General features: G+C 48.7%; 5 protein-coding genes across 15 annotated transcripts; 4 read left to right on the top strand and 1 right to left on the bottom strand.

Moving 5' to 3' along the window:
* Positions 1–23,314: 23,314 nt before the first annotated feature.
* On the top strand, positions 23,315–24,522 carry SP6 (Sp6 transcription factor). The gene has a single exon (XM_043964195.1). The coding sequence runs from the start codon at positions 23,315–23,317 to the stop codon at positions 24,455–24,457; it is 1,143 nt and encodes a 380-aa protein (XP_043820130.1). The 3' UTR covers positions 24,458–24,522.
* Positions 24,523–32,678: 8,156 nt separating this feature from the next.
* SCRN2 (secernin 2) lies at positions 32,679–37,137 on the top strand. 5 transcript variants are annotated; one of them, XM_043999684.1, is made up of 8 exons: positions 32,679–32,771; positions 33,322–33,501; positions 33,774–33,955; positions 35,140–35,339; positions 35,601–35,816; positions 36,026–36,194; positions 36,342–36,522; positions 36,825–37,137. In XM_043999684.1, the coding sequence occupies exons 2-8, from the start codon at positions 33,325–33,327 to the stop codon at positions 36,990–36,992; spliced, it is 1,293 nt and encodes a 430-aa protein (XP_043855619.1). In that variant the 5' UTR covers positions 32,679–32,771; positions 33,322–33,324; the 3' UTR covers positions 36,993–37,137. The 5 variants fall into 5 exon arrangements, with proteins under 5 accessions (XP_043855619.1, XP_043855618.1, XP_043855617.1 ...); XM_043999683.1 differs by having other exon boundaries at positions 32,771–32,890; XM_043999682.1 differs by lacking the exon at positions 32,679–32,771 and adding an exon at positions 32,778–32,894 and having other exon boundaries at positions 36,029–36,194.
* A 300-nt stretch (positions 37,138–37,437) lies between these two features.
* Positions 37,438–44,036, bottom strand: LRRC46 (leucine rich repeat containing 46). Of its 2 annotated transcripts, none has more exons than XM_043964352.1 (8): positions 43,711–44,036; positions 43,504–43,600; positions 42,564–42,914; positions 40,658–40,704; positions 39,920–40,029; positions 39,647–39,716; positions 39,116–39,261; positions 37,438–37,930 (listed from the first exon to the last, which is right to left on the bottom strand). In XM_043964352.1, the coding sequence occupies exons 3-8, from the start codon at positions 42,711–42,713 to the stop codon at positions 37,569–37,571; spliced, it is 885 nt and encodes a 294-aa protein (XP_043820287.1). In that variant the 5' UTR covers positions 42,714–42,914; positions 43,504–43,600; positions 43,711–44,036; the 3' UTR covers positions 37,438–37,568. The 2 variants fall into 2 exon arrangements, with proteins under 2 accessions (XP_043820287.1, XP_043820286.1); XM_043964351.1 differs by having other exon boundaries at positions 42,564–42,672; positions 43,711–44,034.
* Positions 44,037–44,131: 95 nt separating this feature from the next.
* On the top strand, positions 44,132–50,559 carry MRPL10 (mitochondrial ribosomal protein L10). Its single transcript, XM_043964353.1, has 5 exons — positions 44,132–44,319; positions 46,842–47,011; positions 47,336–47,500; positions 47,758–47,902; positions 50,263–50,559. The coding sequence occupies exons 1-5, from the start codon at positions 44,268–44,270 to the stop codon at positions 50,517–50,519; spliced, it is 789 nt and encodes a 262-aa protein (XP_043820288.1). The 5' UTR covers positions 44,132–44,267; the 3' UTR covers positions 50,520–50,559.
* Positions 50,560–52,851: 2,292 nt separating this feature from the next.
* On the top strand, positions 52,852–65,609 carry OSBPL7 (oxysterol binding protein like 7). Of its 6 annotated transcripts, none has more exons than XM_043964273.1 (23): positions 52,855–53,115; positions 54,529–54,698; positions 54,921–55,046; positions 55,193–55,246; positions 55,785–55,898; positions 56,170–56,286; positions 56,379–56,496; positions 57,555–57,658; positions 58,018–58,110; positions 58,221–58,353; positions 58,430–58,524; positions 58,869–58,964; positions 59,322–59,456; positions 59,744–59,834; positions 60,332–60,579; positions 60,993–61,130; positions 61,922–61,985; positions 62,159–62,237; positions 63,004–63,148; positions 63,257–63,401; positions 63,735–63,861; positions 64,175–64,297; positions 64,539–65,609. In XM_043964273.1, the coding sequence occupies exons 2-23, from the start codon at positions 54,603–54,605 to the stop codon at positions 64,645–64,647; spliced, it is 2,550 nt and encodes an 849-aa protein (XP_043820208.1). In that variant the 5' UTR covers positions 52,855–53,115; positions 54,529–54,602; the 3' UTR covers positions 64,648–65,609. The 6 variants fall into 6 exon arrangements, with proteins under 6 accessions (XP_043820209.1, XP_043820208.1, XP_043820207.1 ...); XM_043964272.1 differs by having other exon boundaries at positions 54,460–54,698; positions 59,319–59,456; XM_043964275.1 differs by having other exon boundaries at positions 52,856–53,115; positions 54,529–54,548; positions 59,319–59,456.
* Positions 65,610–66,577: the final 968 nt, after the last annotated feature.

Below are 66,577 nucleotides of genomic sequence, written 5' to 3'. Positions count from 1 at the left end.
CAAGGAGCGACACCTTTTTCCTTTTTTATCTCCCCCAATGTCCAGGGGAGAAAAGTTTAGTAGAGAAAGGGAAATAGGGGAGAAGGTGAAAGACTGGTTGACATCAAATAAAACAAGTGATTCAACTGACTGAAATTTATAAGACTAAGAGCCAGCCATTCCCCAAGTTCCCAGCCATTTGGTCAAAGGATATGGACGGTCAGTTTTCAAAGAAATCCAAGCTGTCACTAGCCATGTGAAAAAGATGCCCCAAAACATTAATAATGAAAGAAATGTAAAATAAAGCAATTCTGTAGTTCTACCTCATACCTATCAGGTTGGCAGAGTTAACAAAAAGGGAAAATGACAAACGGTGGGAAGGTGTGGAGGAAAACAGGCACATTCATGTTCTATTGGCAGAGCTATGAATTAGTTCAGCCATTGTGAAGAGCCTTTTAGAAGTATGCCCCCAAAGTTACTAACCTGTGCATACCCTCTGACCCAGCAACACTCCTAGGCCTTTACCTCATAGAGCTCAAAGAAAGAGGAAAATGACTTATATGTACAGAAATATTTCTAGCAGCTGGTGTGTGTGCATGCATGTGCACATCTGCATATGTGTGTTAGCAAATAACTAGAAGCTAAGCAGATGACCATCAATTGGGGATTGACTGAATAAATGATGGTATATGAATGTAATAGAATATTATGGTACCTTAAGAAATGTTTGAAGGGAAGTTTTCAAAGGAATCCAGAACACTTGTGTGCAGAACGAAGTGAACATAACCAGGAGAATCGTTTATACAGTAACAACAACATTGTTAAGATAAACAACTTTACAAGATTTACGAAGGCTGGTCAATGTGTTGACTAACCACAATTTCATTGATGGACTCAGGGTGCACAACGAGACATACATTGTTTGACATGGACAAAGTGGAAATCTGTTTTTTCTTGATCATGCACATTTATTTTTCTTTTCTTTTAATGGGGCAGGAGGAAGGGAGAGAGAAAAGAAATGCTTATTATTTGAAAAAAAAATTTAAAAGAGTTTAGAAAATAAATAAAAAGAAAATGTTTCCAAGGCCAAAGTTCAAGGTGTTAAGCTGGGTGGAGAGGGAGGAGGGAGTCATGGGAGTTTAGGTAGGGTGAGATGACCTAAGAAGAACTCACTATTGCTCTTCTGGTTAATCTGGGAGGCTTCTGGGAAAAGGGAAGATCCCAGAAGTGTGTGTGTGTGTGTGTGTGTGTGTGTGTGTGTGTGTGTGTGTGTGTGACAGAGACACAGAGAAAGAGAGACAGAGAGATAGAGACAGAAAGAGAGACATAGTGGGAGACAGGGATACAGAGACAGACAGACAGAAAGAGGGAGACAGAAAGACAGAAGGAAACACACACAGACAGAGAGACACAGAGACAGAGACAGAGACAGAGGGAGATAGACAGGGAGTGGAGAGTGGTGAGGAGGTGGGGTTATCATGGAAAGAATTAGAGAGGAGAATGATTTAGGATAGGGACAAATCTCTGCATATCCTCTTTACTCACTCTTAACCAGTTTGGCGATTGTGTTTAAAAGCATCTGGGCTGACCCAAGGGGACACAGGTTGGGCAGTGAGGGTGGGGACTGCACCCAACACCCCCTATAAAACGTCTCAACAAGTAAACAAAACTTTGACAATTCTCCAATGTCTGATTTTAAACTAGGACAGAGAAAAAATAGTACCTCAATTCTAACCCCAGCTCTTTCCCTGTTGTGCTATATCGACCTCTCTGAGCACCACTACCTTTTCCTGTTCTGAAGCAGGGGCTAAAAGGTAGGAAGGAGCTACTCCTTTTCCAGGCTGGATCTGAACCAGAGGGCTGAATGAGATGACTCCTAGGCAGCCCTTCCCATTATGGTAGGAATAGAATACCTTCTTAGACATCTTCCTCTTAGTATCTACCAAAGAGACAAGATTGTCATGTACAGGATCACCTGGGAAAGGAAATTTTAGCCCCTCCTTTCTCCCTTCCTCCTCACCTTTTCCCTTCCTTCTCTACATTTCTTTGGGCTGGAAGAGAGCAGAAGTTCTGAATTTCATTTCCTCCCCAATAGGACTTTCAAACACCTATCTTCCTTTCTTTCCCAGCTTTACAATTTCTGGTCATTGATCAGACCAGGATGATAGATTTAGAATCTAGTAGAATGTAAGCTGTTCGAGAGCAGAGGTTTTCTCATTTTGTCACTGTATTCTCATCATTTAACCTGGGACCTCATTTGTAGTAGACACTCCATAAATATTTGGGTTGAGTTGAATTTCTTTTTTCCCATTCCATCATCTATGATGCTCTAAGCCTGGCTAACTTGGCACTCCTCTTCACCTCCCCCCTTCACCTGATTTGCCCTAGGGGAGCAACAGTGAACCTGTGGGGGGGAGGGAGAAGGGGAGAGAGAGAGACAGAGGAGAGAGAGAAAGACAGAGAGAGACAGAGAAAGAGAGAGAGAAAGACAGACACAGAAAGAGACAGACAGAGACAGAGACAGAGAAAAGAAAGGAGAAAGAAACAAATAAAGAGAGGTAGGAGGGGGAAAGAGAGAGAGGGAGAGAGAGGGGGGAGGGAAGGAGAGAGAGAGAAAAAAAGGGAGAGAGAGAGAGAGGCAGAATAGCCTGGTGCTCCTGATGAGTGATAATTTGTTTTATGACAGAAAAGGAAATTGTCTTCAGTTTCACAAGAGCGAAACGAATTCGTTTGAAGTAGTTCGCCCTGAGGCAGGAAGAGAAGGTTTCTCCCTGGCCCTTGTCTTCTCTCTCCCTCTCTCTTCTCCTTCTAATTACAGAAGCTTCCAAGCCATTGGCAGAGGCTATGCCAGCCTGTCAGATGCCAACTGCCTGGGGAGCTCACCTCTTGGGTGTGGATGGAAAGGTGGAGCTGAAGGAGGGAGATGGGGTGTCTTTTCCTTGCATCCTCTGATCTGCTCACCACCTCTCCTGGCACTGTCAGGCAGTTGGGAGGGGGCATCCTTCAGGTTTAGGGTGGGGATGGGGATTAACCCCTGAACCTACAAAAGCAGCCGGTACTCTTTGGTGCCTAACCAAAGTGAGGTTGTGCTCTATGGACTTTCTTAGGCAGATGCTCCTAATTTTCTGGTCTCCATTTGATGGCCTCTAAGATTTCTTGCAGCTCCAAATTTAGGAGCATCTAAGCAGGAATCCAGCTTTCAGGGATCATCTTATCTCTTTATTCCTTTCAAACTCAGTCCCAAAACTCAGCTCCTGTGCCAGGAAGTCAAAGTCCCAAGACTGAGAGGCCAGGATGCCAGCAGCCTAGAAAGCCGTGTGTGACTCAGAGTTACTTTGAAGGGAGGAGGGTATTGGGAGGGAGGAAGGGGTTGAATTTGGGAGGAAGGGTGCCTACTACCTGGCAGTGCTCTCATCAGGGAGTTGGATAGGTTGCTCCCAGGGGCTGAGTGAGGGATGGCATTGGGGTTCTGTGTCTTCTGTGGGTCGGGGGAGAGCTTCCAAAATCTCTTTTGAGATGGGGTAGGGAGAAAACACCTGCCACATCCCTCTGTGCTCCTAGACACCTCCCCATGCTTGCCATGCCTGAGGGCCAGGGTAAGAAGGGGGGAAGGGTGCAGCTGTCTGTGCAATGCCTGCTCCAGGGAGGGCAGGCGGGCGCCATGCTCTAGGGCTGCTAGCCTGGCACCGCTGCTTGGCGATGGGCATCCTCTAAAACAACAACTCTCATGCCTCTAATTCTGCACTTCCTGTTTGTCTTGATGTTATCACATTTCCCTCCAAGCAGCCAGAGCCCAGGCAGGGAGGGGGCAAAGGGGCAGAACGAGGCAGGAGGTGAGGGTGGAAGGGGAAAAAGAAGGTCAGGGTGCCCTTCCTTGGGAATTGTGCCATCTCTGGATTCCAGAGGAGCCCCTGTGGATCTGAGAAATCACTATAAAACTATAGACAGAGTTCGAAGGTACTTGGGACTCATTTAGTTCAATTTTCTCATTTTGTAGATCAGGAAACTGAGGCTCAAAGACGTGGATGCTTGTATTGCCACTGGCTTTCAGAACTATTCCCTTGAAAGGACCCAATCAAAAGTCTTATAACTCCCCTTTCTAAAACATCAAGGATTCTGTGTCATCTGAAAAAGCTGAGTCCCAGTTATATTAAGTTATCTTCAAGCACAATCACTCCCTCCTCTCCAGTATTCTCCAACAACAACATACAGGGAGGCTCCAAGGATGGGAGCTTTCACTCCATACTACATTGTCAGGAAGTCCTCCAAGAGGTCTAACTTCAGTCCCTTCTGCTACTAAGATGGTACCCTGCTTTTAGGAAGGCCTTTAGGCAGACAGCTGTTAGCTGCCCTATCTTACATTAATTCTGTCTTCCTCAGGGACTAGGAGTTCCAGTGGCAGGACCATGGGAGACTTTCACATCTGCAGCAGATTCATCCCTGGCCACCCCTTCATGATCTCCAAGTCCCTCTGCGATCAGTTTCAACAGACAGCTTTCTTCCCTGTAAAACCAGCTCCCCCCTCCATGTATTCTTTTCACCTAGCATCAGGGTGGCACCTACCCCGTGGGTGGTACAAACTGGGCAGGTCCCAGACTACCCCCCCACCCAATTCCTCCCTTTCTCACTCTGCCCAATCCAAGGGACAGCCTCTGCAGCCCCCAAAAGCCCAGGTAATAACCCAGGGGGCTCTGCCAGACTCACCAGCACCTGAGCCCCCGGCAGCAGATAATGATGGGGGAGCTGGGCAGGCAGAGTCAACCCTTCAATCAGGAAGCAAATTAAAAAGGGAGGAAGCTTCCAGACACACCACAACCAGGAGCCCTGCTTCTTTTCCTAACTTACTCCATTCTCCTCAGGCTCCATCGCCTCCAGGCATCCCCCTCAGGTACCCTTAAAATAGGTGTCCAGTTTGGTGTGGGGGGAAGGGAAGAGCACATGATTCACTTCCTCTTCCACTGTTGGGTGACCTGGGACCTCTTGCCCCGCTGGCCTGAAGGACTCAGTCTGACAGAATCTAGCTGACAGGGTTTGAGGATGCCAATATGGTTGATCTAGCCTACCCCCACCTCCTTTACTCGATAGACTTCCTGTGAGCACAATGGGTGAGAAATGAAGCATCAGATTGGGAACCCAATCCTTGTGCAGAAGGCATTGGGGGAAGGGAGTGGGCTAAAGACATTTTATCAAAATTTGACCCTAACTCTGTGTTACAGTAGCAGGACCTCCGGATTTGGAATAAAAAAATCAAGATTTTAAATCTCTGCTTTGCTATTTGCTATCTATACAACCTTCAGCAGGTCACTCAAAAACCCTCTGCCTCTTAGTTTCCTTATCTGATCTGAGACCTGGGAAAGACCTTAGCTTTAAAAGGCCAATGTCTCTCACTGCATCTGGGGCCATCACCAGTAGCACTGACTTTTGTCTTTCCACTAGACACTGATGACTCTGGAAGAGACAGTGAGGCAGATGGTTTTGCACAACTCTGCCTCACTTAAACCCAATTCACTTTGCAAATCAAGACATCATTGCCCTGATGTCATTGATTCTCTTTGAGAATGAAGGACAAACAACAATCCTCATCTGATATTTTATATTGTTCTGCTTCTGCTTTTTTCATTTTGTATCTGCATATATCTTCATATAATTGTATGTGTCTTCATTTGCATTTGTCTTTACATATGCATGTGTGTATGTATGTTTTTGTTTTGTTTTTTGTTTTTTGCAGGCAATGGAGGTTAAGTGACTTGCCCAGGGTCACACAGCTAGTAAATGTCAAGTGTCTGAGGCTGGATTTGAACTCAGGTACTCCTGAATCCAGGACTGGTGCTTTAATCACTGTACCATCTAGCTGCCCCTGTTTTTATGTGGTTTTTTTTTTTTTGGTGGGACAATTGGGGTTAAGTGACTTGCCCAGGGTCACTTAGCTAGTAAGTGTTAAGTGTGGGAGGTCGGATTTGAACTCAGGTACTCCTGAATCCAGGGCCGGTGCCTTATCCACTGTGCCATCTAGCTGCCCCTATGTATGCTATTATACTGCTTTACATATATGTGTATAACAAATATATATAGGTATATTAGAAATATGTGTATGTCTATACATATACACACATATGTACATATATGTATAGGTGTGTTGTATGGATATCTATCTCTATCTCTATATCCTTCTTCCTCTGGGATAATCTCAATGCAGAGTAGCATTAGCTAGCCACATCTGATGCTGGATGAAAGGGGAGCCTAGGGTGAGAATGCAGAAAGGGCGTCCCCCCACCCCAAGCCTCGAATTTCCTTCAAACTAGTCAATCTTTCAACAAGTATTTATTAAGTGTCTCCTTTGTTCCAGGTACTGTACTAATCTCTGGAGTTTCATGATCATGTTCAGTCTGTTTCACTCATGTCCAACTCATTCTGACCCCATTTGGGGTTTTCTTGGCAAAGATACTGGAGTGGTTTGCCATTTCCTTTTCTAATGGATTATGGAAAACAGAGGTTAAGTGACTTGCTCAAGGTCACACAGCTAGTAAGTGTCTAATTCTGGATTTGAATCCAAGTCTTTCTGACTCTAGGCCTAACACTCTACTCCCTGAGCCAACTTGCTGCTCCATATAAGTATATACATACATATATATATATATATACATATATATATATATATATATATATATAGAGAGAGAGAGAGAGAGAGAGAGAGAGAGAGAAAGAATAAATATATAGTGAACAAATAGAATTAAATACAAAGTTCTTGGATGACAGCTTGTTTGGAGGGTGGAAGGTTGGGGAACACCCAAGCAGCTGGGATCAGGAAAAGTTTCATGGAGAAGATAATGCTTAAGATGCGTCTTAAAGGAGGTGGGGGACTTGATGAGGTAGAGGTAAAAGAAAGGGCTGCATTCTAGACAAGTGGTATGGCCGCTGTAAAGGCATGGAGTTGGAAAATGGAACATCAGAGCTGAAAAGAGAGGCCAATTTGGTTGGATCAAAAAATGATGGAGGGAAAGTATTGGCCAGTCAGGCTGGAGAGCTGGGTTGGGGCCCAATGACTGCTGGCCTTCCCAGAATCCTCACTGAATAATCACTCTCTTCTTCAGACTCACTCCAAGCCAGCTAAAAGAATGTGGGAGTCTCCTCTTCAGCTCTCTCCCAGATTGCTGCCAGTCCTCATTCTTCTGCTAGCCTTTGGGTTTTTAGGACTCCAGGGGCCACCTTGGCCTCCTAAGCTACTTGTCCTTTTGTATTCCTGCTTAGGGCCATTAGCTTTACTCCTGGGACCCAGTCCTTTCAATAAATAGATATGGAGTCTCTGCTATGTGCTCAACACTGTGAAGATCACAAGGCTAAGATATGTCTATGCTCTGGGGAAGCTTCCAGTCTTGTGGGAGAGGGTTCAAAGGGAGGAAGATAAGAAGTAAATAGCTGGGGGGGGAGGGGGAGGCAGCTAGGTGGCCGCAGTAGATAAAGCACAGGCCCTGGATTCAAGAGGACTTGAGTTCAAATCGTGCCTCAGACACTTGACGCTTACTAGCTGTATGACCCTGGGCAACTTAACCCTCACTGCCCCACCAAAAAAAAAAAAGAAAGAAAAGAAAGAAAAAGAAAAATAAGCTGTGCGGGCAGTAGAAAACTAAGTGGGGATGAAGGGACGTGTGTGTGTGTGTGTGTGTGTGTGTGTGTGTGTGTGTGAAAAGCAAAGGAGGACAAAAATCTCAATTTAGTTGGGTACATGCTACAAAGTAGTGGGAGATGAAGAAAGGGGGGTTTGGGGACAATTTGTGGTAGATGAGTATAATGGGAAATGATAATAGTAGCTGATATTTCTATAGCATTTTATGGTTTCCAAAGCACCTTCCATTATCTCCTTTGCTAATTAGTAATAGCTATCATTGATACAGTGCTTACTATGTGCCAGGCACTTCACAATTATTCTCTCCTTTGGTCTTCCCAACAGTCCAGGGAGGTAGGTGCTATTATTGTCCCCATTTTACAGATGAGGAAACCGAGGCAAACAGAGGTTAAGTGACTTGCCCAGGGTCACACAGCCAGTGAGGGTCTGAGGATGGATTTGAACTTAGGTTTTCCTGCCTCCAGGTCCAACACTCTATACAGCACAGCACTTAGCTGTCCCCAACTAGGTGTAGCTTATTGCAACCATTCTGTGAGGAGGTTTTATTTCCCCTATTTTGCAGATGAAAAGAATGGAAGCATATAGAGGTTAAGTAAATTGCTCAGAATTACACAAGGAAGTATCACAGGTAGGATCTGCACTCAAATCTATCTACACTAGGAAGTCTTCGCTTTGAGTCCATAAATTTGTATTTTTTTAAAAAAGATTTTGAGAGGCAGCTAGGTGGCGCAGTGGTTAAAGCACTGGCCCTGGATCCAGAAGGACCCGAGTTCAAATCCAGCCTCAGACACTTGACACTTACAAGCTGTGTGACTCAGGGCAAGTCACTTAACTCTCACTGTCCTGCAAAAAAAAAAGAAAGAAAGAAGGTACATCAACTAAAAGGATAATTTTGATACTATTGTGTTAAACATAGTATGCAGGGTTAGGATTTTTTTTTCCTAATGGAAAGAAAGATGGCAGAAGTTTACGGTTTCATGTACACCCTAAAAAATATATCATTTGTGTATTTGAGAGCTTTGTTGATGATAACTATGTTTATAAAATAAGTCTAGTGCAGTAAGTTTAGAAATAAGTCTAGTGCAGTAAGTTTAGAAAATAAGTCTATTATTTTTAGAAGTTTCTACAAATTAAGATAGGTGAGGCCAGATTGTAGAAGCCATGATTGCCTGCTTAGGAGTTTGGACTTTAATCAATAGATGATGGGAAGCCACTGAAGGTTTTGCACCTAATCAGTGCTGTGCATTAGAAAGATTAATCTGGCTGCAAAATTGAAGAGGGATAAAAATGGAAGCAGGCAATAAGCTAGGGAGGTCTTGAGTTTTCCAATGAATTAATTTCTGCCACCAAGCAATGGTGTCACAAATCCAATGGGGCAGATGCTTATCCCATTTTATTCATTTTCCCTCCAAGCACCCAGACCTCCCAGTCCTTCCATGACCTGTTTTCAGGGATCTGACCAACCAGATCAGGAACATCTCCCAGTTGGGTTGCTATTCAATGACTCCTACACCTACTTCAGCCTTCTCTCCCTTCCCCTGATACCATCCCTGGCCCAAACCCTCCCTTCTTGACCTCGAGCCCCTCCTGGTCCCAGAGTTAATGAAAGGTTTGGGAGAATGGAATCACTTGTTTGTATCTTCAAATTTAAAGTCGTCCTCCTCTCATCCAACTGTTTTCAAGCTCACTGGCCTCCCAGATTGAATGACCCCACTGGTTCATGACCCCTGCTCCCCCCACTGTCTATCTCTCTGTGTCTCTTTCTCCCTCCCCCCCATACATACACACTTATTTGTACATCATTAAGAACAGACAGAATGGGGGCAGCTAGGTGGTGCAGTGGATAAAGCACCCGCCCTGGATTCAGGAGGACCTGAGTTCAAATCTGGTCTCAGACACTTGACATTTACTAGCTGTGTGACCTTGGGCAAGTCACTTAACCCTCATTGCCTGGCCAAAAAAAAAAAAAGAATAGACAGAATTCCAGGGGCAGCAATAAGATGTGGTCTCCAGCTCTGTACCCTTCGGGTTTATGCCCAGTCACTACTGCCCTTTGTAGCAAGAGCAAATCAAAACAAGGGGAGTGCTGAATAGGGCTGAGGTCAAGGCTGGCTTCTTGGAAAGAGGTCAGTCCATCAGGAAAGAGAGAGATCATGGAAAACCAGCAAAAGCGGGAGTTAGGGTGGGGTGATAGGGGAACTTGGAAAAAAAGGGCAGAGTTAAGTAAAAGTGAGGGCTCCTGGGCTGGCATGGTGTAAAGGAGAGCCAGCCTCATTTAAAGGCAGTCGGCGTGGGGGTGGGGGGCTGAGGATGGGGTAGAGAAACAAATTAGAGAGCTGGAGGAGGAAATGGAGTCTTAGCAGCCAGGGAGAAGGGAGGAGGGAAATGGGGGATTGGAGAGGAAGGGAAAGGGAAAGCGGCCCAGGCGATGGAGACAAAAGTCTAGGCGTCTGAGCCTCTGAGGAGCCACCTGGAAGGAGCAGGCAGGTAGCAGCGGCAGAGAGGGGGCTGGGGGAAGGAGGTGGATGGGGATGGTACAAGGGTACAATGGAACCAAGGGTACAAGGCGAGGTGGGATTGACCCATCACCCCACCAGGACTCTGGCCTCACCTAGTCTCCCTTCCTCCCTACTTTGAACCTTAAGAAGGTGGGGATCCAGAGCTCCTGGCTCCCAGCCACTGTGCCCAGCTATGGCCACATAGTAAGCATTTATTTAGTAAATGTGTGTTGACTGGCACTGACTGACCCAGACCTACTGTTTCCACCTCCCAGCCTCAGACCCCCTCCTTGTCTTGCAGGAACCCAAGATGGAGGCAGGGGAAGCAGGGTCAGCACCCCATTAAATGATGGGGTCAAATTGGTGCCCAGTATAAATGGGGCATAAAAGTCAACTCTTGGCCCATTCCAAGGTCAAGGGAGAGTCCTCTTTGCTAGTGGGGGAAGTGAGGTGCAGTTATGGTGAGGAAGACTATCGCTGGACAGGTCAAGGTTGGGGAATGGTCTCCATCTCTTCACTTCTCTAAAAGGAACCCAGGGTACTGCCCCACTAAGTGCTATTCCCCTTGACTCTGGGACCGGACCTGCTACCTAAACATATGGAACACATTGAAAGAATTTGTACGCTCACCTTATAATTTATGCAAATCAACTCTGTAATTAACTGTAATTTGAAGGCATCCTTTGGTATTTGAGACATTTATCCATGAGGAAATGCCCTGGTGATAATGCTTCTGTATTAACATTATTTACTCCACCTGTGTGGTCTCCCCCCGGAATTTTCCCCCCCTCTCTCTTGAGCTTTCTGGCTTTCAGATGGGGGAGGGATGGGGAAGCCCCCTTGCCAGAGCCTGCCTCTACTCTGTATGCCCGGGTTCCCCAGGGAAGAAGCACTGGCAGCTCTGCTCCTTCCCTCCTCCCACCTTTTCGGGGGGAGGGGGTGGGAAGGGGGGAGATCGTAGAGAATAAAAAGGGAGCTTGAAATTCAGCTTGTACTGCTGGACCTGTAGTCCTCTGCTTCCCCCTCCCACCATCCTCTGCTCACTGGGTGGCTTGCAGTAGAATAGAACCGTTTGCCCTCTCAGAGGCCTTAATGTTCCCATCTCTGAAATGGGGAAAGGAGGGACTTGTTAGGGCCTTTTCAGGCTAATTAGTGAAACATTAATGAAGGGAAGGGGAATCCCCAGGATAGAGGTTGTTGGAAGGGATGTGGGGGAAGGGGGAATGGATGAAGCCTTCCTGACTCTTTGGGATCTCTAAGGGAGGGAGATCAGTGAGCTTATGTCACTGAGGTTCATCAGGGAGAAGGGAAGGCTCCTCATCTTAGCTCTAGGTTTATTAAAATCCAGTCCTGATTCTGTGTCCAAATTCCCAACATCGAGGAATATCTGAAAGGCCAGGCAAAAGGGGATGCTTTTGTCCTGAAGCTAATCTATTCCCTTCCTTTGCCTTAATCAATTTCTTCTCTTCTCCTGGCCTCAAATGGCTTGTCTCCCTTCTCTGTCTACCCTAGAGTGACTAAGCTGATGATTCACTTTTTTTTTAAAGCATGCAAATATTTTATTATTTTTTTAAAATTTAATTTAATTAATTAACTTTTTTTGGTGAGGCAATTGAGGTCAAGTGACTTGCCCAGGGTCACACAGCTAGTAAGTGTCAAGTGTCTGAGGCCGGATTTGAACTCAGGTCCTCCTGAATCCAGGGCCGGTGCTCTATCCACTGTGCCACCTAGCTGCCCCAATGATTCACTTTAAAAAAAAAAACCTCTTGTGGATATTTTTTTGGGGAAAAATTTTACCTTCCACTTATTAAATCTCCAGCCTCCTCTTAGCCACACTGCCATGTTATTTCTGACTACGAGGTGGGCTCTGTTCTTGGAAATGGCTGGTTGGGCTCCACCCTTAGCACCCTATTAATTTCACTGCTTCCCTAGAGGACAGGACTCAGGACCTAGACCCATCCTAGCTAGTATTAGGGACATCAGTGATGGATTCCCTTATTTTCACTGTTAACAGGCCCATGGCTCCCCTCCAGGGTGATTGAGAGTGCCCAGGGGGCCCTGGAGTCAGGAGTACCTGAGTTCAAATCCAGCCTCAGACACTTAACACTAGCTGTGTGACCCTAGACAAGTCACTTAACCCCAATTGCCAAAAAAAGAAAAAAAAAAAGAAAAAAAAAAGAGAGTGTCCAGAGCCTTCTGGGATGGCTCAATGCCGGGATGGAGGTCGTCACAGGCTGACTATGCTTCAGGTCTCTGATACCCTCTTGTCTTGTCTCTTCTGCTGTCTCCTTTAGCCCAGACCACTGTTGTAGTTAAGAAGATACAAATTCAGCTGTCATTAGTATTGGTATTAGTGTCCTTTGGCCAAGAATTCAGCAAACAATTTTTTTTTTGGTGGGGCAATGAGGGTTAAGTGACTTGCCCAGAGTCACACAGCTAGTTCAGTGTCAAGTGTCTGAGGCTGGATTTGAACTTGGGTCCTCCTGAATCCAGGGCTGGTGCTTTATCCACAGCAAACATTTATTAAGCATCTTTATATCACAAGATCATGGATCCAGAGCTGTTAGGGACCATAGAGGCCACAGAATCTAATTCCGTCATTTTACAGGTAGGTTGACTTGCTCAGAATCATACAGCTAAGTGTCTGAGGTAGAATTTGAACCTATGACTTCATGATTTCAAGAGCAGTGCCCTGTTTGCCCCATTCCAAGACCAGTCTACCATTCTGTTTCTACTCTAGTGCCTCCAGGCACTAAATTAAACATTGAGGTTACAGAGATAAAGATTCAACATGTACCCACGTTGGTGAATATACCATATAGGGATAGGGAGGGAACAAACATTTATTAAGGGCATACTATTTGCTAGGGAAACCACTTCCATATCTTTGCCAAGAAAACCCCAAAAGGGGTCACCTCTAGTTGAACATGACTGATCAGACTCAATAACAATAAAAAATTTGCTAGGTGCTACACTAAGTACTTTACAAATATGATCACATTAATCATCACAGCAATTCTGAGAGATGGGTGCTATTATAATCCTTATTTAATGTTTAAGGAAACTGAGGTAAATGAAGATTACGTGACTTGCCCAGGGTCACACAGCTTGTAAGTATCAGAAGTCAGGTTTGAACTCAGGTCATCTTGACTCCAGGCCATCAAATTACCTAGCTGATAGGGATTGGACCTGGAGAATTGCCTAGACTTAGAGCCAATGCTCTAGAGATTAAGGTCTAGTGACTCAGTGATTTGCCCAGGGTCACACCACCACTATGTGTTAAAGGCAGCACTTGAACCCCATCTTCCTGTCTGGCTCTCTATCCAGTATTAGGGGCCATAATGTCTCTCTAAAAATATGAAGTACGGGATATTCCAAAGTCTTAGTGCCCTTGTAAATTCTTTTTGTTGTTGTTGTTTTATTTTTTATTTTTTTAAATTAAAATTTTTTTGTGTAAATTCTTAAAGCTTAAAACTGCACTAAGACTTTTGAGACATCCTGTACATACAAAGTAATTTCAAGAGGAAGAGAGTGATAGTAACTGAATGTGTGGGTGGGTGGGTAGGGGATCTAGAAAACTCTCATGTGACACTTGATCTGTTCTTTGAAGAAATTCTGCAAGACAGAGATGTGAAAGGAATATGTTATAGATATGGGCAACCAACTTTCCAAAGAAGTTAGAGATGGAGAAAGGACTTAATGATAAAAAGGCAATGTGTGTCTCCCCATTTGAATTCAAGGACTTCTTGTAATAACTCTGTAGCTCCCTAGGGAACTGGGGCCCAAAGGTTAGGAACTACTTGGCTACAAGAAAGAAACTGGGAAAAGAAGGAAAAAAGGATGAAGGTTGGATCAGGGAAGATTCTCCCTTCCCTAAGAGAAAGCCAATTTTCCATCACAAAGCCTGGCCTGGAGTCCTAGGGTGAGGGAGGAGAATGTGACTGGATAGTCCAGTATATTCAATTTCAGATCCTTAAATGATCCCCCTCCCCCCAACCCTTCCCTCCTATTCTTGAGTAAAAATGGCCAAAGCAGAAAGAATAGGATCTGGGGAACCAAGGACTTCCAGCCAATCTAAACTCTTGGAACAGGCAATTAATGCACAGTAGCATCTCCTTTCCATCCTACTAACCTCCACAAAGCCATTTATTATCCCTTTCCTCACTGCCTCCCCTCCCCTCCAGCCTCAGTCCATCCCCCCCCCCCATTTCCATCTCCTTTAGAGGAAGTCCCCCTCCCCACCAGCTGTTTCTTCCAGCTGAAATCCTCCTTTCCTGCCAGACCTTAGAGACTCTGATCTCACCCCCTCCACTCCTCCAGAGGAGCCAGGGGGCCACCGTTTCCTGGATTATCCTAAAAGCTTCCGAGGCCGTGGGGACTTGGCAGCGCACCTGCATCTCCCCCCTTCCCCCTCTATCTGTCTGTCACCTCCCCATATAAAGCCAGGTTCCCCCCCTGATGCTGTTCATCCCCCTACTGCCATTGCCACCACCACTGCCAGCTTGGAACCCCATGGATGGGTAAGGAGAAGGATATGCCTCATCCAAGGTGTACAGGGGTGTAGAGGAGAAGGTGGGGGAGGGGAGAGGGGAGAAGGGAAGCTTCCCCAGCCCACACACTAAGATGCTGAGCATCTGGCTCCTGGTCTGCAAGGGCTGCACTCCTCTCTAATAAGAAGGGGCTATTTCCTAAAGGGGATTTTCTTGGGCAAGCAGGGTGTATGGGAACATTTCAGGAATCCCAGGAGTTGGTAATAGAGGTGGGTGTGTTCATGTGTGGGTAAGGGTCGGGGAGGGGTATGGGGACCACAGGGGACAAGAAGTTAATTCAATTGAATAGACACATTAAGTTCCTGCTGTGTGCAGAGAATGGTATTAGGAACTAGGGGAAATCCAAGATTTAGCTAACACAAGGGTCTCAGCTCTTGGGGAGCTCACAGTCTAACATTTTCATAAGAACCGCCCCACAAATAGCTGTACCAATAATACCTAATAAGTAAATCAGAGAGGTTCAAAAAAAGTTCTCTGGAAGGTCCAAGGGGAAATGGTCATTTCTGACCATTCTGACAGAGGCAACAGGGAAGACTTTTTGGAGGGAAGAATTGGCATTTTAATATGACTTTAAAGGACGAGTAGACAAGCTTGGCCCCAGAAAAGGTTAAAAAAATGCTTTCTTTCCCCTTTTTCAGAGACTATGGACATGGAATATAGCCTTTACTGTTAGACATGATTGATTAACTTTTATGAACAACTTTTTTCTCTCTTTTTTAAAATTAAGCTTTGTCATCAGTAATGGATGGTTTTATGAGTAGGAAAGGTAGGGAGGTCTCTATTTGGAAATTCAAATGATTGTTAATAATAAATGATACAAAAGAAAATGAAATAAACATAAAATAAAGGATAGATAGGAATTTTAAAAGCAAATGGGGGAGAGGACATTGCAGGAATAGGGAACAGCATGAGCAAAGACTTGGAGAGAGGGAAGTGCAGGATTTGTTCAAGGGATAGAGATTTCCAAATTGGTTGCAAAATTTATGCTTTTAGGGATTCAAAAGGAATGCTTAGAGGGAATTGATAAGGCTGGAAAAGTAGGTTGTAGTTCTCAAGTGTTTATTCCTAGTATGTCCATATGATTTAGGATATATGATCATTTATAGACATCAATAGATAGAGATCTATTTTTAAGGGACATGGAAACACATAGAGATGTACACATAACACAGAGGCAAGGGCATACACACATACACAACATGAAGTCAGACAACAGCATGTTGAGTACACTCAACTTTGGTGTAGAGCCTTGGACATGGTGCCGGGTAAGCAGGAATGGGAGAGCTGGAGAAACAAGGAGATAGAAAAAAGATAAGAGTATATTGGGAAAGAGCCTGTATTTGGAATTAGAAGAATCAGTTCAAATCTTGTCTATGCAATTTTCTTTCCTGTATGTGACCTTGGGCACTTTTGGCCTCAGTTTCCTCATCTCTAAAATGAGGGGTTGGACACACAACAGTGTCTTTTGGCAGCCTATGGATGTATTTTCAGAATAATACTTTGTTGCCTACATTCACAATCAAAGGAAATGCTAAATTATGGTTAGAGGTTTGTGAAAATAAAAAGGTAATTTTTCTTATCTAAGCCCGTGGACTCCCTGAAATCTATCCGTGGATTCAGATTGAGAAACCCTTGATTAGATGCCCCCTTTTATTTTAAAATATATGATGCTATGAAGCTAACACAGTTTTCAGCATTTGGGGAGTTTTAATTTGAAAGAGGAGAGATTAATTTTACACATGTATGAAGCATTTTACATACGCATATTCAGATACCTTCACATAGTCATATATAAACATTCATCTAGATACGCAGACCTATTATCCTCAGTCATGTTAGGAAGGCACAGAATATAGTGTGGAAAGAACCCTGAGCTTGGGGTTGGGATGGTCCTAAAAAGTCAGCTGGTTGGTCAGACAGCCACGAGGTAAGATAGAAGGAACAGAAAGGAAGTGAACGTTAGTGATCGATGTTTTCCCTCATTCTTGGGGCTCTGATCAAGGGAGACACACACTGAGAGACAGAGACACAGAGAGAGACAGAGAGAGTCCAGCTCCTGGACACTTTTTCCCTGGCATAGTAAGGAGCTGGGGAGAGGGGTGTGCCTACCTAAGAACAGGTGACATGAGCCACTGCTGTTGTGATAGGTAGAGAGAGAATTTTTTTTTTAAACCGAAATAACAGTTTTGCCCTAAAAAAGACTACACGAAGGAATGCTCTAGAGAGAGAGGCTGGAAAGTGACGGAGATGCAGAAACATTTTCCGGAGCATTTTGTCCTCCACGCCTTCTCCTCCCATTTCAATCAGCTTAGAGCTTGATGTGTCAGCCTTATTTCCTCCCCCCCCCCATATAAGTTGGAAACTGTTGGAGGGGGAAGGACCGTTTCCTCTTTATCTGTGTATCTTTCTCAGTTGGGCCCCTTCCTCCAATACAACGCCTAGGAGCTCAATCTGTGAATGCTGAATTAAATTTCTGGGCATAAATCCCAGGGCTAACACTTCCCAGGAAGAATCGAGAGTCTCACAGAGTAACGCACCCATCCATTTGTAGCTGGGTAGCATAGCCACAGGAGTACTGGTCTTTGGGTCAGAAAGACCCACGTCTCACCTTTGATGCCATTCTGCTCGCGTTACCCTGGGGAAGTAATTTAACCTCTCACAACCTTCTTCCCCACCCCCCTCGCAAATCACCAAGACTATAAATTGCAGAACTGCTGCAGTTCTACATCAATTGGAGGGAGTTTCTTCACAGGAAGTTACCTGCCATTTATAAAATACAGTCTGAATAACCAAAACTTTAGGGGCATCTTACAGTTTCTAGGGATAAGAACCATTATCTAGTTCGGAGATATTTATGGTGTTGGGACCTGAGGAGCCACAAACTCCCCAGGGTGAGGTCACAGGACCCAAGGGAATAAGGGTTCTTCCTCAAACCGTCGTAATTAGGGCTTATGGATAGGGACTGGATCTGTGATATCCCTGGTGTAGGGAGCTGGCATTGAGACACTTCCTCTACCAGTGCTCCTTCTCTCCACCATGGAGTCACTTAGAGCCCTAAGAAGTTAAGTGACTTGCCCCCGGCCACACGGCCTGTATGTGTCAGATACTCGAGCTTAGTCACGAAAGTGTTAAAAACGGGGCTAGAGGGATGAGAAGGCGGGAGAGTATCTGCTCCAGTTCATCGCGCACTAAGGAACTCGGGAGGGGAGCACGGGTCCCTCAGTGGGGAAACCAGCGCAGAACAGCTGTACCCAGGCCTCGGGCTTCCGTGGTCCCCTCCCCCAGACACCCAATCTTGCAGGGTCCCATTCCACTTTGTGGAGCTCGAGGCAGGGAGGATTAAGGTGGAGGGACTGGGTGGGAGGGGGACCCTGACCGCGTGTCGGATAGCAAAGACATCTCAGTTGGGAACTGGCGGTGGCCGAGAGCTGCGAGCGCACGCTCGAACCCCTCTCTGAGTAGCTCCGGTCCTGCCTTCCGGGCTCCGTGTGTCTGGAAAAGAATTTCCTAGCGAAGGATGGAGGCAGGAGTCCGAGCAGAGACAGTGAATACTCCGCTTCTACGTCGCATAAAATGCGGGCTGTCCGCGGGACAGAAAACTGGAATCAGAGGCACGCGGACCACGCACCCGCCGCTGCGGGGATATTTTGTGGCTTTAAACTGAGGTGTACATAGAATTATGCAGGAGATGAGCACAGGTGTAGATGGCGAAGAACAGACGTAGACCTCGAAATAGATGGAAAGCAAATAGCCTTCACTTCGAAAAGCCTCACAGGGGCAGGAATCCAAAGGAATATGGATCTAACATTGATCGATAGAGTCAGGATGAATGGAATGTCACTACGAATGTGATAATGTACCTAGTATATGAAAGCGCTTTGACATCTGCAACGCCCTATCCAGCTGTAGCCATTCATGGCTCAACGACTATCTACCCTACAATGATCCAGGGTAGACACTGAGAATACAGAGAGAAGAGCGAGATAGCCTTTGGCATCGAAGAACAATTCTATAGCCAAAACAATAATCAAAGCGTTTCATTTTTGAGGCAGGGCAGGCATTACTATTGTTTTTTCGGGGATTACGAAATTGAGGCTCAGAAAGTTTAAGTGACTCGCTTAAAGATACACAGCTGAAATGGTCAAAGCATAGAACCCAGATCTCCAGAATCTCTAGACAGTGTCCTGTCTTGAATATGGACATAGACCTCCAGGAAGACTAAACAGCCACACATGCCATCTTTTTAAGTGGTCAGGCTCATTGGTTTCTGAGGCACGTTCACTATGCTTGTGAAAATGGGCGCCTAGCCCTCCCTTCACTATCACTGAAGGTTTCTTGAATTCTAAAGCAGAATGATAAATAAATCTTGATGCGGTCATCAACAAACTATTTATCATGGGATTTCAAAGATCACGGAAATTTTATGTAAAGGTCAATATCTGTTAATGGCCCGTGTAAACCAACAGCGACTGGATATAGGAATCCAGAGAGGGACTGCAGCAGGTCCTCTGTCACTTTCTTCAACCGCTTAAGCATGGGCACAGTTGTAGGTAGTGAGAAAGATAACACTCGTATCCAGTCGGGGCGCGTAGCCTACACTACTCGTGAGGCTGGCAATCTGCCCTTGGCACTCACTTGGGAAACTCGGGCCCCCAAGAGTTGAGTTTAGCCGATCCTGGGAGTGGATCACACAGCGGGAGATCCTGAAATGGGTAGGCGCAAAGACTGAATGCTTGAATACTGAAGGAAAAAAGTCAAGTTGATGTCAGTTTAGGATTGGCTGCCATGGGGATGACAGTATAAATACGTATTATTCTGCATTCGGGTTCAACCTTCATTGAGTGGGCCCTGAGGGAAATCGACATTCCAAAATAAAAAGCATACCGTCTCCTGGCCCCGGACTGGATTGCCACTCTAAACTCTAGCCAGGCCATAGAGAATCACTGCTTTATCGATCACCTCTTGCCAGACTGGATATACTGAGGTGGGGAAAGCATCACTGATGATTTCACATGGACAGTGCTTCAAGGCGCCGGAAGCCTGTGACTGACCGACGTCTAGCTAGAGACACGACCCAAGAAATATTAGGGAAGGAGCAGGGGGGAAAGGAGCAGGAAGAGACAGTTGAGCACAGAAAGATGGGAGGAGAGAGAGGCTAATCACCCTGAAGGAGAAGTGGACATCTTTTGGGGAAGAAAGAGAAAGTAAAAGAGGTGTAATGAAAAAGGAAAGAAAAGAAAGGCAGAAAGAACGATGCAAAATAAACAGATAAAAAGGAAGAAGATAGAAAAGGGAGAAAGAACAAAGAATGAAAGGAAATGAGAAAGAAAAAGTGAGGTGCAAAAAATGAAGAATGGAGGGGAAAAGACAGGGAGAAAGAAAAGGGAAGAGAAGAAAGAAGAAAAAGGGGAAAAGTGAGGACCCAGACAGAAGAAAAGACAAACTGGGGGGCGGGGGGAGACAGAGACAGACAGACAGAGAGACAGAGACAGAGAGAGATGGAGAGAGAGAGAAGGAAGAGAAAAATAGACGAAAGAAAACCAGGGAGGATAAAGGAGAAAAAAAAGTCCGGAAACTTCCAGCGGACTAGGCCCTCGGGCCCAGGACCTAAGACTTACTTAACACTCAACTGTTTCCTTCTCTTCAAGTCCTGCTGGTGGGGTGGGGGGGAAGGGGGATGCTGCTCCCCAGCCCTATCCTATGCCTAATCCCACGTACTCTACGGGGCTGAAAGTTTAGGCATCTTGGCGCCTTGGGTGCTCTGGATTTGTGACCCCTTCGGAGGTGGGATTCGAACCCCACCCTTCTCCCCTCGGGGGCCACAGGGTGGTGATATCCACTGAATTTTCTTCAGCTCAGGGAAAGTTTCCACCAATTTAGCCGGGAGGGGGCGTGACGCAGAGACCTGAAAAACCCATCGCCTAGTCCAAAAAATCTGGGGCGGGGGTGGGGGTATTTGGGTAGGAGGGAGGAAGGAGGGAGAGGAGAGAGAACGGAGAGAGAGGAGGTGGGGCACTGCCTCATTAGCCATTCTCATCCCCGCCCCCTCCTCCGAGGCTGTGGCTTCCTTGGGGCCGAACCTAGAAGGGTTAAAGGCGGCCGCAGGTAAATCTGGGCGTGGCCCGAAGCCAGGGGAAAAAGGAGTGAAGGGGAAGAGGATGAAGGCAGAGAGTGTGAGTCACTGGTGAAGCTGTCCCCGCTCGCTCCCCTTCGCCTTCTTCCCTCGTTCCATCTGCCTCCTTCTCCTCCTCTGCCTGCGTCCGGCCCCGTCGGGTCTTTAGTTCTGCCCTCTGGATTTGTCTCCTTGCTGTTTGAGAGATCATTGGCCCTGGGAGCCCCTGAGCGCCCATCTATTGGGTGTATGCCAGCCGCTGCTCAAGGATCTCCGTCCCGAGGTAGGGGAGGGGAGGGTGAGAGGAGATTGACGTTTGGAGGGCAAAGGGGAGAGTTCTCTCGGAGGGAGAGGAGTGCAGGAATCCGAGCGCTGGGGAGCTCCGGAGATGGGGACAGGATGGGCTGGGTCAGGCACTGTAGAGAATGGGGTGGGAGTGGACTGGAGAAACTGGGGAAACTGGAGAGGCTGGCGAAACTGAGAAGACTGAAAAGTCGGAAAACTGGAGGGACTGGGGCGACTGGAGGATGGGAAACGTAGGAAATGGGAAACTACCAGCCTAGGGGATGAGAGATTCAAACGTTTTTAAATCAGTGACTCCTGGATTCCTGGCTCGGGAGCCCTGGTGGGCCCCAGGGGAAAAACACCTAGGGATGTCAGGGATCAGGGGAGCTTGATCCGGATCAAAGATCCTGGGTCACTAGGGAGAGGAAAAGTTTCTCCCCAGCTTCACAGGCGCGGGTTTGGAGGCGTGGGTCCAGGAAGCTCAGGGTGTTCTCCTTCTGGGGCGACCTGAGTGAGCAAGCAGGCTATTGCGTACCAGGACTGAGCGGCGGCGCCTACTCTCTACTCCTAAATAGGGGGGCTGGGTTCATGGTCCGAAGGATGTCTTTTTTCCAGCTCTTAGTTGAGGTCCCGGGCCCAAAACTACGCTTCGGTTCTCCTTGGTTCCCCGGGGCGTTCCCAGGCCGGAGCCTGGATGTGGCTGGGGTCTTTGGCCTGCCCCGCCTCCTAGGCTTTCCCTGCCCACCGCCAGCTCCAGAAAGCCCCGCCCTGGCCCCAGCTCGGTTCCGGCTGCTTCGCCTTTCTCCTTTCTTGTGGTGAAGGCGTAAGAGACAGCGGACTGACCCATCCCATCCCGGACCCTCCCCAGTCTCCTCAGTCACCGCCTCCACTTCCCTCGATCCTTCTCTTTCCGAAGTCTGCGGAAACGGATTAGGAGGCAACAAGACCATACTTAGGGTAGGAAGATTCCCTCTCCTCCTTCCTCGCCTCGCCCCCCCGCCCCAAAACCTCCCTTCCAAATCACGTGCCACTCAGGGCACTAAACTTCCCAGCACTTAGTAAGGGCCAAAGCAGGGGGAGGTGGGAGAGAACGGGGAACAGGTATCCTAGGTCATAGTCTGGCAACTGAACGATGACTTCAAGATGCCGGCTCTGACTCAGGGTCTCAAACTTTTCTCTCCACCACCCTCACCTCAATTGCATTTCCCAGGAGGTGTATACAAGTTTTTCTCTACCGATTATTTTCTGGTGGGGCGGGGGGTGGTGGTGGTGGTGGTGGTGGTGGTGGTGTGTGTAAAGTGTCTTCACTCATCTCTCCCTCCAACCTGGGTTTTCATCACCTTGGGGGAGGAGGGCAGCTGGGGTGAAACTCTAGGTGCCAGGGTAAGAAATGTGCCCGATAGTCCAAAACTAGGGGATTCTCCTGGTGTTTGTGTGTGGGGTGAGGGGAGAGAGAAACTCTGCCCCTCCCAATTCTACACTGCATCTGCACCCCAGGGAGGGTGAAGTCCCTGCCCCAGGGGAAAAGGTGGGGGCCAGGGTGTGGGAGGGGAGTGTGGTGGGGCAGGCTAGGAGATGGAAAGCGGGGTGATTAAGCAGTCGGAATGCCCTCTACTCACTGAAGGGAGACAGTGTTTACTCTGCCTCCTTAAATCTCAGAACCTGCTCTGCTTTGACAAGAGAGTGGGTTACTCTGAGCTCTGGGGTGCTCTTTTCAGGCTTCCTAGTTAGCTTGATGAGGCAAAGCAATCCAGAAATGGCGTCAGGTCCCCCTTTTTGGGCAGGAAACAAGTGACGTGGAACTGCAGCTTTGGCTGGTCGAGGGAGGCTGGGGTAGCCCCCGGGCTGTGAGTTTTGCCTCAGGACTTCTCTACCGCCTTGGGGCTCCGAGCCTGTAATTACCTAACTCCTAGGATGTGCTGGGTCCTGTGGGAGGAATTTTTTTGAGGAGGGAAGTACTCTGGGCTTGGACTCCTTGGTACCATTGCTCTAGGTCTTCAGGTACCCCCAACCTATTAGCTCCCTTTTCTTGCCTTTGGCTGGAGGAAGGAATGACTTACGAAGGGGAACCCTTAATCTTCTTAACTCATCCTGTTTTTCTCAATGCGGCCATTTCCCCATTAAAATAGGCAGGGGATCATGGAGCGAGGGAACAGGCTTTTAATGCCAGCCCCTAAGTGTCCCCATCTCTTTCCTCCCTTCTTTTCCTCTAGGTCCTACTTGAGCCGACCCTGACAGGCCTTGTCCCTCACCCCGGAACCCGGCAATGCTAACCGCTGTGTGCGGCTCTCTGGGCAGCCAGCACACGGAAGCGCCCCGTGCCTCGCCACCGCGCCTTGATCTGCAGCCACTTCAGACCTACCAGGGCCATACAAGCCCTGAGGCAGGGGACTACCCCTCCCCTCTCCAGGCCGGGGAGCTGCAGAACCTCCCGCTGGGGCCTGAGGTGGACTTCTCTCAAGGCTATGAGCTGCCGGGGGGCTCCTCACGGGTGACCTGTGAGGACCTGGAGAGCGACAGTCCTTTGGCCCCAGGCCCTTTCTCCAAGCTCCTGCAGCCAGACATGTCTCACCACTATGAGTCGTGGTTCCGGCCATCCCACCCAGGCACGGAGGACGGTTCGTGGTGGGACATCCACCCAGGTACCAGCTGGATGGACCTCCCTCATGCCCAGGGCACTCTGGCTTCTTCGGGTCACCCGGGAGCCCTGCAAGCCGGTCTGGGGGGTTATGTCGGGGATCATCAGCTTTGCGCGCCACAGCCTCACACTCATCCGCACCATCTCCTCCCCGCTGCGGGTGGACAGCACCTGCTAGGGCCGCCAGACGGCGCTAAGCCCCTGGAAGCTGCAGCTCCAGAGCCCCACGGGCTGGATGCCAGTCTGGATGGGGCAGCACGACCCAAGGGCTCCCGGCGTTCGGTGCCGCGCAGTTCAGGCCAGGCTGTGTGCCGCTGCCCCAACTGCCTGGAGGCAGAGCGTCTGGGGGCTCCCTGCGGGCCGGACGGGGCCAAGAAGAAACATCTCCACAACTGTCACATCCCGGGCTGCGGGAAGGCATATGCCAAGACGTCGCACCTCAAAGCGCACCTGCGCTGGCACAGCGGAGATCGCCCCTTCGTGTGCAACTGGCTCTTTTGCGGCAAACGCTTCACCCGCTCGGACGAGCTCCAGCGCCATCTCCAGACCCACACGGGCACCAAGAAATTCCCTTGCGCTGTCTGCAGCCGCGTCTTCATGCGCAGCGACCACCTAGCCAAGCACATGAAAACCCACGAAGGCTCCAAAGAGGAGGCGGCCGGGACCGGAGCACAGTGCGAAGGGAAATCGGGAGCCGCTGCCGACCCCCCGGGGGGTAAAGGCAAGCGGGAAGCGGAGGGCGGCGGGGGCGGCGCCGCACCGTCCAACTGAGCCGTCCTCGTTGGACGCCTCCACCAGCTCCAATGTGCACCGCCCTCCCCCACTCTGGGGTCTCCGACGCGCGCCCTTTTCCCTCCGGGATTGGAGGGCGACTTTGGAGGGAGGGGGAAGGGCGCTTATTTATTTGGAGACGAAGTCAGAGTGTAAGTGGTGGGGGCGAGGAGGGGGCTGGGAGACGGGACGCTTGGGTTGTTTAGCCGAAGGGAGTGGGAACTGGCGAGCCGGGCGGAGCTCCGGGGCCCTGTAGGACGCCGCAGGAGCGAGTGAGCACCTGCGTGTGAGCACAGCCCCAACCCCAACACACAAATTCAGGCCCTGGGCGTCTCGGCACCCCCACCCCCCATCCCCCAGCCTGGGTACCTACAGGAGAGAGAGCGAGAGAGAGGAGAAAGAGGGAGGGAGGGAGAGAGACGTCGCGTCCGGGAGCGGAGAGGAGCGGGGCCGAGCCCCGGGGCGCGGGGGAAGCTGCCCCAACACGTCCCTAGTGCCTGGGAACCGGGACATGAAAGCGCCTGCGGAGCCTCCCCACGGCCCGGGCCCCTTTCATCCAGCTCACAGGGCTCCTCCTGTCCTTGGGGTTTCCGGAGGGGGAGGCTGGAGGTCCCCATGGGGCGGGGTCTGCATTTGGCTGGGCGTTGGAGGAAGGGAAAGCCAGATTGTTGCGGGAGAAATAACTCCTTTGATCTCCCAAACCCTTCCAGAACCACCCTGCTAGAGAAGACTGTGAGGTGGGGGTTGGGAGGAGGGGGCTGGCCTCAAAGATGCCCTTCTGCTTCTCCAGTTAGGGGAGGGGGGTCACTGGGAGAAGAGCTTTCCGAGTAAAAGTTGTCAGAGCAGATTTGTGGGTATGGGAAGGAGATTAGGAGCCGAAACTCCGAATGAATACTATACAGTAGGATTTTTTGAGGAAGAAAACTATAGTCTCCCAAAGTCCTTAGCCTGATTTCAAGGGTTTATGTTGACCTTCAATTCTCCTTCCCCTCTCCCATTTTTCTCTCTGGTCTCTTCCTCATACAGCCCCTTCCCTTTTGTAAGGGTATAGGAGGTATAGCTAGGCATTAAGTGGGGTAGGGGGATGGTGGCCTTGAATCCTTGCTTCTATCTTAGTCTGGAGGGAGGAGAGGCTGGGCCAACCCCTTCACCGAACCATCTCTCCATCTCTTTCCTCTTTACTTGTAGGAAGCTTATTCTCCTCACCCTTCTTTTCAGTCTGAATCCCTCTCCCCACCACGGATTTTTCGTTAAAGAGGGAATGGAGACTCCATCCAAGGTGATACCTGGGCTCCTTCTCTCTTTTTATTCGGGAAAGAAACTCTAGTTGTTTTTTTTTTCTTTCCCTCCCTATGAAGTAGTTGTTTAATGTATAAGATGTATCCTTTAAGGGAGACATCCAAAAAGCTGTCCCTTTCCCCTTCCCCTTTAGATGTTTAAAAATAAATATGAATTGTGATGTTGAGAAGGGGCAAGAAGGGAGAGGCATAGTTGAGACCGACACTGGGAATTGGGAGAGAATGTGTGATGTGGGAAGAGAGGGCCCAGATATGCCTAGGAACTTGAATCCCCATCCTGGTAGGGTCTTGGGAAAGGGACAAAGGAAAATCTGACAAAGACGCCTTCCTCAAAGATTCTTCCTCCCCACCTGCCTCCCAGTTGAACCCTCTGTGAGACTTAGTGTTTTGATTTTTAAGTTATAAGTAAAGGGTATTTTATTTAATATTAGGGGCGTGTTTGTGTGTGTGCATGGGTGTGTGGATGTGTGTGCATAAGAGAGTGCATATATGTAGTCCTCTGCTGAGCCTGGAGTCTCCATACAGGGAGAATTCCATCTCCCTCATGTTCTCCAAGGGCCTAGGGTCTCCAGTAGCATCTCCCTCTGCCCCCTCCCTCCCAGGAGTTGAATCCAGTTCTTGAACTGGTAACTCCTGCGTAAGGGAAACTGGGACATAGATGAGGGTTCTGTGTGTATTTTTTGTGTAGAAAGGAGGACCCTTCCCCCTTGAGAAGGACAAGATACCCCCTTCTTGAGGGGATTGTTTCTGGGGTATGGGGTAGTTTTGAGATTTAATACTTTCTTCCTTCTCTTCCCCAATCCTACCCCCATTCTGAGAGTCCTCTATCCTGTTGAGAGGGGACATGGTCAGGAGAGCTAATCTGGCCAACCTTGTGGAGTAAGGGGGAGAAAGAGAAGACACCAGTCTGTGTGGGCTCCCCCACCTTCTTTATCTATAGAAACCAACCACCTCATCCCTCTACCACCAGAATGGCTGCTTTGTGTAGGATAGGTATGGTGTAGCCTGAAGGATACTCCTCTTTGGGAGACATAGCCTTTCTTCCCACATGGGGGGGGGGTGTCCATGGTGGAGAGGGTGAGAGATCCTTTGGGAAGGGTTCCTCTGGTCCCTCTCCCCTATAGACCTAGGTCACTTGGCTGTTGGACTTTTCCTCCCCAAGGCAGGCCCCCCCCACTCCTAGAGGAGATATGTAGGATTTTTCTTTAACTGCTGTGAACCCACATTTTCCCCAAATGAAGAGGAGAGGAGGGAAGAGAGGAAATGGCTTCTGTGTGTGTTTATGCCATAATAAAGTTGTTGACCCCTTGGTCCTCCCATTCTCCAGATCGTCCGTTGTTGGTTTTGTTTTTTTTGTTAATCTGCATGCCTGGTGAGGCCTGGTGAGGCCTGGGGAGGCCTGGGGAGGCCTGGGGAGGCCTGGGGAGCCTAGAGAGTGTGCACTGGGAGGGAGTTCTCTAATGGGCTCTCTCTTGGTGCTAGGCTCCCTGGGCAGGTAGATTCCATCCACCTTTGACCAGCCCGAGTGGGAAGGGGTCCCTGACTTTGATCCTACCTCTGGTTTAGGGATATGGGGTGGGCCAGGGGCAGAGTTGGAGTCTTTCTTCTTAAGCCTTAGGTTTTGAGGAACTCATTGATTGGAGGGAAGCATGTGGCCCATACTCCCTATGCTCTAGAAAAGATCCTGCCTCCCTCAATACCACTTGGCCCCACCCTTGCCTTCTGGCTAGGAGTGTGTGTGTGTGTGTTTGTGTGTCCCCATGTGTGTGAGGTGGGAGTGACTGACAGTGATTTCCTCACCCTGGCTGCACCCCGGCTGATCCCTATCATGGACAAGCCTGATGAAAGGCAGGCAGAAGTATCTGATGGGCCCCCACCCAGCTGGAAACCAAGGGAGACACAGTTACACAATAAATGCATCGGCACATTCACAGAAACAAGGAACACAGATCCATGTGTATGGAGCACACTTGTTCATTCCCTAGTCTCCCATTCTCTAGTATTCCCAGAAGATCCCTTTATTCCCTTCAATAACCCTGCCCTGCCAAAGCACCCAGTTGTTTGGAGGATTCTTGGATTGGGGTGAGGCTCATCCCTTCTGGTCCCTGAGGGGAAATGATCCCTCTTAACTTGATTCTCTTTTTCCAAAATGAAGAGCTGTTCCCTGTAGGATGTCAGGTTTTCCCCGTTTACCATCTTTCCTGTAAATCTAGATCCTGGTTCCCAGACCTAGTGTTCTTCCCCAGGCATCTATGTGCAATCTAAGTTTGCCAGGTTTTATCGCTGTCTTGGGAATGGGGAGGGCATATAGAGCCTAAGGGAAGGGCCTTCAGAGGGAATTAGGAAATTGAGCCTAACCTCCTTCACCGGTCCAGGTATGCATCTTCCCAAGAGGAGTATTGGTGGGAGCAGAGGGTGGGAATATATGCAAGGATGCCCTCTTTCTCACCCAACTCCTGGTTGACCACCCTCATTTGAAGAACGGGGGTGGAGAGTGTGTGTGGGGGGAGGAGGCCCTAGGAAGCCAGTCCCTCCCTGTTGTTCCCCTTCCCCACAGGCAGGAGGGCAGCTGTGGGGCCGGCTGGGCCTGTTGGGGCAGGGCCGAGGCCGGCCCTCTTTGGCTCCTCCCTCTGACCTTCATTCTTAGTAGGGGCCTTTGGTGGGGCTGGTGACACTGGGACCACAGCAATGTGGCTCAGCTGGCTCAGCACCCCTTACCAAAGCCTTGGGCCACTTCTGACCCCACAGACCCTGCTTCACATTCCTGGAGAGGGGGTGGGGGAGGGGGAGGGGGAAGGATAATGACACCTGGGTCTCTGTCACAATTTTGTGTTAGCCTACAGACACTAAAGGCTTCCATTGCCCCAGCTGGTTTATGGAGAAGGAATCCCTTCCAGGGAGGAGGGGCAGTGAAATCTTAAGGATGAGAAAGTGAAAGAAAGAAAGCTCAAAAAATGGATCTGTCATTTGGTTGTTCTATGCCTGCCTCCCTTTAAAAATGTTTTGCTTTTGACTGCCTCCAAGAGGATAGCCAGGGAAGTACAGGAAAAGAACCAGTAGCCCTTAGGGAACACTTATAAAGAGTGGTGCAAAAAACAAGGGGTGGGGGTGGGGAGGAGGGTGGTCTCTCCTAGAATTAGCCCGCATAATGTTTTTGATAGGGGTTAACAATTTATAGGCAAAGTCTCACTGATGATGTTTAATCCATTCCCATTAATTCAAATTTAAAAAACAAACACTTGTGGAGTCAGAAAACCCAGCTTCAAATCTTCCCTCTGAAACCTCAGTGGGTCTCAGTTTCCTCATCTGTAAGATGAGAAGTATGGACTAAGTGGCTTCTAAGATCCTTTCTATCTCTAGATTTATGACACCTATGTTTTTATTGTTGTTGTTGTTGTTGTTGTTGTGTGTGTGTGTGTGTGTTTGGTGAGGTAGTTGGGGTTAAGTGACTTGCCTAGGGTCACACAGCTAGTAAGTGTCAATTATCTGAGGCCTGATTTGAACTCAGGTACTCCTGAATCCAGGGCCGGTGCCCTGTGCCACCTAGCTGCCCTGATACTTATGTGTGTTTTTTTTAAATCACAGTTGGTTAGAATATATTTTTCTCTAGAATCATTAAATGTTAGAACTTAGGAAGGACCTTAGAAATCACCTATTCTAACCTTTGATTTCATAGATTTTGAAAGAGACAGAGAGACCCAGAGATTGAGTGAATTGCCTAGGGTGGCATAATACATAATTCTTAGAACTGGGATTAGAAAACAGGTCTGGGGGCAGCTAGGTGGTGCAGTGGATAAAGCACTGGCCCTGGATTCAGGAGGACCTGAGTTCAAGTCCAGCCTCAGACACTTGACACTTACTAGCTGTGTGACCCTGGGCAAGTCATTTAACCCTCATTGCCCCACAAAAAAAAAAAAAGGAAAGAAAGAAAGAAAACCAGTCTCATGACTTCCAGGGCAAGGATTCTGCTGCATTTTTGTAAGAAGGTAATTTTAAAAATTATAAATGCATTAACTTTCTACAAAAACAGGCATTCAAAAAAGATTAAATCATAGAAACTTGTAAAGTGCTTTGTAAACCCTACAGCATATAAATGCCAGCAATTTCACTTCCAATCTATTGGTGATTTTTTTTTATTTTAAATTTTTTGGGGGATAATTTTTTAAATTTAATTTTTAATTTTTATTTTCAATTCAAAATCTTCTCCTTCCCTCCATCTCTTCCCCACCCACCAAGAAGGTAAAAAAAATGATATTCATACAAATGAAGTCATGGCAGTTAATTTTTAAAAAAAAGTGTCTGATCTTCAAATGGCCACACAAACCATCTGGTTTGCTGTTAATCTCTTTTTCTTCATTCAGGGCTCTTTCTTTCACTCCATATTTCCTTATTCAGACTTCTAACCCTCCTTATCCAGAAATTCTTCCTTGTACCTAATCCATAGGCTTTTTGGGTACAGTGAAACACCTTTGAAGTGCCCTAATCAGGGGAGACAGAGACCAGCTGCTTCAATCAACCAACAGGCATTTGTAAAATCCCTACTATGTGCTAGGCAGTGATGTTGTGGTACACATTTAAAGAATTAAATAATCCCTATTTGAAATGAATTTAGATTCTCATGTGGGAGGGGACACAAGCACATATAAAATATCTACAGCATAAATAAAAGTTAATAAAGAAAGTTCTATAAAATAGAATCCTACCAAGAAAAAAAAATACAGCTATATACAAAATAGTTCAATATAAGGTAGTGAGGGAGGGAGGGCACTAGCAGGCAGTTGTGGTGGTGGTGGGAATCAGGAAAGACTCGTTCTTGAAGGTGATATTTGAGCGATTTTTCCAGGAAGAGAATTCCATAAGGTGGAGGTAAGGGGAGAGAGAGAGAGAGAGAGAGAGAGAGAGAGCACGGGAGCACGAGCGAGCACATTCTACGATTGGGAAAAGGCAGTGAAAAGGCATGGAGACCATAGGAGATGGAGTGCTTTGTGTGTGACAAATAGATCTGTATTCCTCTAGGAATCTTTTCTCCAACTGAATGAACGAACATTCCTCCACTAGCCAGTGCCGAGCATGGGAAGACTCAGCTGGCACAGCTGCAGCTGTAGTTGGGATGACTTTTATCTCCATCCTGAAGAAACTACATTTTGGAACAGAAACGGCCCTATCAACTGTTTGTGTGACCTGGGACAAATTACTTCCCCTCCTTGGGCTTCTGTTCCCTCAATTGTAAAACATGGAGTTGGACTGGATCAGTGCCAAGGTTTCTTCCATCTATGAATCTATGCATTTATGCCAGGGGAAGAGATTAAAAATCCAGGCTTCAGCACTTAACTCCTTGTGTGATTGGACAGGTTGCCTTATTCTTCTGAGCCTCGATTTCCTCATTTGAAAAAAGGGATAATAGGGGGCAGCTAGGTGGCACAGTGGATAAAGCACGGGCCCTGGATTCAGGAGTACCTGAGTTCAAATCCGGCCTCAGACACTTGACAGTTACTAGCTGTGTGACCCTGGGCAAGTCACTTAACCCCCATTGCCCTGCAAAAAGAAAAAAAAAGAAAAAAGGGATAATAAAATATCTACCTCACAGTCTGGTGAGGGAAGTGCTTTTGTAAACCTTGAGACTTCTATAAATGTGGACTAGCGTTATTTTCATTATTGTTAAAATGAATGGCCCCAATTAGTTCGAGGTTGCAATTCAACAGACATTTAAAGACCTTTTTATTGACATCTTTTAAATTTACATTACCATTTCCATAGATTTATTCTTCCTCTCCCTACCTATACAGCTATCCATTGTAACAAAGAATAAAAACCAAGCAATTCAGCAAAATTAATCAACATATTCACTTTGCCTGTCCTACACTCATAACTCCCCACCAATTGCAAAGAAGGGAGGGAAGAACAATTTATCATCTTTTTGTCAGGACTAATCTTAAGTCATTATAATTGTACAGAATTGTATTTTTTCCTTTCCTTTGAAATTACAAATTACTGAACTTCTACTGGGTGCTATGCTAGGCACTGTTTATACACCAACAAAAATGAACCGGCTCCTCAAAGAATTGCAGGAGGCTGGGTAAGCACAGTGATTAGAGTATGGTGTCCGGAGTCAGGAAAACCTCAGTTCAAATCCAGCCTTGGACATTTACTAGTTGAGTGAAACTGGGCAAATCGCTTAACCTCTGCCTGACTCAGTTCTGTTACCTGTAAAATCAGGATGTTAGCACCTATCTTCCAGGGTTGCCGTGAGGGTCAAATGAGGGAATATTTTGTAAAGTGGCTGGCACATACAATGCTGGTTTCCTTCCTTCCTTCAATAAGCTTTTTTTTCTTCTTTCGGGGCAATGGGGGGGTTAAGTCACTTGTCTAGAGTCACACAGCTAGTGTCAAGTGTCCTAGGTCGGATTTGTACTGAGGTCCTTCTGAATCCAGGGCCCGTGCTTTATCCACTGCGCCACCTAGCTGCCCCCTCAATAAGCTTTTTTTGTTTGTTTGTTTTTGTGAGGCAATTGGGGTTAAGTGACTTGCCCAGGGTCACACAGCTAGTAAGTGTTAAGTGTCTGAGGCCGGATTTGGACTCAGGTACTCCTGACTCCAAGGCCAGTGCTCTATCCACTGCGCCATCTAGCTGCCCCTCAATAAACTTTTAATAGCTAAAAAGTGAACTAACACTCTTGGAACACCCCGTATGGCAAGAATCTTGAATTCCCTGCTGCTTCCCTGAATCCAACTCTTTCTTTCACCCCTTAGCATCTTCTGGGAGAAGGTATGGCTGTGAGCTCGATAAGGGAGCATCATTCTCCGTTTAGTATCAAACAGGGAGGGGCTGGGTGTCAAGTCAGGTAGGGGATGGGACGGGGCGGGGCGGGGCGGGGCGGGGCGGGGTGGAAGGCCTGCTCCCGGCGAGGTGATGTTGGCGCGCATCCTGGTGGTCAAGGCGGAAATTGCAGCTCGAGAGACCGGGCGGCAGCTCCGCCCCCTTGCCCCGGGCCTTCCTGGGATCACAGGCCGAAGAGGTGACCGATCCCTGCCTGGGGTTGGGGATCTTGGAGGGTGCGGGAGGGGAAAGGACCAACGAAGGGGCATCCTTGGGCATGTACTGGAGGAGCAAAAGGGAAATTGTTCAGTGCATTATGTGTGTGGGTTTATTTATTTATTTATTTTTGGTGGGGGGTTAGTATCTTCAGAAAACGTATCTGAAGTGGGGGGAAGGGAGCCGCGCAGACATGTCCAGGGTTTGCAGAGACATAGTCATGCGTGACCACGAGTCTCCGTGCACTCCGTCGGGGAGAGTCGGGCTCCGGTGTGCAACCTGTTTGAGTCCCAGTAGGAGACGGTGGGCGCGAAGCGGAGGCAGAGAGGGTTCTGTCCCGGCTCGTGGGGGTAGCCCGTGCCAGCCGTGCAGGTGGACAGAGACGCTACTCGGGGAACCTGAGAGTGGGGGGAGGGCCTGGGTCTGCAGTAGAGTTCGGGCCAGGGGAGGCTACGGTTTGCGGGTGAGGGAGTCTTCAGTTTCAGTGGGGGAGCCCCGCGGGGAGCTCATGGATCGCCCTCACTGCCTCGCAGGTGATGGCATCTCCACTCCCATCCGATGCTCCTTGCTCCTGCGACTGCTTTGTCTCCCTCCCCCCGGCCTCCGCCATCCCTGCGGTCGTCTTTGCCAAAAACTCGGACCGGCCTCGGGATGAGGTGCAGGAGGTGGTGTTGGTCCCTTCCGCGACCCATGCCCCAGGGAGCCGGCTCCAGGTGAGTGTGGAGCTAAGAAAGAGATCTCGTCCGTACTATAATAGACAGGCAGGCCATGGGCTCAGATTCTATCTCTGACACTACGGGTGGCAAATAACTTCAGCCTCAGTTTCCTCAACTGTAAAATTGAAGAGGTTGAACTAATTGGCCTCCTAAAGTCCCTTCCATCTGTAGACCTAAGAATCCATGATGCTAAAGGAGAGAAAGGGAGGAAACTTAAATATACCCAAATCCACCGACCAGACCTGTTCACTCCCCCGATCACTCTCTAGTGCACATACATCGAGGTGGATCAAGTGGAGAGAACCCACGCAGTGATCTTGAGCCGGCCAGCCTGGCTGTGGGGGGCTGAGATGGGTGCCAATGAACACGGTGTCTGTATTGGCAATGAAGCTGTATGGACACAAGAGCCAGTGGGTCAGGAAGAGGCCCTTCTCGGCATGGACCTGCTCAGGTGAGGGACCCAGGACACTGAGACTAAGGCTCTCCTCTTCCTATATATTGGGGAGAGTTCTTGACTTGAAGTCAGGAGAGGGTTGGGTTCAAATTCTGTCTTTGATGCCAGCTGGATGATGATCAGTTATGGGTAAGTCATTTATCTCTTTGATCCTCAGTTTCCAAATTTGTATAAAAATAATAGCTAGCAGTTATCATCTTAAAGTTTGCAGTGGGGGCAAGTAGGTGGCAGTGGATAAAGCACCTGCCCTGGATTTAAGACGACCTGAGTTCAAATCTGGTCTCAGACACTTGAAACTAGCTGTGTGACCCTGGGCAAGTCACTTAACCCTCATTGCCCTGCAAAACAAAACAACAACAACAAAAAGTTTGCAAAGTGCTTTTAAAAATATCTCATTTGATTCTTACAACCATATTGGAAAATTATCCCAGTTTTACATAGGAGAAAACTGAGGCAAATAGAAGTTAAATGACTTGTTCAGAGACACACAGCTAGTTTCTGAGGCAGGATTTGAACTCATATCTAAACCACAGTAAAATTATACCAATAGCTACCTCACAGGGTTGTTATAAGAAAATATATGTAAAACATTTTGAAATCATAAAGTATTATATAAATGTCAGCTGTTATTATCTTCCAGGAAAAAGTAGATATATGAACAAAGAAGCTGCCTTATCCCTACCAACACTTTAGTTCTTGCCACCTCATGGGTTTTGACATGAGTAAACATAAGACATATACCTTGACTTTCTACACATTTTTCTTCCCTGTCCAGCTGACTAGAAAATCTGCACACATGTTTCTGTTTCTATCCTAGTTACAAGGATGACCTCAGCAAACTAGGAACTCCCTGAGAGCTTGGACTTGTATATTTCTCATTAGACTAGCAGTTTTCTGAGGACAGGAACTGTGTCTTTTTTTCTCTGGAAGTTAGTTTGGTGTTTGGTATATACATCGTGTGCAGTTCTGTTAGAGTAACTAATTCCAGCTGTTAGGCCATATAAACTTTGTGTTTTTTGTGAGGCAATTGGGGTTAAGTGACTTGCCCAGAGTCACACAGCTAGTAAGTGTTAAGTGTCTGCTCCTGGAGCAAATTGCTCTAGTCTTCTGGACCTGCTAGCTGCCCCTTTTTCCTGTAGGGTATCCCCAATACCTGTCCCTTGAGTTACTTTCTTTATTAGGCTAGGATTAGAACGGGGCAGCTCAGCCCAGGAGGCCTTGAAGGTCATCACTAACTTGCTGGAGCAATATGGGCAGGGGGGCAGCTGCCGAGAGGATCCCACCCCCTTCTCCTACCACAATACCTTTCTACTGGCTGATCGAAAAGAGGCCTGGGTGCTAGAAACAGCTGGGAAGCTATGGGCCGCACAGAGGATCCAAGGTGAGAGATCCTACCCAACTCTCTTGAGGGACTGTTCCTTGCCTAGCTTTGGGTCCCCACAGGTGGAGCAAACAGAAAAACCTGAGAGAATGGCTGGGGTGGGGTTAGGGAGGTGAGGAGGAAGCCAGGAGAAAAGATAAATGAGTGAGCCCACAAGAAGAGATGTTACTGAGTATGGAATGACCAGGTGTTTGCTGCTCCCAGGAGGCTAACCCTGACCCCATAGACTCTGGCCTTCTCTCTTTTTTCCCAACCTCATAGAGGGTGCCCGGAACATCTCCAACCAACTAAGCATTGGCACAGACATCACCGCTGAACACCCAGAGCTGCGATCCCATGCCCAGAAACAGGGCTGGTGGGATGGGCAAACCACCTTTGACTTTGCCCACGTCTTTTCCTTGGTCCATCAACCTGTGCGCATGGAGGCTGCCAAGGCCCGATTCCAGGCTGGCCGAGAACTACTGAAGCAGAATCAAGGTCTACAGATGGGGCTGAAAAGGGTGGGGGTTAGCTCAGAGTTATGAGGAAGGCAGGGTTCAGGCACAGGCATGGTGTCACAACTTGAGACCCAAGCATCTTTACCTTATGTTTTTTGGGGGATAGGGCCGAGTTCCCAACTGTGACACCTGTCCTCAGTTTTGTCAGTGGCCTGGGGATTTGGCTGACCTTCTGATTCTTGGCCTTAGCAGGTGGTATCACAGCTATGACAATGATGGGCATCCTTCGGAATAAGGAGAGTGGCATCTGTATGGATTCTGGAGGCTTCCGAACTACAGCCAGCATGGTGTCTGTCCTGCCCCAGGACCCTACCCAGCCCTGTGTTCATTTCCTCACTGCCACACCAGACCCCTCCAGGTGCCAGGGAGAGGGAGGTGGGAGGCTGGGAAAGACAATGACAGACCCAGGAAATTTGAGAGAGGGAATAGACGGGTGTGAAGGTCAATACAGTTTGGGCAAAGGAACCTGGATGAAGGCTTACTTGTGTCTCTCTTATCCCTGTAGGTCAGTGTTCAAACCCTTTGTCTTTGGGGTTGGGGTGGCTCAGGCTCCCCAGGTGTTGTCTCCTACTTTTGGGGACAAAGATCCTGTCCGAACTCAACCACGATTTCAGACCCAGGTGGATCGCCGACACCCACTCTACCGTGGGCACCAAGAAGCCCTGGGGCAGATGGAGAGTGGCCAGGTGAGGAAAGGGAATTAATTTGAAAGGTTAGTGAGAACTCCTGGAAAGGACAGAGGCCCTTTTCCTCATTGCTGTGGTTGGCTGGGCCCCTGGAAGGGTGACTAGGTATGAGGCTCCAAAGCTGGCCAGGCTCGATCCTGTGATGATTCATGCTATGTAATAGCATCTCAGACCACTGTTTCTTTCTTCTCTCTCTTTCCCCCCTTTCCCCCTAACACCCTGCACTGCTCCAAAGGGCAAGCGGGTGCAGGTTCCCTCTTTGCCCTGTATCGAAGGAGTTAACCTCTGTCTCTTTTGGATAGGAACAAGAAGAGCAGCTCCGCAAGAAACAGCAGGATCTGGAGCAGGAAGGACAGGAAACTCTGAGGAAGCTACTGACTGGGGAAAGGGTTCTATCTCCCCAGCAGCTGACCAGCCTCTTCCAGACCTTTGTAGAAAAGGAGAGCCAAGCTTATGGCCAACAACTGTAGCCGCTCCAGTGGAACCTCTACCTGGGGTCCAGACTTCCTTGTTCATCAGGCTGTGCGGGAGGTTGCATTTTGTTCACTCAACTCTGGACCTTGCCCTGATCTAGCAGTTCTGACTCAATAAACTTGTTTTTCTTTTCTCTGTTCATTGAGTTTTAACCCTTGGTCTGTTATGGGAGGAGTCACCAGGCAGATCACTGGGGTTTCCAATCTTTTTTTTTTTTGGTTGGTTTTGTTTGTTTGTTTTTGTTTTTGCAGGGCATTGAGGGTTAAGTGACTTGCCCAGGGTCACACAGCTAGTAAGTATCAAGTATCTGGGGCAGGATTTGAATTTAGGTCCTCCTGAATCCAGGGCAGGTGCCTTATCCACTGCGCTACCTAGCTGCCCCGGTTCCCAATCTTAATTTCCCCACTCAATGATGTGAAAGGAACATTGGCGGCCAGAGACTTTATTAGGAATGAACTTCTGTCAGGGAATGGGAATTTAAAGTCATGGCCACTTTCATTCCCCACCCTTTTTTTTCCTCCCATGGCTTTGCTGTGAGAGAAAAGATGGGGTATAAAGAGCCTGCGGGCCCTTCATTTCTTGGCTCTGATGGTTGCTATTCTGGTAGCGTGTTGGGCTTTGGCTTGGGAGCCTGTGGTCAGCCTTCCCCTTTTCTCCACTTGGCCTGTGTTGCTCTGCTGCTGGCTGTCTAGGCCACGGGATTTCCTGATGACAGAAGGTTGCCCGGGGGAAGTGGCAGTAGGGCTGGCCCCTGCAGTGACTTGCTTGGGCACTGGGCACGGGCTGTGGCTCTTGGGTGGAGGGGCCCCTGGCAGCAGTGACAGGTCAGTGATCACTGGCTTGAATGCCATCCTGATCTCATGCTCCATCAGGGCCTCCCTTAGTCTCCTGTCTCTGTGAGCATCCAGCTCCTGTTCCAGTTCCTCGAGGAAGCCTGTGGGAGAAGGAAGCACAGACCCAGATCCCTGATTTTAGAAAGATGAGGTGGGAGGGGAGGCAGTTAGGGGGCGCAGCGGATAGAGCACTGGCCCTGGATTCAGGAAGATCTGAGTTCAAATCCAACCTCAGACACTTGACACTTAATAGCTGTGTGACACTGGGCAAGTCACTTAACCCTCAATGCCCCTCCAAAAAAAAGAAAGAAAGAAAGATGAGGTGGATCCAGAGCCCTACCAGCTGTTGTAACTAGGACAAGGAGCACAAATCAGTCTCCAGGTAACAGCTTGAGATGTACCTGAGGGATTTACCCTGGAGTAAGTGGCTGGGCCAAGGAGGAGCTCACTTGGAGTTTCTGCATCCTACCCTATTATTTTATTTTTTATTTCCTCCACACACAAAAGAAAGGCTAGGTCGGTTCATACCAGCACACGCCTACTTAAACAAGAAACAATGGTAACTATCCTGATACTCTTTCCCATGAGGTGGAAACTTAAGGATCCAAACACAAAGTCATTTGTTGGACCCACGTCCTTTAAAAATTAACAAGAGGGGGCAACTAGGTGGCGTAGTGGATGAAGCACTGAACCTGGATTCAGGAGGACCCAAGTTCAAATTTGACCTCAGACACTTGACACTTAACTAGCTGTGTGACCCTGGGCAAGTCACTTAGCCCTCACTGCCCTGCAAAAATAAATAAATAAATGAATAAATAAATAAGCAAACAAACAAACAAACAAATAAATAAAAAATGAACAAGACCCGAAGCCTAGTGGTTAAGCTCCATTGTTTCTAAACTGTTGAAGGAATATACATGATGATGATGTCCTCTGAATTTGGCCTTCTGGGGAAGAAGGAGATCTAGCAAATGCCTGTGCCCTAGCTGACTGTGCTGGATTTACTGTGGATGTTGTGAACGTGGGGGAGTCTGCCCATGAAACTGGTGGGGCTACAAAGCTGGGAGGTTTTGTGGAAAGTAATTCTAATTCACTAAATGTGTTTATGATGGATTCTCATTCTTCAGCCAGCTCAGATTGGCTCTGTCCCTTTTCTCTTGCCTGTGGGTGTGCAGTTGAGGTGACATTATCTTGACTTTCCCATTCCCTTCTCACACCCCAATCTGCCTAGTGGTGCAGAGAGATGGTGAATTAGGAGAGATGTGGGTTTGGGAGAGAAGAGTCACCTCGTTCCGCACAGAAGGAGCCGCTCAATTCGGGGAACTCGTCCTGCGTGTCAGTTGCTTTGTCCTCTTCCTCCAGGTCCTCCCATCCAGGCACTGTCTCACCATCCAGATCCAGAAGCCGAGGTAAGGACTCTGTCACCATTTCCCTACAGGGAGGGAGGAAAAGGTAGCATTATGTTGGAGAGGTGTGCCTTGTGTGTGTGCAAGGGCCCTTATCCAAGGTATCAAGGAAGCACAGAAAAAAATAGAGAAGAAATAGCCCCTTGCTCTGCACCTCAAGACAAAAATCTAGCTGGATGTGACAAAGTGAGCTCCTCAGATGTTGCAGTTGTTCAGGTTGCCATCGCTTGGGATCTGGACTAGGTTGGGGGCCATAGAAACAAAGCAGTCATCCTGATGTAGTGTAAGCAAGAAGGGACAGGGCTTGGGGATCACTGAGAAGTGATGGGAGAAGAGGGAAAAAGTTCTTTCTATCCCAGAGATAGCTTGCTTCTTTCACTCCTGAGGTCAGGCTCCCTCCTATTTACTTACCTGTAGCCATCCTGCTTGGTACAGTCATTCCCAGAAAGATTAAGGACTAGGAGGTTCTGGGGAAGCTCAGCTACACAGACAGAAGGAAGAAATGAAGTCAATTAAGACACCTCCCTTCCCACACCCACCTTTGCCAAGGGCAAAATGTTTTATAAGCACCCATGACATGCCCCTCAACCCTAACCTGCTCTCTTGAAACCTCTGGGGGGATTGGGAGGGCAGTGAATAAGGATGGGGGCTCGGTCCCCGGGGCCAGGACCAGGGCTTTCCTACCTGGTTGCAACGTTGCGATCTGGTTGTGGGACAAATCCAGGAGCTGCAGCCACCGGAGACCATGTAGGTTTTCCACCTGTTGGATCTTGTTTCCTGCCAGAGTTAGGAAGCTGGGGGAAGAGGGGAAATAGAGACACCAGGACCTGATCAGAATAGTCTAGAAAAGGGACAAGACATGGTTTGGGAAACAGTGGCATGCAGAGATGCCGATGTTGGAAAAGAAGGGGAAGTAAAGCTACCTGTTCTGAAAATGGGCTTATTACTTTCTTCTTTTTTTAAAAATTAATTAATTTTCCGTTACATGTAAAGATAGTTCTCAACTTTTGTTTATACAAGCTTTCCAATTACAGATTTTTCTCCCTCCCTCCCCTCCCTCCCCCTCCCCCTCCCCTAGACAGCAGGTAATCTGATATATATATATATATATATATATATATACACACACATAATAACATTAATCCTATTTCTGCATTAGTTATGTTATAAGAGAAAAATCAGAGCAATGATGAAAAACCTCAAAATAGAAAAGACAACAGCACCAAAAACAAAAGAAATAGTATGGTTCATTCAGCATCTATACTCCACAGTTCTTTTTTTTTTTCTTGGATTTGGAGATCCTCTTCTATCATGAGTTCCCTGGAACTCTTCTGTACCATTGCATTAGTGAGAAGAGCTTATTCCTTTCTTGTGGGTATTCCAAGACCTACACAACCCAGAGGGCCGGATTGTATCACCTACCGTAAGCAAGGGAGGCAGTCTAAGTTCTCAATTCGCTGGATCTCATTCTGTAATAAGAAACATGAGGGTGGAAAGAAGTAAAAAAAGAAACAAAACCCAGAAGCATTCTCTCCTCTCCTCTAATCCAAGTACCTGGGAGATGTCTTCCCACTCTGGGGAAATGGAGATAACAATAATAACTCACATTTATATAGCACCATATGGTTAGCAAAACATGCCCCCCCCCTTTTTTTTTTTACAATAAGTCTCTGAAGTCAGGATTACCGGCTTGGAGTCATCTTTCCCCCTTCACCCCTTAATTAGTTCTGGGTCTTTTTCATTCATCACCTGTAGACATCTTACCTGCTATAGCTGTCACATTCAGGCCTGGTTGGACCTGGTACCTCCAGGAAACCTCCAGCACATCTGTTCTGGTTCCACAGTCAGAATGTGGGGGACAGAGAGACCAGACCAAGAGGAGACAGGGAAATTGGAAAAGCACTGCTATCTTTTGCATAGTAGGCACTCAAATACTTTTTGATCTGATTTGGTAAGACCAATGAAGATAAGGTAAAAGAACTGGTATTACTCAACACATAGGAGAGAAGATGGAGAGGCCAAAGAGAAGCAGTCTTTAAGTCTTAGAAGGGTTAGGGAAAGGAGCTAAGCTGTTGGTTTCCATAAGAGGCTTGCAACATGAGAAATTTGGGCTAGATACCAGAAAGAACTACCTGAAGAGGAAGAACACATAACACTGACATGGCCAATCAAGTGAGAATGCAGGGTCGTCTTTTTAGGTCTTTGTTTTATCCAGTGAAAATTAATTAAATGAGGGGGCAGCTAGGTGGCACAGTGGATAAAGCACTGGCACTGGATTCAGGAGGACCTGAGTTCAAATCTGGCCTCAGACACTTGACACTAGCTGTGTGACCCTGGGCAAGTCACTTAACCCTCATTGCCCCGCAAAAAGAAAAAAAAAAGAAAAAAAGAAAAAGAAAATTAATTAAATGAAGTCCTTTCTCAAGGGAAAAGGTTAGACAGAATAGATTTACAGAATCATAGGCTCTCAGAGCTGGCAGGCACCTTTAAGTTACTTAGTCCAATCTATACCTAAAACATGAATCACAACAGTCCTGACAAATGGCCTCTACTTGAAGACCTCCAGTAACAGAGAATTAACTCTATCATGAGTCAATCCATTTCCTAGCTGCCCTTCTATCAAAATACAGTACTAATTATCAGGAATTTTTTCCTTCTAATTAAATTCTGTCTCTAACTTCCATCTTCAAAAGATTGGTACTATAAAGGTCATCCAAGTACAACCCCTTTTTAAAAAATTTTTGGCGTGGGGCAATGAGGATTAAGTGACTTGCCCATGGTCACACAGGTATTGTCAAGTGTCTGAGGCTGGATTTGAACTCAGGTACTCCTGAATCCAGGGCTGGTGCTTTAACCACTGTGCCACCTAGCTGCCCTGTACAACCTCTTTTTTTAGGGTAATTGAGGCCCAGAGAGAATAATGACTTATATAGGGTCATATGGAGAGTAATGGCAGGGGTAGGGTTTGAACCTAGATCTTCTAAGTCCTAATCTAGCATGCTTTCCACTGTGGCACCTTACTTTGTTCTCAGTAGGGTCTCTCTGAGGATGGGTGCCATGGGTACCCCTAAATCTCCTCTTCTCCATGGAACACACCCAGTTCAGATAATTATTAGATGGTGAGTTTTCCAGTCTTCCCACTCTCTTGGTAACCCTCCTCTGGGTATGCTCCTATTTGACCACAGCTTCCCAAGATGTAACCCCAAGAACTAAACACAAAACTTGAGATGTGGTCCAATCAGGCTGCTGTATAAATGGGGCTTTTTTTCAGGCCCTGCCCTTCTTAACTGAGGGGCCACAGTTCCCTAGGGTAGTTGGGAAAACTCACCTCTTGAAGGTAGAGACTGTGAAGGGCTCGGAGGCCCTCCAGGTTTCCAATGTAGCCAATGCCCTCTCGGTCTAGGCGGACAGTCTGCAGTGCAGCAAGAGCCCGAGGTCTGAGAGGAGAGGCAACCATGTTGGAGTGGGAGACCCACATCTTTAGTTTCTCAGAGCCAGAAATAGCATTTCCCAGGAGGAAAGCAGTGCTGAAGGACTTCGATCAGCTCTCAGCAAGAAGGTCCTTCTGTTTGTATTAAGGGTTGTTGGACCCTGGCACAGGCTGGACTCAGGGTCTCCAGAGTAGCAGAAATTGCATTGGATGGGATTCCAGTGAGTCCTCAAGAAGAACTATGAAAAACTGATGAACAGGGTAATAAGGTTGTCTCTGAAGAGCTTCTCCTTCCTTCCTTCCTTCCTTCCTTCCTTCCTTCCTTCCTTCCTTCCTTCCTTCCTTCCTTCCTTCCTTCCTTCCTTCCTTCCTTCCTTCCTTCCTTCCTCCCTCCCTCCCTCCCTCCCTCCCTCCCTCCCTCCCTCCCTCCCTCCCTTCCTTCCTCCCTCCCTCCCTCCCTCCCTCCCTCCCTCCCTCCCTCCCTCCTTCCTTCCTTCCTTCCTTCTTTCCCTCCCTGCCTCTTTCAAAGAAACAAACAAGACCTCAGTCTACCTGAGACACTGAGACACTGAGACAGCAGGAGGCAGGGATGTGGAAAACATGATTTCTGCAGGCAAACCCCCATACCCAATTTTTTTCCAACTCTTTTTCAAATGGCCTAGGAGAAGCTGACTTTCCCTAGTCCAAGCAGTGGTTTGTTTTTGTTTTTGTTTTTTGTGGAGAGGCATATAAAAGGGAGTGGTGAAGAAGGGGGCTGTTAAAGAATAGAGTATAAGAGTTTTGGCTGGGTCAAAACAAGGAGCCCTTGGATCCACCTTCTAACCTACTAGATACTCACGTCACCTCTGAAGGATCCTCTTTTGTGAAGGCCAAATTCCTCTTGGCAATGAGGGCATCAGAGATGCAGACACCCACAGGGCTCTGAACAGGTACAACTAAAAAGAAAAGAGGGCTCGGAGTCACATCTTTCCTAGAAGTGAATTACATGATGACCCTCAAAGATCAGGTCGAGCAGGGAAAACCTACAGCACACTTGTCTAGTTACCTCCATGCATGGTTTCCTTTGTGGGGTCGGGTCTGAAGTCTAGGAATAAGAGGGAAGACAAGGAGGGTTTTGGAGTCCTTGGAGTGGGTGAGGAGAGAGGGAGGGGAAGCTCTGAGATCTGGGGGAGGGATACCAGGGGAGGAAGTTGGGCTGACGCCTGTGCAATGGAGAGGAGAAAGTGTGCCAAGAGTTGAGAAACAATGGGTTGGGAAAGTTAAAGAGGGAATCTAGAGGGGAGCTCAGCAAGCAGTGATCTGGGAGAATGTCAGGGGGGATGAGCTGCAGTGCGGGTTGGTGCTGCAGCAGCCTGTAGGCAAAGGTCTGTTCTCAGCACCCGGACTTCGTTGCTAAGAGACGAAGACGCTTTGATCTGCGCCTGCGCTGGCTTGTTCTCTAGGAGGCGGGGCGGGATGGGGAAAAGGAGAGGAAAGGAGTACGGAAGGTGGCCGCGGGCTCCTCCCCCGTGCAGTGCTACAGCTTCCGGTTTTGGTCCCGGAGCCCCATAATCCTCTGTTCCTGCCATCTCCAACCGGGACCCGTACCGACCCCTGGCGAAGATGGTGGTGTCCGTAGTTGGAATCCTGGGTCGCCGGCTCCGGCCCCGAGCTGGTAAGGAAAGGGGAGCGTCTTCACGGAGCAGCCTGGGAGACGCCCGCAGCTTGGCGTCCTTGCCGACCTTTGACCCCTCCCCCAGCCAGTTCCCTTACTCCTTAACTCTGCCAGCCTCGATGACCCCTGACCCCAACAGACCTCCCAGTGTGATCTCCCTCTTCCCCAGAACAGCATCATACTCGAGGGACTACTACTGTACCCATGCGACTAGGCTGGCCTCAGCCCCGGGGGCAAGTCTGTTAGAGGCTGGGCTGAAGTTCAGGGGACCTGCCTTGTCCTTAGGACCAAATATAAACATCCCTGTATGGGATTAAAAGTCCTTCACAGTCCGGTCCCATCCTGCCTTTCCAGAATGATTACAGATTCAGCCAAACCGGCCTTCTTGCTATGTTCTCACTAGAGGAGGTGACATTCCATCTCCCACCTCCACACCTTTATACAGGCTGTTCCCCCTGCCATTAATGCATTCCCCATTACCTCGGTCTCTTAGAATCTCCGGCTTCTTTTAAGACTTAGTTCATGCGGGGCAGCTAGGTGGTGCAGTAGATAGAGCACCGGCCCTGGAGTCAGGAGGACCTGAGTTCAAATGCTGCCTCAGACTCTTGACACTTACTAGCTGTGTGACCCTGGGCAAGTCACTTAACCCCAGTTGCCTCACTTAAAAAAAAAAAGACTTAGTTCCTGCCCCATCTCTTAAGCAGGATCTTTCCTGACCACCCCCCCTCCCCCAAGTTGTTTAGGGTCTTCCTACACTACCATATATGATACTTTGCGCATAGTTTGTATCTCCTGGTCCCTGTTGTTTCTCCTCAACAGAATGTGAGTTCTTTGAGGGCAGAGACCGTGTTTTTGTTTTGTCTTTTGTATTCCTATTGCCTAGCACAGTACATAATAAATGGTACATAATAAATGCTTGTGGAATGAATGTTGGGTGTGGAAGTTTTACCATGTCCATTAAAGGTGAGATTTTTAGTGCCTCTGATCCGGGGTCTTTTGGGGAGGTGCCTATCTCCAAGCAGCTGTTAATAGATTCAGAGAAGAATGGGCTTGATCCTGTTTTTTATATAGTATTTTATTTATTCATTGATTGATTGATTGATTTTCGGGGCAGTGAGGGTTAAGTGATTTACCCAGGGTCACACAGCTAGTAAGTGTCAAGTGTCTGAGGCCAGATTTGAACTCAGGTCCTCCTGAATCCAGGGCCTGTGCTTTATCCACTTTGCCACCTAGCTGCCCCCTTTATATAGTATTTTAGAACTTGAAGGGAACTTAGAAACCTATATAGTGGAAGAAGCATGGGATTTGACATTAGTGGACCTGTGTTCAAATCTTGGCTCTTCTCACTGTGGGCTTCAGCTTCCTCTTAGGTCATTTCTTTCTTTCTTTCTTTTTTTTTTTACCGGGCAGTGAGGGTTAAGTGACTTGCCCAGGGTCACACAGCTAGGAAGTGTCAAGTGTCTAAGGCCGGATTTGAACTCAGGTCCTCCTGAATCCAGGGCCAGTGTTTTATCCACTGTGCCACCTAGCTGCCCCCCTCTTAGGTAATTTCTTAAGCCTCTTCTACCTTGGAGTGATCTAGTTCAGTCTTCTAATTTTGTAAATGAAGAAACAATAGATGTTATTTAAGCAACTTCCAAGACTTTAAGGTTATGGTTGCTCCTGGTATATTCTCTTATTTGATTCTCACAACAATCTTTAAGGTACTTGGTGTAGGCATAATCTCCATTTACAGTTGAAGTAGGTTCAAGATTAAGTGAATTAGTTGCCCAGGGTCACACAGTGTTTTGGTTTCCACTTTTCAGATCCATTCTTTAAAAATTATCAAAATGTTTATCTTTTAAGTTAACAAGCATTTAAAAAATAAATTGGTCCCGCTACTCTCCCTTTCTTTTTGAGCAAATAAAACAAATGGATAAGACCTCAATACAAGGCTGCATCACCTAGCCCCCTTCTCCCTCAATTCCTGTATTACCTGTATACAAAAATATATGTTTCTGTGCTTTAAGTTCATCACTTTTCTGTTGAAATGAGGGGCATGTTTCATCTTCATTCTTTTGAACTCATGCTTTTTCATTGCATTGATTAACATTCTCAAGTCTTTCAAAGTTGTTTTTCCTCTATAATTTATTATATAAGCTGCTTTCCTAGTTCTGCTCATTTATCTTCCCAGGTTCCCCTGAAATTGTCCATTTCTGACTTCTGGTCCTCTTTGTACCATACCATATTTCTTCTCACTCTTGCCTCAAGCTCTGAAATAGTAATAATGACTGAGATTTTTCCAGAAAAGTTCAAAACACTTTATCTTCGTCCTTGTCAGAAGGAAAAGCTCCAGCCAATTAATAAGGGACTGCTTCAAGGTCACTTAGGAGTAATAAGAAGTAGGTTGTGACCATGTTCAGGGTTTTGCCCCTGAGAGTGATTATCCCTTTTGGGAGGAAGGGAAGGAGTTCGTGTTTTAGCTCCATGCCTTTTATTCATGGTGGACCTTATCTTATGTGGTTTATCCTCTTTCTTATCAGGCCAACTGCCCACCATCCAGACTGTTCGCCATGGCTCCAAGGCTGTTACCCGACACTTTCGAGTTATGCACTTTGAGCGGCAGAAGCTGATGGCACTGACCCAGTATATCCCCCCTAAACCTGCCATTCCCCCCTGTTGCTTGCCCTCCCCTCCCAAGGCAACCTCGGAGGTAAGGAGGAGTACCTGAGGCCAGGACTCCATTCATTTAGATCATTCCTTCAGTTCTCTCTACTCTGGGAGGGCCCCCAATAGTTTAAAATGAAAAATGTACTTGGGGTTTCTTGCAGAAGTCATTTTGTTCATGTCTCCAAATAGGGCTGCACGAGTCAACCTTCCCACTGGGGGGGGTGTGTGAGTGTGTCTGTGTCTGTGTGCCTGTCTGTTTGTCTCTCTTTCTCTCTGTGTCTGTCTGTGCATGATTGCACATTAAGGGGGAAAGGCCAGCAAATACCCAATACCTATTGTTCATATTGCCTCTCTCCGGAATCTTTAGGATTTGGGCTTGAATCGACTACTCCGGAAGGAGGTGACAGAAGTTTTCAGAAAAAACCGAATGATTGCTGTCTGTCAGAATGTGGCCCTAAGTGCTGAGGACAAGCTCCTTATCAGACACCAGCTTCGCAAACACAACATCATCATGAAGGTCTTTCCCAATTCAGTAAGAAAGGGGAAGGGGCTGGGATCACTTCTTGCCCTCCTTTCTCCTTCCTAGACTAGAGCATCAGTGTCTGTTTCTCTTTCCACATTCCCTGAGCTGAAGCACCCTGCAGAAACTAGAAAGAGACTTAGGCTGACTGTGGTGGCTCCCTGTGGTGTGTTCCCTTTACACTTCCCATCCACATGCTGACAGGTAGTGAATGCTGGGGGTAGGTGATATGGTGTTCCTGTCTGCCAATTATGCCCTTTCTCCCCCAGATCCTGAGGCCATTCCTGGCAGAATCCAAGTACCAAAACCTGCTGCCTCTCTTCATTGGGCATAACATGCTGCTGGTGAGCTCGGAACCCAAGGCCAAGGAGATGCTTCGGGTCTTGAAGAGTGTGCCTGTCTTACCACTGCTTGGTGAGAGCCCTGACTGGGGAGATGGAGTTGGTAATGGCCAGGCACTGGTGAGGGAAGGGAATGGGTACCTAGGGAAAGTCCATCAGGTGCAAGCGAGACTGTGGTCAAATTCTATGGGTCACCTCAGTCTTCAGTAATACTCTGGATTTGGTGGCCCTCATACATGAGTATATAACCCTCTACTGATGGTGATTGGGAAGATATGGCCCCTGGGACCCTGCCATACACCCGAGTGTAATGGGGGTATTGGGACATGTATAAGTAAAGACTTGAAATATGTTTCTACTTATATTTGTATGTGTATATCCACAAATGCTAATCAGCGTAGGACAAATCGTGAACGTCAGTGCTAAGGTGACAGGTTGGTCAGGGCCAGTTGCCTGGACTACTTGGGGAAGAGGGAGGAGTGAGAAGACATAGTCTTCTCATGTCATCAAAACTGCCTAATCAAAGGTCGAGAGGCAGAAGAGGCTTTGGGGGATATATTGCTAGAACTAGAGAATCAGATTGGGAGTTAAATAAGAATGTTTGATCTTGCTATATAAACAGAAGCAGCTAGGTGGCGCAGTGGATAGAGAGATGGTCTGGAGACAGGATGACCAGAGTTCAGATGTGCCCTTAGACACTTGTTTTGTTGGGGGGGGGGCAATTAGGGTTAAGTGACTTGCCCAGGATCATACAGCTAGTAAGTGTATTTGAACTCAGGTTCTCCTGATCCCAGTGCTGATGCTCTAGCCCCTCTCAGTCGATAACTGTGTAACCATGGGCAAATCACTTGACTTCTGCTTGCCACAGTTTCCTCATCTGTAAAATGGGGATAATAATAGCACTTACCTGGAAGACTTGTTGTGAGGATCAAATGAGATAATATTTGTTGAGTGCTTTGCAAACCTTAGCGGTCTACATAAACGCTAGCTATAAACATTTGCTCTTTTGATTTGTCAGGCATGAAAAGTGTTTGTTCAGTAGACAAATCCAGGAGGGATTTGATGATCATAGCTGCAGAGACCCGTGACCCATCAGTCTCCCTTTGTTTCCTCCAGTCTTAGAACCTCAGTCCTCACTCTCCTTTGCCCTCATGTTCAATCCACTGCCAAGTCTTGGTGTTCCCTCCCTCATGGTGTCTCTTGTATTTTTTTTTTTTTTAGTGAGGCAATTGGGGTTAAGTGACTTGCCCAGGGTCACATAGCTAGTAAGTGTTAAGTGTCCGAGGCTGGATCTGAACTCAGGCACTCCTGACTCCAGGGCCAGTGCTCTATCCACTGCGCCACCTAGCTGCCCCTGTCTCTTGTATTTTTTTTTTCTTTCTTTCTTTTTTTTTTAGTGAGGCAATTGGGGTTAAGTGACTTGCCCAGGGTCACATAGCTAGTAAGTGTTAAGTGTCCGAGGCTGGATCTGAACTCAGGCACTCCTGACTCCAGGGCCAGTGCTCTATCCACTGCGCCACCTAGCTGCCCCTGTCTCTTGTATTTTTTTTTTCTTTCTTTCTTTTTTTTTTGCGGGGCAATGGGGGTTAAGTGACTTGCCCAGGGTCACACAGCTAGTAAGTGTCAAGTGTCTGAGGCCGGATTTGAACGCAGGTACTCCTGAATCCAGGGCTGGTGCTTTATCCACTGCGCCACCTAGCCGCCCCCTCTCTTGTATTTTTACGTGCCCTTCTCTCCACTCCCACAGGCCAGCCCCCTCATTCAGCCCCTCCTCCTCCCTACACTACTGCAGTAGCCTTCCTGCTGGTCCCCCTGCATCATGTCTCTGCCCACTCCACTCCATCCTGCACTCAGCTGCCAGGCTGATTTTTCTAGTGTGTGTATGTCTGACCGTGCCCTCTCCCGGGAGTCCAGTGGCTCTTTTAGCTCCTTCTAAGCTTTCAAAGCTTAAAACTTTTGGGATGCCTTATTTCAAGTCCTCTGTTTGACATCTAAAGCACCTCATCACGTGCCCCCTTCCTGTCTTTCCAGCCTCCTTACACCTTCCTTTCTTTTCATGTATTCCACAGTCCAGCTACTTGGGCTGGCCTTCGTTCAGTTCCTCAAACGCCATACTCCATTTCCCACCTCCATGCCTTTACACTGGCTTTCCCCCAGGCCTGGAATGCTCTGCCTCCTCACTTCCACCTTTCAGTTTTCCCGGCTCTGGCTCAAAGGCCACTTTGTGCAGGAGGCCTTTCCTGGTCCTCTCCTTGCTAATGCCTCTCTACATGCCTGGTAGGTAGCTGGTTGTTTCCATGCTGCCTTCCATGTTGGAGTATATGGTCCTTGAGGGCTTGGACTGTCAGTTTAGTGTCCAGAGCATAGCTCAGTGCTTGGCACATAAGTCCTTGGGGAATGCCCATTGACTGACATTCCCCCGCTTTCTTCCAGGTGGCTGCATTGATGACACCATCCTCAGCTATCAGGGTTTCCTGAACTACTCCAGACTTCCCTCACAGTCTTTGATACAGGGGGAGCTGGTGGGGGGCCTGACCCTGCTGACATCTCAGACCCACTCCCTTCTACAGCGCCAACCCCTTCAGCTGACCGCCCTGTTGGATCAGTACATCAAACAGCAGCACAAAGATGATAGCAAAGTGCCCAGCAGTGGGGAGCTGACTTCCCCTGACCCTTCAACTGACACTTAGCTGGGCAGGTCTCAGCGTCCATAAATGTACTTTGTCTCAAGAGCTTTTCATGTCGTCTGTGTGGGGTGGAAAAGAATTTGGGGTTGGAGATGAAAATGAAGGGGGGGGGGAGGAGAAGAGCTCCTTGACCCAAGCCCCCTAGCACTCTCGTACAAAACAAGACCAGGAGCCTAGCCACCCCTTCTAGGCTTCCTGGCTTGGAACTAACAACACTCATAGAAAATTCCACATCGAGTTACTCACAACAGCCCTGGGAGAACATACCTACAAGTAGTGTGAGTGTTGTTGCATTTACAGATGAGGAATTGGGCTCATCGAGATGAAGTGATCTCATAAGGGTCACATAGCTAGTGATAGCCATGACTCACCCAGTGTCTGCTAACTCCAAGTAGCACACTTTCCATTATGCCCAACCTAGCTTCCCCCATCCCAAGGAAACCTCACCTAGGTAGAGGAAGAGACACGAGGGATGATGGATATTCAGTCTAGTTTGTTCCTTCTACCATTGCATCTCCCACTTCTACAATGGCTGATCTCCAGGAAATGGGAGAAGGGACAAAAAAAGAAGGGCTGAGGGAGTATGGAACTCCTCATGTGTGTATGCAGTACGTAGCCCCGGGAAGTGAGAGTAAGAAGGAAGCTTAGTTCTCTGCCTTTTGGGGAGCCTAATGGCTTGAGGTCCTGCCCTCTAAGAGCTCCCAATCTAAGGAGGAGAAGAGGTAGGCCACAAATAGAAATCATTAAGGTAATCTTCGGACAAGGCAGCTTTGGGGTGGGCCTGGGGAGGGGAGCAGGAAAATACAAAGCAGGGCTCAAAGCAATAGCCAGGGACAAGCATGGCATTGTCAGCTATGTTCTGTGGCTGCTGGCTTAGAACCAACTCTGTCGTGTCCAGTGAAGAACCTTGCACCCTGGGCTGCTCGGTCATTGTGAAAGTTGATTTAACAAGATGCCCCCAATCCTCTCATGCTAGAAAAATTCTCAGTAGCACTGTCTGGGAGTGAAATATTAAAATTTGAACTTGGTTCCCTAAGAGTTGACTGACCTGTTCTTGGACTGATTTTCCACCTCAGTGACACAGCAGGTGCTCAGGTTGTCAGCTGGCACTGTCACTCATCACTGTCTCCCAGGCTTCAAGCATCTGGGTAGGGCTAACTTCCAGGACGGGTTCTCAACCCTTTTTGTGATCATGGACCCCTTGGCAGTCTGATGAAGCTTATGGACCCCTTCTCAGAATGTTTATAAATGCATAAAATAAAACATAGAGAAGGACAAAGGAAACTATAGAAATAGTTATCAAAATATTTTTTAAAATCATGACCTATGCGTTGAGAGGGTAGATTGAGGGTATTTAATCTGTGTTATTTTACAGGTTTGAAACTCCCCTCTTCTCCCCCACTCAAACATTTCCCACTTCCGTTTGCACCCCAGAAAAACCTCTACTTTTTCTCTGGCTTTGAGATGGAAATCTGGATGGTGGCTATTAGGGAATTTGACTCGAGTGTGAATAAAATCTTTTTCTTAGAAGTTGGTCATGGTTGAGAGGTTCAAGGACATTGGATCTCTTTCCCTCCTCACCATTCAGGTAGAAGACGGGCTGACTGGCATTTGACCTAGGCGCTTTGACCCAAGACCAACTCTAACTATGTCTTCATGTCAGCCCCACATTTGGAGAGCCTGTGTATGTGGGGAATCCACTCCTAGGGCCTTATCCATGTTATCACTTCCCTCAGAACTTATACACCCCCCTTTTGTTGATTCTAATTTTTTTTTTGGCCTGAGGCAACCAGGGTTAAGTGACTTGCTCAGGGTCACAGCTAGTAAGTGTCAGAGGCTGGATTTGAACTCAGGTCTTCCTGACTCCAGGACTGGTGCTCTATCCACTTCACCACCTAGCTGACCCTATATCATCCCCTTTGGGACAGGTTTCAGTTTCATATTGGACGCCTACTTCCCGGCTGTTTGTTCTCACCATTAGACTTCACTCTTACCCTGAGAGTGGCAGTGCCCCGGGGGGAAGCTGGCATTGCCCTAGAGACCCAGGTGTCAGGGGCATCTGTCTCTTCAACCATCAGTTTGATTCCTTTCAGCTCCGACATCTGCAGTGCATTTTCAGGTCTTAAATGAAGCACTGGTGGGTATTGATGAAGCACTAGGCACCAGCTTAGGTCAGGTGAAGGCCAGGTGTCAAGTCAGGACAGGACAGCAGCAGTCGTAATAGACGAGTTGCCTCCTCTGCCTGGAGGCCCCTCCTTCAACGATTCCCCGCCTTCCCTGATATTTCTGGAATTGTTCCCGGTGGAGCGGTGGTGTCCACTCGCTGCCGCCCCCACCTCGCCTCTGGGATGCCTGCTCGGCCCTGAGTCCTCCCAGGAGCGGGGGGGCAGAGCTGAGCCCCGGATGCCCAGGGCCTGGCGGGAGGGAGGATAGAGGGGGGCCGAGGAGGTGGGGAGATCCGGCTCGAGTGGAGGCTCCGACGTCTCCTTCCTTCCTGGTTCCTGCAGTAGCTGCCGCCGCTGCTCAGCTCAGAAAGGGAGACGGTGACTCAGAGGCAGTGCAGGCAAGCAGGCAGACCCGGCAGTCCATGGGCACTACGGTAAGGGGGCCATGCTGACATCACCTGGCATTCCCAGGGGAGAGGGGTCCAGCTCTGCCCGAAAGTGGGCGGTCTCTGCCTGCCTACCTAGACCTGGGGAGGCAAGGAGGAGGCAGGGAGCTGTCCACCTTGTTCCGGATCCCACCTTCCCCTCCCCCTTGACTCGGTGTGGGCAGAGATGCCCCGTCTCCCTTGACTCTGTGAGAAGCCAGGACTCACGTCAAGGCCAAACACCCCCAACCCACAGGCAGAGTTTGGGGAAGTTTTGGTAGCTGGATTCAGGAGCTTTCCCCCATGGCTTAGTCTTCTGTCCAGCCTTGTGCTGCTGGGCAGTCCTCCCTCCAACACTCACATTCCATATCGCTATCACCCAGCTGGTCACGTTCCTCAGGTGCCTGGTGTCTCTTTAAGATCACCTGAGCAACAACACTAGCTTCAGGCTAACACCTTTCCCTTCCACCCCAGCCCAACACACACACACACACACACACACACACACACACACTCATGCATTATTGATCAAGCTGTGGTGTCAGGATGGCCAGTGTTGGTGCCAAGGGCACCAGTGGGCACTGCTGCAGGACCTGGGAAGACCTTGAACTGTTCTTGCCCACCAGTCGTTCCCACCTACAGCTTCCCCACCAACTCTAGTCCCATTTCCTTTCTATCCTTATTCTTTTAGCAGATGGATAGCACCTCTATTTTTGTGTCCTGGGGACTCAGGTCCAGGAGCGTAAAGAAGGAAGAAGGGAGGGGGAGGCTCCAGAGGCTCCAGGGGTGTGGAAGAATGTAGGGAATGGCTAATGAATAGTGGGAAGGGAACAGGTGGGCAGAGAAAGAGAGCATCTGCTCTGCCCCAGGCCTCAGTTTCTCCATTAGGCATTATGTCTGCTGGGCAGGGAAGGAGGGGAAAGAGAAAGTAATCATGGCAGAGGAGTCAACTGGCAATGGAATGGGGGAAGGGTACTCCTTAGGGAAAAGTTGATAAGATGCTTGGCACATGTTAGGTACTTAATAAATGGTAGTTGACTGACTGATCTTTGTCTATATAGACTTTCTCTTTCCCCAATTCCCCTCCATGCTATTTCCTCTTCCTCCCCCACATCCAGGTCTCTGCCAGAATAGAGTGTTTTCCAGAGCTTGGTTGTGTGTGTCCAGGGTGTGGCTGGGCACACCCCTTGTGGCTTTCTTAGAATCAGCTTACCCACAAATTCCCAACTCCCCTTCTCTAGCCTGGGGTCAGGAGTTGGCAGGGAGCTGGGAAAATGAGGCAGAAGTGATAGGTTGAAGGTGATGCTGGGTTCTAGAGATGGTGGGCTGAGGGTCAGTATTCTATTTCCCTAGAGGGTTTGGGGCTGGCTTGAGGTGAACGAAGAAGGTGACTTATCCAAGATGGTCTTTCTCTTCCTCCAGGACAGTCTCAGGACCATTAGGTGACATTTCCCCCTCCCCCCTACTCTGACTGGACACTTCCTCATCCCCCCAGAATGGATAGCCAGGAGAGGGACCCTGGCTCCCCTCGTCGGGCTGCTGCTCCCTCCCTCTCAGACAGCACCCAGCCTTCTAAGTACATCACCCAGCAGGTCCGAGGGTCTGCTGTTAGCATTGGGAAGGGGTAGATGGAGAGCACTCAACCCACTCATGCCAATGAGGGTTTGGGGATAACTCCAAAGGGAGGGAGGAGGGGGATACACAGGAGAGACAGGAACCGGGGAGCAGGCCCCTGGGTCCTGGCCGGGGTGAGAGCTGGAATAGAACGGGTTCTGAGAAGCAGTTCTCTCCAGTAAGCTTCCCTTTGCCTCCAGGGCTTGGAACTATGGGAAATAGTGGAAGAGCCTCAGGCAAGACCGGGGACAGAAGGGACCGAACCAGAGAGGCAAGAAGGTCATTTGCTCAAGAAGAGGAAGTGGCCCCTGAAGGGTTGGCACAAGGTAAGGGGAGGAGCTCCTCAAACCTCAGCAAAAGGCTTTTGTCTTAAAAAAAGAGAAGAATTTACAAAGATGAACCTATGGTTATTTTCCTTCCTACCTCTGGCTCTCTCTGTATGGGTCTCTGCTCCTCCCGGACTTTTCTACAGAGATACTTTGTTCTTGAAGATGGAATCCTTCGCTATGCAAACACTAGGCAGGATGTGAGTTGGGGCCCTAGTCAAGAAGTGGGGTGGGGGTGGGGTGGGGTGGAAATGGTATCTCTGACTTCACATTGCTGGGGGGGGGGGGGAGGTTTGGGAAGGGAGTAGGGGAAGGAGGAGAATTCTTCATTCCCAGGGAGGTGGAGGAGGGAGTATGGTATGGTAGAAAGAATGATGGTCTTGGAATTAGGAGACAATAATTAGAATCCCTGCTTGGACATATTACCAGTGTAACCTTGGGCATATCACAGAATTTCTCTTAGCCTTCATTTTCCCATCCATAAAATGGGAATAGTGAGACATGTGCAGTTTACCTGAAGGTTTTTGGTTTGGTTTGGTTTGGTTTGGTGGGGACAGCACTTTGGAAAGCTTTAATTCCTGAAGAAATATGAGTTGTGGGAAAGCCAGATTCAAGGATCCTTCCTTAAAGATTTAGCAGAGGCTACGGTCAATGATGGGGTGAGGGTAATTTTGTGGTTTGAGGTAGAACCCTAGTTCCACACCCTCCCCCAGCTCCCTTTGTTCCTAATTCCTCCAGATTATCAAGGGTAAACTCCATGGCTCCATTGATGTCCGATTGTCTGTCATGTCGATCAATAAGAAGGCTCAGCGAATTGACCTTGACACTGAGGATAACATTTACCACCTCAAGGTGAGCAGGGACCCAGCCTGACAAGGCAAGAGCAGCCGGAGGGAAGAGCCAGGGGCTGGAGGATAAGGCAGTGACCATAGACATCAACAAGACACTAACATACCTCTCTCACTTGTGAACAAGCAGCACTTTGGGGAGATAAATAAACAGGACTGCTCAGTTTCCCTAAGACAGACATCAGAATGGACCGAGGCTTGTTTATGCAGGATCTGGGCCTCAGGTCACTTCACTTTGCACACCTGGAGGTCTACTGTCTTGTTATCTCCTGTAGATCAAATCCCAGGAGCTGTTCCAGAGCTGGGTGGCCCGGCTCTGTGCCCACCGAATGGCACAGCGCCCAGATATGGCCAGATGCCCAAAGCTACCAATGAGCAGCACCAACCGGAAGGTAAATCCTAGAGCAGGATTATTGTCGGGTGGGAGAGGGATGGCTGAGACTCAGACTGCACCCATCCAGTGAATCTTGACTCATTCCTGCAGGCAACCAGTGCCCGCCTGGCGTCTACAGACAATGTCCCTGCCTTGCCTGGCCTTGGCTCTCGGGACAAGGTCTCATCTTGGCTGAAAGACAGCGAGGGATTGGATCGGTGTTCTCATGGTGAGAACTCCTTCTGAGTTCTTTTCCTCAGAGAACCCCCTGTTTGATGGGTGAACCATAAGGCATGCTCTAAGGGAGCCCTTCTCCAGTCACCTTTCCCCTATATGAGTGGTTCCTTAAGGGAATGGACTGGCTGACTTATTTGTATTCCCTAGAACCTAGCACAGTGCCTGGCACTAGACAGTTGTGGTTTTGGTTGGTTGATTGAGCTGCTTAAGGTCAAGGACTATGCCTTATGGCCTTTTGTGTTCCCTGCTCATACCTCAGCAATGATGTTTCCTTCCCTACATATAGGAGGCACACAGTTAATGTTTGATAATTGTGGTCATGATGGTTGGGGAAAGAGGACTTACAAAGGGGGAGACAGGGTCAGGTGAACACAGGAAAGCCTATTGTTAGTGTTGGGGAATGGAAGGCAATGGAGAGGAGGGATCCGGGAAGACCTGTGTGAATCAAGTTGGGCTTCTTGGCAGAGACCAATATAGATTAGGAAGGGAGGAGAAGGGTTAGATGGGGAAGCTAGGTGGCATAGTGGATAGAGTGAAGTCAGGAAGAAATGAGTTCATATTGGGCCTAAGCTGTGTGACCCTGGGCAAGTCACTTAACCTCAGGTTCTTCTTCTGTAAAATGGGAATAATGATAGCCCCTACCTCCCAAAGTTGTGAAGATCAAATGAGATAATAATTCTAAAGTTCTTACCATAGTGCCTGGCACATAGTAAGCACTATGGAAATGTTAGCGATCATTATTATTATTGTTGTTCGAGAGGAAGGTGGGAAAGAATAAATATTACAGACTGGGAAAATAACCCATTTCAAGGAAGAAGGGGTGATATAAAGGCTGGTGAAGAAGGATAAAGCCCTATGGAACGAAGGGTGAGTTGGCAAAAGGATGATTGAAGATTAAGCACAGCGGTTCAGTTTAGTGCCACTCCCCCACCCCTAGGGGCAAGTCTGCTTTAGAAAGTGCTGCCTGGGGAGGCTCAGACCTTAAGGGCATGCAATCGGAGAGGGATAGCCTTCTTCACTAGTTCTCCTCCCCTCCCTCCTTGTCCCCAGAGCTCTCTGAATGCCAGGGGAAACTTCAGGAGCTGCACAAACTCCTCCAGAGCCTGGAATCCTTGCACCGAATCCCGTCTGCTCCCGTCATCTCCACACACCAGGTGAAGCAGAGCAAGGGGAGGACACTGGGGCCCAGAGAGCAGCACTTCTGGGGAGGCCGCTGCTTCCTCCTCACACACTCCGTCCTGGCCCTGAATGGGCAGTAAGCTACTTCTGCTTCAGCTCCATTTCCCTCGCTTTTTCTTCCTGCTCTTCCTTAGCATTGTCGTCCGTCTGTTTCCTTCTTTGGAAGCATCCGTTCGTCTGTCTGCCCGTTTGCTCATCTGCTTTGTTCTTTCCCGTGTGCGTATTTCTCGGCTTCTCTCCCTGGGGTTTGTATGTTGCTGTTCTTTTACCACCCCACTCCCCAGGTCCAGCTCCCTTCCCAACTGACTTCCCACCCCTCCACACACCCCGCCAGGCCTCAGTGACCACTGAGAGACCCAAGAAGGGGAAGAGAACCAGTCGAATGTGGTGCACTCAGAGCTATGCAAAGGATGACACCATTGGAAGGGTAAGCGTGGGGTACAGATAGGGCCCTCAGAAATTGGAGGGGGTCTGGACACGGGTAAAATCGTAAGGGCTCTTTCTCCTTTTGCTCTTCATCTTCCTCCCTGACTCCAGGTGGGCCGTCTCCATGGCTCTGTTCCCAACCTGTCGAGATACCTGGAATCCCGGGAGCCCTCTACTCCCCGAGGGCTGCCCCCAACAGACTATGCTCACCTGCAGCGAAATTTCTGGGTCCTGGCACAGAAAGGTAAGTGTTTAGGGCTCCTGGGGAGGAAGAAGAAGAAAGAGGAGAGGGGACCCTGACTCTCACCGTCCCTCTGCAGTACACGGCTCTCTCAGCAATGTCCTGGCTGCCCTCACTGCTGAATGGGATCGACTTCAGGCCAGTCACCAGGGTTCAGAGATGCAGAGACTAGGGGTGAGGCCGGGAATTGTGTTCCTGAACATAGGGAGGGGGGTAAAGAGAGGGATGGAAGTACAGAGGGGTTGTTGAGGCTGGGTCACCAAAAGGTTAGAATTCAGAGACCTGGGAAGCTGAGATAAACTAGTGGGGCTGGATTACTAGAATACTCTGTGTGTGTGTGTGTGTGTGTGTGTGTGTGTGTGTGTGTGTGTGTGTGTGTGTGGTGTAGTGTTAATACAGGTAACTATAGCCTTGATCTGTGCTGCCAGGAAGGGGGATGGGGGTGGAACTGGTGGGACTAGAACCAAGAATTAAACCCCATCTTTAACCCTGAAGTTCCCCCATGCCTCTCCCTGCAGGTCTCTGAGGTTGCAGCTGGCCAGAGACGCCCCCACACCCTGTCCATCTCCTCTGACACCACAGCTGACTCCTTTAGCTCCCTCAACCCTGAAGAGGTGAGAGGAGTCAGGGGGAGATCCCTGGAAATCCTTTCCCCCAGTTTCCTTCTTGTCCTGCCCTTACCTCTCATGTTCAAAGGGAAACTAAAACCCAGAATATGGAAATCCAGCAATCCTAGCCCCTAGTCTATTCCCCACCTTCCCAGGAAAAATTGTCTTCTATTTGGAAGATCCCACTTAGAGCAAATCATAGAATGAGAAGGGGGGAAGCTTCTTATCTTTTTATTAGGGGATTTAACACCAGTCTGTTCCATCCTCCTTCCTCTTCTCTTTACCCGGGACTTTCAAGCAGTCCAGCCGAACTTAGCATACAGCAGGGCCAGCCCTAACATTCGTGTCTGACTTCTGCAGCAGGAGGCTCTGTACATGAAAGGTCGAGAGCTAACCCCCCAGCTCTCCCAGCGCAGTGTCCTGTCCCTGGCTGACTCCCACACAGAGTTCTTTGATGCCTGTGAGGTTTTTCTCTCTGCCAGCTCTTCAGAGAATGAGGTGAGAGGGGAGGGAGGTCCTAGGGTGTCAGGGAATGGGACCCCACAGGACTAGAATGGGTCTTAGAGATTTTGAGCCTCCTTAAGCCCTCCTCCCTACGTCTTCCTCCCACAAGCCAGCTGGGCATCCTTTCCTCTTCAACCAAGCCACTGAGCAGAGATGTCCGAGGCTCAGGGAAGTCTTTCCCCTTTCCCACCCCAAAGGCAAACTTTTCAGTTCCCCTTCCACCGGAGGCCTGAGTATAGACTCCAGAGCCCCCAAAGAAGTACCACCTTCCTTTCACCTAGGGCTCGGAGGAAGAGTCCTGCACCAGTGAAGTCACCACTAGCCTGTCAGAGGAGGTGCTGGACATCGGGAGCTCTGAACACTGCCAGAAAGGTGCCAGCCCCGGGGTATGGGACAGGCGGAATTGGAGGGACAACGGGGAAGACATTTAGTCCAGGGGAATGGAGTCTGGCTCTTCTTTTTAGGAAAGATGACGGGTAGTTTCAATCTCTGTGTCCTCCGGGTCTTTTTGCCTTTCACATCTAGTAGCTAGATACTAGCTCTGAGCCCTTAGGGAATGACTAAGAACGATCAAAGCCAGAGGGGACCCGGGGCGGAGGCGGAGGGGTGGAAGGCTGAGCAGTGTATGCTCCAGGGCCCACGATCCGGGTAGTGCTCTCTAGTCTGGGCAGATTCTCCGGGGGACTGAACTGCTCCCGGGAGAGAATGCCGGGGGTGGATGATACCCGTAGTAGGTGCCGCCCTCCCCATCCCGCCTCATCCCGCGCTAAGTGCGGCAGTCAGATTGCGCCGACCGTGGTGCAGCGCTCGTGGATCCTGGGCGTGGAGCGTGGCGCTGACGAGGCTGGGGGTGGGGCGGGGGGATCCAGGCGGCTGTGTTCCAGGGGGAGCCGGGTATCCCCCTCGGCGGCGCTGCCTGCCAGCAGCCAGCGGCCCGGGGACCGACGTGAGCCTGTGGAATATCCTGCGTAACAACATTGGCAAAGACCTGTCCAAGGTATCAATGCCCGTGCAGCTCAATGAGCCTCTCAACACGCTTCAGAGGCTCTGTGAGGAGCTCGAATATAGCAACTTACTGGACCAGGCGAGCCGTACGCCGGACCCCTGCGAACGCATGGTACGAGCTTCGCCTCCCCCGCCGCTCCCCCGAGCGCTGGGGACCAGCTTTCGCCCCCGCCCCCCGGTTTACTCACCCACCAGGAATCCTAGAACGGCTGAATTAACTCTCCGAGTCTAACACCCTCCTTTTCTAGAGGATGAAGCTGAGCCTCAGAGTTGGCATCAGCGATTTTGCCCCAAGTCTCACACTTGCTCAGGGATACCCCAGGATACAAAGCCTAGAGACTAGGGCTGTGTCCACTCTCCCAACATGCCTTCGTCTCACTCAGGACCTGCCCAGTCAGTCTTGGGCATCCCAGTTTGGGGAGGAGGTGGGCAAAGGGAGGATGAGTGGTAGTAGGCAGGGAGTCCCTTTCTCTGCCCCGACCCCCGAGCCCCCAGTCTGACTAACCTGTCTGCCACCCTTCCCAGTTATACATTGCAGCCTTTGCTGTCTCTGCGTATTCATCTACCTATCACCGGGCCGGATGCAAACCTTTCAACCCTGTTCTGGGGGAAACCTATGAGTGTGAGCGTCCAGACCGAGGCTTCCGATTCATTAGTGAGCAGGTGTGTGGGTTGGGCGTGGGGAGGGAGGCTCGGCGTGGGGAGGGGACCTGTGCCAGAGGTGGAGCATTTGGAGCAATCCAGGAAAATTCTGCACATAGATAGGTATATAATATGCATACATACACATGTACACGCACACACATACATGCACACATGTACGGGCATGTACACATACACTCATCCATCCATATGTACAGAATTTCTCAAAAGATTTAAAACTAGTATTAAGACTTTTTGGGACACTGTGCACATATATATAGACACATCTGCATTATTTTATTTATTTTTGTGGGGAGGAACCAGATTTTATATTTCATTAGTAATGAAGGGCATTTCCTTTCCTCAGTATACATTGGTATCTGTGTTTGTGTGTGTGTGTGTGTGTGTATGTAAATAGATATAATTGAAGGTGGGTAAAGAGACCTGGGATTTCATTGGTGTTAGGAAACTCACTCCATCAATGTTGAGAACTCATCTGTAACTTGTAGTCTTAGAGAATTTTCTGGGGGCACTAAGAGGTTAAGTGCCTTGGTCTGCAGTTGTACAGCTAGTTGTTATATACACAGGTCTTGAACCCAGGTGTTCCTGGTTCCAAGGCTAGTCCTTTGTCCATCATGCCAAGTTGTTTCTCAAATAAATCGAAGCCTGTATTCTTATGTCTCATGTCATAAAACAAGGGAAGTCAAATAGGGAAAGAAGTAGAGATCAGGTGATGTGAGTGGGTAAGGAAAAGGGGTGCAAGAAGAGCCTTAAGGGCAACCCAGAAATAATCTCATTGTCTTCTACTCCAGGTTTCCCACCATCCACCCATATCTGCTTGTCATGCAGAGTCAGATAACTTCATCTTCTGGCAAGGTGAGAGTAGGAGGACATGTGAATGGGCAAAAAGATGGGGACAGAACAGGGATGGGATGAGAACTGGGAAGAATGAAATGAGAATGAAGGTTGTATGGTGCAGTTGGAGCTCTTCCAGAAGGAATTTTTCTCCATTTGCCCTTCTTGCCTTTCTTCAATATTCCCTAATCTAGATATGAAGTGGAAGAATAAGTTCTGGGGAAAATCCCTGGAGATTGTGCCCGTGGGGACTGTGAATGTCAGACTTCCTCGGTGAGTAGTCCCTGCCTAAGGGTCTTCACCCAGGCTGGGTGTCATAGGAGCATGGAGGAGAGGGGCAGGGCCCTTGGGAACCAGTGTAGGAAGAGGGGTGGAAACTGATGGAACATGGAAATCCAGTTGAAAAATCCAGTGCAGTGGTAAGAGTTCTAGATCTGGTTGTTAGAAGTTCTGGGTTTCAGGTACCCAGTTTATTAGCTCCTTCCCCTTGGGCCAGTTTCTTAAGGTCTCTGGGCTCCCTTTTCCTCATCTGCAAAATGGTTTCATACTACTTGCAATAACTACCTCCCAAGGATGTTATAAGGAAAGAAGAGCCTTGTAGAAAATAGCTAAATAAAGGTGAGCTATTATGTGAAAGCATGGCACTGGTGTTCCATCCCGAGTGGGCTCTCCCAAGATGAGCCAGTAGAACACAGGCTCCAGCAAGTTTTCAATTTGAGGCCTAAAAATGAACTGTATGTTTGTTGTCCAAGGACAGGCCTGCTGAGGTTCAGAGGTTCTCATCAGTTGATTGGCCACAGGGGTATGAATTTTGCAGCTATAGCAGCTGTTGAGGACTATTCACTAAGTCACAGAAGGGCTATGTTCCAGGTCAGTGGATGGGAGATTGACAGGAGAACCCACACTGATGAATCCTGGACATATGGAAGTTTCTGTGTCAGTAGCTTTGGCCATTGCTTGCAGCTGGGCTAGGAGGCTGGCTGTTGGCTGTGACCTTATCCATCAGTCCACCCCAGCAGTCGAACTCTGTTTCCTCCAGGTTTGGGGACCACTTTGAGTGGAACAAAGTAACATCCTGTATCCACAACATCCTAAGTGGCCAGCGCTGGATTGAACATTATGGGGAGGTGCTCATCAGAAACACCCAGGACAGCTCCTGCCACTGCAAGATCACCTTCTGTAAGGTAGGAAGCCTTTGCTTGCCTTGCTCCAGCTTTTGTAAGGTCATGTTGGAAGAGTGGTGACTGGGCTGACCACCTCCTTCTTCCCTTTCCTAACACTCCCAATCCCAGGCCAAGTATTGGAGCTCCAGCGTCCATGAGGTACAGGGGGCTGTGTTCAGCAGAAGTGGGCGTGTCATCCACCGGCTCTTTGGCAAGTGGCACGAGGGGCTATTCCGAGGGCCCCCACCTGGTGGCCAGTGCATCTGGAAACCGAGTAAGAGAAGCGGCCATGGGTAGTGGGGCAGAGGGGAAAGGCGGGAGGCAGGACTCTCTCCCCCCGCTCTTTTTTATGCCTGCTGGGTCAGGGCCACTTGGGTTAGGATAAGGAGGAAGTCTACCACCTGTTCTCCTGGTATGGATTTTTCTCCAGTTTTCTTCAGCTATGGCATTGTTCGATGATACCCACTCCCAAAAAGCTGGAAGGGCATTATGGGGAGAGGGGAAGAGGGCTCAGAGGGACTAGTGGAGAGAGATGTCAGTTGAGGTCTTTGCTCCATCTGCCATCCTGTCTCCAGCTCTAATCAACTTAACCCCCTCTCACTCCCAGACCTGATGCCTCAAGACCACGAGCGGAACTTTGGCTTTACGCAGTTTGCCCTGGAGCTGAATGAGTTGACAGCTGAGCTGAAGCGCTCTCTGCCCTCCACTGATACCCGACTTCGGCCAGACCAGAGGTCAGGCATCCCTGCACTGTGCTCTCCCTCTAGAGGGCATCTGGGTGATCAAGTGCACTGCCTGTCCAAAGTCGCTTCCCTGGCTTGGGCCCCCTGCTGCTTCCTGCAGTGAGACAGAAGGCAAACGGGGCAGGATCCCTCATGCACTTCTCAGAGGGTCACTTAGACCTGCTCAGAGAAGATCTTTCCCTTGGGTAGTGAACTTGCCAGAACTTCTCTGCAGGAAGTGCTGAGGGTAGATTGAATGAGTAGGAGGAAGGTTACTTTGGTCTTGGGCTGGAGACCAGTTACTGATGGAACTTTGGTCACCCAGGTATCTAGAAGAGGGGAATATTCAGGCTGCCGAATCCCAAAAACGGAGGATTGAACAGCTTCAGCGAGACCGCCGCAAAGTGATGGAGGAAAACAACATCACCCACCAGGCTCGATTCTTCAGGTGCCGGATGAAGCCCCCCGCCCCCATCTCCCCGGGGCCTCCTCCCTTCTCGTGTCCTGCTGCCTTTTCCCTCCCTCAATTCTAGTTCAGATCCTCTGAGCCACCCTAGACCAGCCAGCAACGATAGCTGGACCCCTAGAGAGCCTTTCAGAACCTCAGAATGGGGAGGGAAGTTGGAGGGGGCAGGACCTCATGGCTGCTTCATTGATTGTCTCCCATGTCTCACCTCTCCTCCCTGCAGGAGACAGACAGATGGCAATGGAAAGGAGTGGTGGGTCACCAATAACACCTACTGGAGACTGAGGGCTGAGCCTGGCTACGGAAACCTGGACGGGGCTGTGCTTTGGTAACCCTGGCCCCTGGAGGGGGATGCAGAGACCTTTAGCGCTACTTCTCCCTCCTATTGCTTGGCAACACAATGGATGCATGGAATGGGGCAGAACATTCATCTCCTTTCCCTGGAGACAAATGGGCTAGCCTGTTGCTCATTTCCTCTGCAGGCCAGAGGAACTGGATCCTATCATGTGGGGTTTTTTTCAGGGTGGGGGTCACAAGCCTGTGGTGTCTCCCCTACCCCGGTCTTGTTGCACCAGCAACAGGCATGTGAGATGAGTCTTTGTCCTTCCACATACCATTTTGCTTTCACTGGCTTATGGGAGGGAGACTTCAAACTTTCCACCTGCTGTTGTTTCATCCAGTGCCTTGGACATGAAGAACTCAGTGACTGTGACCTTCTTCCTACCACCCTCTCCACCCTCCTCCCCTCCAAATAATCCTTCCAGATTTGGCTGAGATGGGGACAGTCCTTGGTTTCAGCCTCTGCATTGCTGCCTCTCCCTTTGTTGCCAGCATCCCTCCACCATGTCCACTTTCCACCCTTTTGGCCTCAACCATCCCACTGGCTGTTTCCCCAGATCTGCAGCACTGATCTGCTTCTGCTGTCCCTGGACTCCACCACTGACACTTTTGTGTTAGCTATGGGTTCTATGGGAAGTGTTAGAAGTTGCAGGACAACAGAAACTTGGCAGCGCCTGAGAGTCAGAGGTGGGGCTAGGTCAGGTGCGTGCGTGCCTCTGTGTGTGTGTGTGTGTGTGTGTGTGTGTGTGTGTGTGTGTGTGTGTGTGTGCGCACGCGTGTGTTTTCGGATGGTTGGGAAGGGGGTAGAGAAGCTGCTTGCAGGCAGGCAGGCTTCCCCATAAATGGCTTCTGGGATCCTGGGTCCCTCCTCCATGGTAACTATTTCTTTTCAGGCCCTCTCTGTTTTAAGGTGAATCACCATGATTTTCTGAACTCCAATAAAGGCAGTCTGAGATTTGTGCTGTCTTTTTTCTTTTCTTTTTAAAAAAATTTTCTTTCTTCCTTCCTCCCTCCCTCCCTCCCTTTCTTCCTTCCTTCCTTCCTTCCTTCCTTCCTTCCTTCCTTCCTTTCTTTCTTTCTTTCTTTCTTTCTTTCTTTCTTTCTTTCTTTCTTTCTTTCTTTCTTTCTTTCTTTCTTCCTCCCTCCCTCCCTCCTCCTCCCTTCCTTCCTTCCTTCCTTCCTTCCTTCCTTCCTTCCTTCCTTCCTTCCTTCCTTCCTTCCTTCCTTCCTTCCTTCCTTCCTTCCTTCCTTCCTTTCTTTCTTTCTTTCTTGGTGAGGCAATTGGGGTTAAGTGACTTGCTCAGGGTCACACAGCTACTAAGTGTCAAGTGTCTGAGGCAGATTTGAACTCAGGTCCTCCTGATTCCAGGGCCAGTGCTCTATCCACTGCGCCACCTAGCTGCCCCTTGTGTTGTCTTTTTTCAACCCCTCTCCAATTCCATAATTAAAGCCCATGGACTTTGGATTTAGAATCCAGTTCCACATCCATTCTTGGTTTCTGGATACTGTACCTTATTATATATAGGAACTCTCAATAGATGGGGAGAACCTTATCCCTCCATGAGCCATAGTAGGACACACATAATACCTTGGTTCAAATCTCAGCTCCACTAATCATTGGCAGTGGAAACTTGGGCAAATCACTCCTCCCTCTCTTGGGCTGACTTTTTGCACTAAAACAGTACGGAAAAGGGGGGAAAAAACCTCATTGAATTTGGACCTGGTTTTAAACCTTGTCTGCTGTTTTCCCTCCAAGGTGACCTTGGACAAATACTATCTACTCCAGGCTCATTTCTGTATCTATGGAGTGAGGGCTAGGTGGTTTTTTAAAGGTACTTCGCAGCTCAATCTGTGAGATTGGCATATGAGCATCTTGCCTCACATATTGTATAATCCTAGGGAAATCACTTAACCATTCCCAAG

This window comes from Dromiciops gliroides, chromosome 4 (genome assembly GCF_019393635.1).
Source record: "Dromiciops gliroides isolate mDroGli1 chromosome 4, mDroGli1.pri, whole genome shotgun sequence".
In the NCBI taxonomy this organism is placed as follows: Eukaryota; Metazoa; Chordata; class Mammalia; order Microbiotheria; family Microbiotheriidae; genus Dromiciops; species Dromiciops gliroides.
The sequence above is the reverse complement of the archived record's forward strand: the minus strand, read 5'-3'. Positions and strand labels throughout refer to the sequence as shown.

Bases quoted from the DNA above. Each gene is read 5' to 3' on its own strand.
- SP6 (XM_043964195.1), top strand. From the start codon at position 23,315: ATGCTAACCGCTGTGTGCGGCTCTCTGGGCAGCCAGCACACGGAAGCG.
- SCRN2 (XM_043999681.1), top strand. From the start codon at position 32,850: ATGTACTGGAGGAGCAAAAGGGAAATTGTTCAGTGCATTATGTGT. The intron at 35,340-35,600 runs GTGAGAGATCCT...CCAACCTCATAG, and splicing joins GGCCGCACAGAGGATCCAAG to AGGGTGCCCGGAACATCTCC. The intron at 35,817-36,025 runs GTCTACAGATGG...TCTTGGCCTTAG, and splicing joins ACTACTGAAGCAGAATCAAG to CAGGTGGTATCACAGCTATG.
- LRRC46 (XM_043964351.1), bottom strand. The intron at 40,030-40,657 runs GTAGGTGATACA...CTCTTCCCCCAG, and splicing joins GACTGCCTCCCTTGCTTACG to CTTCCTAACTCTGGCAGGAA. The intron at 39,262-39,646 runs GTAAGTAAATAG...CCCTCCCTGTAG, and splicing joins ACCAAGCAGGATGGCTACAG to GGAAATGGTGACAGAGTCCT.
- MRPL10 (XM_043964353.1), top strand. From the start codon at position 44,268: ATGGTGGTGTCCGTAGTTGGAATCCTGGGTCGCCGGCTCCGGCCCCGA. The intron at 47,501-47,757 runs GTAAGAAAGGGG...TTTCTCCCCCAG, and splicing joins TGAAGGTCTTTCCCAATTCA to ATCCTGAGGCCATTCCTGGC. The intron at 47,903-50,262 runs GTGAGAGCCCTG...GCTTTCTTCCAG, and splicing joins GCCTGTCTTACCACTGCTTG to GTGGCTGCATTGATGACACC.
- OSBPL7 (XM_043964272.1), top strand. From the start codon at position 54,603: ATGGATAGCCAGGAGAGGGACCCTGGCTCCCCTCGTCGGGCTGCTGCT. The intron at 54,699-54,920 runs GTCCGAGGGTCT...CTTTGCCTCCAG, and splicing joins CTAAGTACATCACCCAGCAG to GGCTTGGAACTATGGGAAAT. The intron at 58,354-58,429 runs GTAAGTGTTTAG...GTCCCTCTGCAG, and splicing joins CTGGGTCCTGGCACAGAAAG to TACACGGCTCTCTCAGCAAT.